At 36.5% G+C, this 61,548-nt stretch overlaps 1 pseudogene; it reads right to left on the minus strand.

Moving 5' to 3' along the window:
• Nucleotides 1–16,246: 16,246 nt before the first annotated feature.
• Nucleotides 16,247–38,803, minus strand: LOC104853284 (annotated as a pseudogene).
• Nucleotides 38,804–61,548: the final 22,745 nt, after the last annotated feature.

Genomic DNA, 61,548 nt, shown 5'->3' on the forward strand with positions numbered 1-61,548 from the left:
GTTTTTTTTTTTTTTTTTTTTTTTTTTTTTTGGTACTGGAGATCAAACTCGGGTCCTTGCACTTGCGAGGCAGGCCACCGACCCGCTGAGCTACATCCCCAGCCCCAAGACCAGTGCTTTCCTTGAAGGTAAAATTTTAATTACATTTTCTTCTTCACTGATTGTAATTGATGTGTTTAAATTTGTATATCTGCTTCATTCAACTTTGAAATCTTTCAATTTTTTCCTGTTTTCCATTTTATTGGAGTACAGGTTCTTGAAGTAAGTATTGATGATACTCTGGATTTCTACTGGATCTGCTGTGACTTCACCATTTTCATTCCTAATTGCATGAATTTGAGCCTTTTCTTTCCTTTTTTGATAAGGTTGGCTAAGGGTTTATCAGTTTTTTTATATTCTTTTTAAAAACCAACTCTTCAATTCATTGATTTGTTTTGTATCATTCTCTTAGTTTTCATTGCATTGATTTCTGCTCTGATCTTTATAATTTCCTCCCTTGTATGAGCTTGAGATTTGTCTTGCTCTTCTTTTTCTAGGTGCTTAAGATTCATCATTAGGTTGTTTATTTGAGCTCACTCTGTTTTCCTAGTGTGGGCATTTACTGCTATTAATTTCCCACATAAAACTGCTCTCACTGTATCCCATAGATGCCTATATGTTGTACTTGCATTATCACTAAATTTTAAAAAGTGACTAATTTCTTCAATTCTGCTGTGACCCACTGGTTTTCAAGAGAGTGTTATTCAATTTCTATGTCTTTGTAAAGTTCTTACAGTTTCCTAGGCTGTTGATCTCCAGTTTAATTGCACTAAGGTCTGATAATATACTCGGGATAACTTTGATTCCTTTGCATTTACTTAAACCTGTTCTATGAGCTAGTATGTGGTCTATTTTTGGAGAATGACCCATATGCATCTGAAACGAATGCATATTCTGATTTTGTGGTGTGTAAAACTCTGTAGATGTCTATTAATCCATTTGTTCAAAAGCTTGGTTCAGTTGTAGTATTTTGTTGTTGATTTTTAGTCGAGATGATCTTTCTATTTGTGACAATGCAGTATTGAGGACCCCCACTACATTTGCATTAGTACTTATTTGGTGTTTCCTGTCTCTTAATATTTGTTTTGTAAAGTTGGGGGCATTACTGTTGGGTGCAAATATATTCATCATTGTCATTTCTTCCTGTTTTATTTTTCCCTTTAGAAGGCTGTAGTGACCTTCTTTGTCTCCTTTAATTTTGTTTTGAAATGTACTTTGTCTGCAAATAAGATAGTTACCTCTACTTTTTTCTGGGTTCCTGTTACATGGAGAACTGTTTTCCCTCCTTTTCCTTTCAGTCTGTGAGTTTCTTTTTCAAGTAGTTGTATTTCTTGTATACAGCATATTGTTGGATTTTACTTGTTAACCCATTCTGCTAGTCTATTTCTTTTGATTGGTGAATTGAGGCCATTGACATTGATGGTTATAAATGATATGCATTTACTTATCTTTCTCATGTTATTTTTCTGCTGTTGGTTCTCTTAGTTTTCTCCCTCTCCCATTAAATTCTTACCTATTTAATTTGTTCTGTTAGGCCTCATGGAGTTGTGACCTCTGTTGTATTTTTCTAGGATATTAAAAAAAATATTTGGAGTGCTGATTTCATATTCATGAAGTTTCTCTGGTGTTCTTTGCCATGAAATAATCTCATTTGTCCATCAATTTTGAAAGAGAATTTTGCAGGATATATCAGCCTAGGTTGGAGGTTGTTTTCTTTTAAAGCTTGGAATACCTTTCTCCAGGCTCTCCTTGACTTGAGGGTTTTTGTTGAAAATTCTTTTGTGATTCTGATGGATTATCCTCTGCATGTGATTTGTTTCTTTTTCTAACTGCTTGTAGTATTTTTTTACTTCTGTTGGGTTTCTTGTATCTTGACTATTATACATCTAGGTGTAACTTAATCATAACTAGTTGAAGTTCTATATGCCTCACTTATCCATATATCAAATTCTTTTGCTATTTGGGAAGTTTTCTATCATTAATTCTCTGAACAAATTTTTTATGTCATTTATTCTCTCTTCTGCTTTTATGTGGACTCCTATCAGTCTTATATTCTTCTTCTTCACATCATCTGAGCAGTTGGATTGATTTCTCATGGTTCCTTACTATTTTAAAGAGATCTCTCTTTTCATGGTCACTGACCTCCATCCTGGCTTCTGTATCTGATATTCTGTCTTCAGATTGGGTTAGTCTTCCTTGTATACTTTCAATAGAGGTTTTAATCTCCTGGATATCAGTTTGAATCTGTTTCATGGATTCCATTTCTTTCCTATGTTGGGCATTCATGGCTTCCATCATGGTCCTGAATGCATTTTTAAAAATCTATTTCTGTTCTAGAGTCTCTAATCATGTCTTTTATTCTGCTCATCACCTCTGCAATTATCTGGGAAGTTATTTTCTGTTTTGAATTTTTCTAGAGCCTTATTCACCTGCTGTTTTACTTCCTGTGCTATCAGTTCAGGTTGTCCATGTGGTTGATTATCTGACTTTTCCATGTCATTTCCCCCAGAATTTGCCTTTGGTAAGCTGGAAGACTGTGTCTCATTTAAATGTCTTTTTATTTGTACTTTTGTTTTTGGTATAGTCCTTGGTTTAATTCCTGGGCGGGAACATCAATGTTGATTATTGTTAATATCTTTGTTGCTTGTTTTTAGAAACCTTAAGGAATAATTGCTTCTCAGAGGTAGCTTCCAGATAGCTGGTCTTTAAGATTTGAGTCTCTAATGACTATGGGGCAATCTCATTTTCATCATACCAGGAAAGATAACTGATTAGATCAATTGCAACAGTAGTTCAAGTGATACAGTCAGCAACAAAAAAAAGAATTAAGCACAGCTTAGAAAATGACAATCTGTGGTAGTTATTAATCTATTGCCTTTAACCATGTGAAATAAAACAAAATCTAAGACTAGCCCAAAATATGTTTATAATGAATAAACTGGTAAAAATAGTAACTTTTTCCTTCGGGATGGGCACATAGGAGTAAGGACCACTTATTATTCTTCACTTCTGCTCTACCTCTGTGCAGTAGCCTTTAAGACCCCCTGTGCCTCTGCAGGGTAGATGTGGAAAAGGCATAGCCAAGGAAGCCAGAGCTTAGTGTGTGTGGGGGGTTGGGTTGGGTTGCTGGAAGTGCCCATGCAGCTCTGGTCCACTGGTGGTGGGAAGACTGGTTGGGGCAGGGGCCCATGCTGATGTCTTCATGCAGCTCCCATCCTCACTTGTCCACTGGTGGTAGGGAGGCCTGGGTGGGGAAGGGGCCCATGCTGATGGCTTCTTGCAGCTTTCATTCTCACTGGTCTTCTACTGGCTACTTCCTCTATCTCTTGGTCCCCTTCCCATTTGCAAATGATATGTCCCTATTTTATTTTGCTCTGTATTTATATATATTTTTTCATATAAGAGAAACAATGTGATATCTAAACTTTAATTATCTGATATTTTATATTATGGTTTCAAGGTGCATCCATTTTTTTTACATGAGAAAAGTTTTTTCTTTATGACAAAGAAATACTCCGTTATGTATAATTACCATATTTTCTTTATCAATTCATCCATTGACAATATTGAGCTGTCAATATTGAGCTGTTATGAATTGTGCCATTATATTAGTAATATAATAATGTCTTTAATTTGGGAAAATACTTAGATGAGGAAGAATTTAGTCAAATGGAATTTCTACTTTTAGGTTTTTGAGACTCTCTATTCTGATTTCCATAGTGATTGTACTAATTTACACTTTTTCCCATACCTTGTCAGTATTTGTTATTGTTTGATTTCTTGATAATAGTCATTCTTTCTGATATAAGATGGAAGGAAAGTACTGTTTTAATTTTCATTTCTTGAATGATCAGCAATGTTGCACATTTTTTCATGTATTTTCATCCATTTGTACATTCATTTCAGTTGCCTATTTTTTATTGTGTCTCTTACTTTGTGGGGGGTATTTTTTGAGTTCTTTACATATTCTAGACTTTACTTGTAGAAGAGGTTACATGGGGACATGGGTTGGAATAGGAGCTGCAGCTGTGGTTCTGCACATGGAGTGACAATTCAGAAGTTCAAGGCTGCAAACAGTCTTGAGAACCATCCAATAAAATTCTGGGAACAGTCTGTTTTGAGAAAGTATATGAATAAATAACTAGAACCAGGTGTTCATAAAAAATATTTTCTAATGCTTTGCTAGAGATAATCTGTAAGGGACTAACTGTTTATTCTCATAACCCCAGGTGTTCATAAAAAATATTTTCTAATGCTTTGCTAGAGATAATCTGTAAGGGACTAACTGTTTATTCTCATGGAAGTAATGTGAATGTATCTAACAAAAACCGAAGTTGGTGAGAGTTGGGTGTTCTTTGCCTGTGAGAGCTTCATCCTTCTACTCCCCAGCAAAACTACATTCCTGCTGTCTGGCTATCCTTCACACCCCCAATGACAAGTGGTTATTTTCTAATGCTTTGCTAGAGATAATCTGTAAGGGACTAACTGTTTATTCTCATGGAAGTAATGTGAATGTATCTAACAAAAACCGAAGTTGGTGAGAGTTGGGTGTTCTTTGCCTGTGAGAGCTTCATCCTTCTACTCCCCAGCAAAACTACATTCCTGCTGTCTGGCTATCCTTCACACCCCCAATGACAAGTGGTGCCCAAACAGGGACCTGAAGGGTAAGTCTCATAAAGATGGGGGAACGAAAAGGGAAAAAAGTACTTTCAGGAGAAAACAAAACTTTTGGGAATTTCAGAGTAAAGTCATGGGGAATTCCACATCCACCAAGACTCAATATGTCAAATTACTTTGCAATCTGCTGAAAAGTGCAGAGGTGAAGGTGAAGAGTTCCCAGTTCAGGGAGCTATTCTCGGTGGTAAGAGAACATTTTTATTGGTTTCACCCCAGTGGTAGAACTCAGTTAAATTTAAAAGTGTGGAAACAAGTTATGTGGGCTTTATGGCATGCTCATCGGGCTGGGGATTCAATTCTGGTGTCAGTCTGGTCGCTCTGTAATTTGATATCCATAGCTCTCTAGCCTTTGATGTCTGAATCCTATGGTACAGCTCATGAGCACCGCGTTGGGGGTATGAGTCTGCGGATGATGTGTTATCCTGACCTCCTCCCCCTTTGCCAAAACAGGCTCCTACTTGCTCAGGAGATAAAGATGAAAAGACAGGAGACTGTGAATTTGGTAAACAATCCGAGGAACTATCCTCAACTGAAAGTGAAAGTGAGGATGTAAACACTGAAGGATCAGATTCCAAGCCTTACATGAAGGATTATAAAATCCTGATGGCTCAGGTTCCTCAGATAGCTGACAAGGTAGATAAATTAACTTTCCAAACTGGAGGAGGAAATGTGAAGAAACAAGAAACAGAAACTCCAACTATTTGTAATCCTTATATGAAAGAAAGCTTTGGGCCTTCGGCCCTTTCCGCTCCTTTCTTTTCTCCACCAGCAGCACACGTTGGCCCCATGAACTTCAGAGGCCCCTAATACAGCTTGGAGGATCTTTTGGGAACAAGTTGCTTTTGGATTTTGATAAGGATTGCCTGCATAATAATTCCCATAATCATTCAGATTTTCTATATTTTGACAAAATATGCCAGCTAATGCTCAATATCCCCAAGGTTATGTCCAAATTAATCATTGTAATATGGAGTATAAGGTTTTAAAGGCTTTTAAGGAAGTTGTTAATTCTTATGGTATGCATTCAACTTATGTGACTGGAGTTCTTTGTAACTATGCAACTGAAAATCGGTTGATACCTATGGACTGGGAGACTTCAACAAAAACAATTCTAGAGGCAGGGGAGTATCTGCAATTTAAAACTTGGTGGAGGGAAGAAGCTGAACAAATGGCTAATGTCAATGCTCAGCATAATCCTCCAGGTCCTACAGTAGATCAATTAACAGGGCAAGGTACAGTAGCTGCTCTAGCAGCTCAAGCAGGTCTTGATAATGTTGCTATAGTTCAAATTCATTTATGCTGTATGCGAGCATGGAATAGAGTTGAACCCCTGGCTGGAGTGCCCAGTCATTCACTAAAATTATGCAAAACCCTGGGGAACCTTATACTGATTTCTTATCCTGACTTTGAACTGCTATTACTAGAGCTACTGCACAACCAGATGTTCAAGAGCTTTTATTACAGGCCCTATCTTATAAAAATGCTAATGCAGAATGCCAAAAGGCTCTACATCCCTTAAGGGTGCAGAGAGCAACACTGGAGGGGTTATTAAGGCTTGCCATGATGGTAAGTCTCCTATCTATCATGCTAATCTTTTAGCTACTGTCCTGAAAATATGGAATAAAAGGAGCACAGACTAAATGTTATAATTGTGGAATATTAGAACATACGAGAAAGGACTGTCATAAGGGAGCTAAAGGGAATAATGCTATAGTACATACACCCCCTAAAAGGGTCAGCCTCCTGGACTTTGTCATCGATGCCGGAAAGGCTATCAGTGGACTAATGAATGTTGTTCAAAAAGAGAAAAAGAAAGAAATTTATTGTCAGGAAATGGGAGACAGAGCCCAGCTCAAGGCCCAGAGAAAAACAATACAAGCTCCCAGCAGTACCCTGTGAGTACAGGGGAGGCACATCAGAAGATGAACTTAGGTGGGCCTGAAGCAAGGTCAGTGATTTAATTCATGCAACCAAGGGAAGTGTGCCCTCAATATTGCTGCACCAAAGGATTTTATTTTAACCCTTGCAGGATGAATATATACTCTTGGCACCAATATTTATGGACCTCTCTTCCTCCTAATACTCTAGGATTATTATTATTGGGTAGAAGTAGTCTAACATCTAGAGGCATCTTTGTTGATACTGGAGATATTGATGATGATTATCAGGGAGAAATTAAGATAATGATGAGTTCTAAGTCAACAATTTAAATAAAGGGCAATGTATAGCACAACTTCTCTTGTTATCATATATAAAAGGTAAAGCAGCAACAATAAAGAAGAAGGTGGGTTTGGAAGTACCAGAAAACAGGTATTTTGGCAAGTTTTCATCAATGATGAAATACCTAAGTTTACTGTCAGAATAAAGGATAATAAATAGAGGGCTTATTGAATACAGGGGCTAATGTATCTATTATATCTTGCATGCAAAGGCCTCCTGAATGGCCTCTTCAAAAGGTACAACCTCATTTTACAGGTATAGGTGCTTTAACTGAAGTCTATCAAAGTCAAGAAACCCTCCTTTGTGTTGGACCTGAGGGTCAAAAGGGTAAATTTTGACCATATGTGGCCAATATTGCTCTTAATTTATGAGGTAGAGATTTATTACAACAATGGGGGGCAACACTACATATACCAACTCATTCTCAACAAGGAAAATATATGCATGACAAGTATGGGATATAATCTATTTAAAGATCTTGGGAAAAATGAGATTGGACCAAATAGTTTTTGTGCTCCTGACTCTAATGAATCTCATATGGGACTGGTATATCCAAATTTATCTTAGGAGCTGCTGAACAGTGCTTTGCTCTACCTTTAAAATGGTTGAAGGATACCCGTGTGTGGGCAGAACAGTGGCCCCTTAAAGAGAAAAACTAGAAGCGCTGGAAAATTTGGTGCAAGAACAATTAGACACAGGGCACAATGAAACTTCTCCTAGTCCATGGAATTCTCCTGTGTTTGTGAGAAAAAAGAAAAGTGGTAAATGGAGAATGCTTACAGATCTTAGAAAAATCAGTGAGATAATACAACCTATGGGACCTTTACAGTTGGGAATACCTACACCCACATTAATTTCCAAGGAATGGCCTATTACTATTGTAGATCTTAAGGATTGCTTTTTCACTATCCCTTTACAACCTCAAGATTGGGAAAAATTTGCTTTTACTGTTCACTTGTAATAATAGTCAGCCTATTCATAGGTATCAATGGAAAGTGTTTCCACAAGGAATGTTACGTAGTCCCATATTATGTCAACAATTTGTAGATCGGCCTTTATCTTCCATTCATAAATAATATCCTCAAAGCTTTATATTTCATTATATGGATGATATTCTCTTTTCTCATTCTAATCCTGAGATTTGACAGCAAATATTTAGAGAAGGAATATGAGAATTAGAATTATATGGACTTCAGGTAGCACCAGAACAAATACAAATACAACCACCTATGAAACATTTAGGTCAAATTATTGAATAAACTATAATCATACCCCAAAAAGTTGAACTCAGAAAAGATACCCTTAAGACACTTAATGATTATCAAAAACTATTAGGAGATATCAATTGGCTTTGTCCTGCTTTGGGAATACAAACCTATGCTTTGACTAATCTTTTCCAAATCTTAGAAGGACCCTCAGATTTGAATAGTCCTAGAGCTCTTACCAGAGCAGCTCAAAAAGAATTGGCTTGGATTGAGAAACATATGAAAAATGCCTCTCTCCAGAGAATTGAAACTTTGCAAGATCTTAAATTGTTAGTTTTTCACACTCCACATTCTCCCACTGGGCTAATCCAGCAGAATATTAATATTATAGAATGGGGTTTTCTTCCACATAAGAGTGTAAAAAAATTGGAAACATATTTAGAAAAAATTTATGAATTACTTCTTTGGGGTTGTTTATACCTCCATCAATTAACAGGATATGATCCACAAGAAATAATTGTTCCTTTTACTACAAAACAAATAAAGGAGTTGTTTTAAGTTAATGATGGTTGGCAAAGAGCCATGATTCATTTCCTTGGTAAAATTCATAACTCATATCCCAAGGATAAACGTACTCAATTTTTGAAACAAACTCAGTGGATTTTGAGTAAAATCATAGTAAAACATCCTGTCCAAAGCCCTACTTTTTATAAAGATGCTAATAAATAAGGATTGGCTGGTTATGTTAGTGATATTGATACACAGGTTGTGCAAACTCCCTATCTTTCTATCCAACAAGTTGAACTATTTGCTATTATTTTATTACTAACATATCATAATGAGACTCAATATAGTCACTGATTCTCAGTATGCTGAGTTTACTGTCCAAAATATTGAAATAGCTATTTTTGAGAATGGTTCTACTTTACATCATTTATTTATACAGTTACAATGATTCCTACATATTAGAGAAAAATCCTCTCTTTATTAACCCTATTAGAGCTCATACCAACTTACCTGGCCCCATGGCTAAAGGTCATGATACTATTGATCAGTTACTTGTAGGCTCAATTCTTAAACCTCAACAGCACCATGCTCTTCATGATTCTAATGTCCATAGTCTACGCTCTCAATTTTCACTAATATGGCAACAGGCTAAAGATATTATTAGACAATGCTCCACTTGTGCACAAATAGTCACACCCTCATGTGCATCTGGAGTTAATCCCAGAGTCATGGTCTCTAATCAGATTTAGCAAATGGATGTCACACATATTCCAGAATTTGGCAAATTAAAATATGTACATCACACAATTGATACCTTTTCAAGCTTTACTTGGGCCACAGTCCTCAGCTCTGAAAGGGCTGATGCAGCTATTACTCATTTGATGGAAGCCATGAGTATAAGGGGAAAGCCAATTAATTTAAAAACTGATAATGACCCTGCTTATATTTCTATTGAATTCAAAATTTTTTTACAAACTCGTAACATTGGACATACAACTGGTGTATACCCTATAACCCTCAAGGTCAAGCAATAATTGAATGTGCTAATTGTACTTTGAAAGAGATGTTGCAAAAACAAAAAAGGGGAATGGTGTGGGGAACAGTATGACAAAAACTATCTCAAGCTTTATTTACTCAATTTTTTGAATAAGGCATCTGATGGACACACAGCAGCTGGATGCCATTGGCAAATCCAAGAATCCAAGGAATTAGATCAACCTATTTTTTATTGACCTCCACTCAAGAAAACCTGGCTACCAGCCTGAGTTTTGAGGTGGGGCCGAGGTTATGCTTTTATTTCCACAGGTGATGAGAAGTTTGGGTCCCAACTCGAGACATAAAACTCAAGAATGAGCCAGAAACAAAAGTTTGATGCTCTGGGAATCACAGAGGACATGGAACACATACATATTGGCCATCCAGCAGTTTGTGTGACTCTTCCATGAACTTGACATGCTCCATTGTCTACCTGTGGCCAAATTAAAAAGTTAACTGATGAAGGCCAACAAGTGGTTAAACAATCAGGACAACCAGTTACATCAACCACTTTGTTTTTGGCTATGCTATCTTTAATTACTACACAGGTTAGTGGAATAAATTATATTTATTGGGCTTATATTCCAAATCCACCCTTAAATAAAATTGCTACTTGGAGGGATTATACTATCCCCCTGTATGTAAATGATTCCAACTGGGTGCCAGGCCTCTATGATTATCACAGCCATTTTAGGCCAGGGGAGGAAGGAAGGATAATTGAAAATTATACTTTTGGAGCAGAAGGATTACCTATTTGTATTAGATATGAAGAACACTGTCTTAAAATAGCCCCCCAGGTATCGCTTTTGGTGGTTCAGAATGACACCAAAAATTATGCCCCTAAAAGATTGTTTCTTTTAGTGTTGAAGGATTTAAAGAAATTAATTCAACCAAACAAACTAATTCTCCTGATCTTCCACCTTGCCATGTACCCATTGTTAATCATCTCAGTAACTGGGTCCATTGAACTCAGTGCAGAGGTGAAACTGCTCAAGTCTTATTTGATACTTCCTATGGAAGCATCATTGATTGGAGTCCTATGGTCTCTGCTTGAGCAAAGGGACATGGCTCTTATCTAAAATGGCACAAAGGAATCAAGCTATCACTACTAATAGTGGAGGAAATAAGTCAATTGTGTGGCATGGAGGTGGGTTTGCTGCACCTAGCCCACATCTGCCCTTTAAACCTATACATTTTCATCTTTGGAAGGTGGGGGCTGCTCTTAAACCCCTAAGAGCATGGAAAGGTAATATATGGAAAAATCAAACTAATAATCATACTCAATTATTTTTCACAGTAAATGAAACTAGATATATTTTGTGTTTGTCTTCTTTTTATATTTATGAGTTGGACTGCTACCTGGAATGAAACAATAGGGTTGGTAATTTGTGTTAGTTGTTCCTTTTTTACTTGTCTAAATCATACTATAATGTTTAACATGAGTTCTCATAGTCTTTATATTATGAAGGCAAGAACAGGTGTATGCTACCTGTACATATGACTAGACAATGGCAAGATTCTCCTTCTAGCTTGATGCTACAACAAATTCTTTAAGGACTCCTGAAAAGATCCAAGAGAATGAACTGATTGTTGCATATGTTCTCAGACTGATAGCTATTACAGCCATGGCAGCGACTGCTGAAGTTGCTCCCCATCAAGCTATACAAACTACTGAGTTTTTCCAGGACTGGCATAAAGATTCAGGATAATTGTGGACACACCAACACCAAATTGATAATGAACTTTCTAGACAACTTGCTGACCTGCAACAAGCTGTTGAAATGGTGGGTAATCAAATTGTTAGTTTACAGTGCCAGATTCACTTGTGCTGTGGTTGGAATATATCCACCTTTTGTGTGACTCCTATCCTTTATGCACAAAGTGTAATTAATGGTATTCAGGATTTAAGTCCTCTGTCATTTAAAAGTTACGATAGGATCCTCTGTAGGCTTGTTACTAATATCCATATGTATTTGTATTGTTTTCTATATAGTCTGGGGAAGACTTGGGCATCAGCAAGGAGTAGCCTCTTGGCAAGCTGCTGTATTTTCTTTGATGCTTCATGAAATGAAGCAAAAAACAAAAGGGGAAAGTGTAGAGGAGAAGGTTACATGGTGACACGGATTGGAATAGGAGCTGCAGTTGTGGTTCTGCACATGGAGCCACAACTCAGAAGTTCAAGGCTGCAAACAGTTTTAAGACCATCCAATAAAATTCTGGGAACAGTCTGTTTTGAGAAAGTGTATGATAATTAGAACCAGGTGTTCATAAAAAATATTTTCTAATGCTTTTCTAGAGATAATCTCTAAGGAACTAACAGTTTATTCTCATGGAAGTATTGCACATGTATCTAATAAAAACAGGTTGGTGAGAGTTGGCTGCTATTTGCCTGTGAGAGCTTCATCCCTCTAACTCCTCAGAAAAACTACATTCCTACTGTGTGGTTATACTTTACATCCTCAATGACAACATCCACTTTCCAAAGAATCACTAGTTACTTATCTCCCATTCTGTAAATTGTCTTTTCATTCTGTTGCTGGTTTCCTTTGCTGTGCAGACCTTTTTAATTTTACATGATTTTGTTTATTGATTTTTCACATTGTCATGTGCAATTGATATTCTGTTCAGAACATCCTTGTCTACACCTGTGTCTTCAAGAATTTTACCTTCCAGCAGTTGAAGTATTTCTATTTTAACATTTACAGTTTTGATCTACTTAATTTTAGTTTAGTGCATGATGAGAGATATGGGTATAGATTTCATATTTTGAACGTGGATAGTCAGTTTGTTTTCCAGATCCATTTGCTGAAGAGTATATGTTTTGGCTCCTTTGTCAAAGATCAGAAGTTGAATGTACCTGCAATTGTTTCTACATCTTGTATCTTGTTCCATTGATCCAAGTGTTGATATTTGTGCCAGTATCATGCTATTTTTCAATATAACTTTGTTGTATATCTTGAAATCTGGGATTCTTGCCATCTGCTGCTTTGCTCTTGTTGCCCAGGTTTGCTTTAGTTATTCTAAGTCTCCTCTTGTTCCATATAAATTTGAGAATAGTATTCTCTGATTCTTTAAGGAATGCTGTTGCTATTTTGTTTGGGATTATATTATATTAGTATATCAGTTTTGGAAGTATGGTCATTTTGGATATTTTGGTTCTACCTATCCAGGAAAAGTGGATATCTTTATATTTTTGATGTTTCAATATCGATTTTCAGAGTTCTGTAGTTTTCATTGTAGGGATCTTTTACTGTTTTGGTTATGTTTCTTTTCTTCTTTCTTTATTTCTTTTTCCTTTTTTTTAAATACAGGAAATCAAAATCAGGACTTTGTGCTTACCAGGCAGGCATGGCACTACTAAGCTAAATTCCCAACCCTGGTTACATTTCTAAGTATTTAATTTTTCTTGGTGTTATTGTAAATGGCATTGTTTGCTGAATTTAGTTATTAACTATAGGAATCTTTTGGTGGGAGTTCTTTTGGGACTACAATGTAGAGGATCACACCATCTATAAATAATGATAATTTGATTTCTTTCTTTTGTATACAAATTCCCTTTATTTCTTCCCTTTTCTGATGGCTCTGTAGTACTATACCAAACAAGATTGGTGATAGTAGATATCTTTGTCTTGTTCCTGATTTTAGAATGGAGGTGCACACCTGTGGCCCCCATCATTCAAGTGACTGAGGCAGGAGGATCACCATGAGTTTGAGGCCTACCTACTGAAAAAAGCGTAGAGTTTTTCCTCAAAAATATGATGTTGGCAATAGGACTGTCATAAATTACTTTTATCAGGTTAAAATAAGGTCTTTCTATACTTTTTTTCTTCAGGTTTTAAAAAAAATCTCTAGTGGATATTGGAGTCAAAGGATTTTTCAACATGCATTGAGATAATCATGTGATTTTTGTCCTTGTATCTGCTTATGTTATGTATTACATGGATTGATTTGCATATGTTGAAATATCCTTACATACCTGGAATTAAGCCTACTTGGTCATATCGTATTATCTTTTTTTTTTTTTTTTTTTTTTTTTTTTTTTTTTTGAGACAGGGTCTCACTATGTAATTGAGACTGACCTGGAACTCACTATGTAGCCCAGGTTGGTCTCCAATACAGCTGAGATTACAGTATAATCTTTTTGATGATTTGTTTTATTCTGTTTCCCAGTGTCTTGTTGAGGATTTTTGCAGTTTTTTTTTTAATAAAGAGATTGCCCAGAGGTTTTATTTCCTTTTTCCTTTTTTCTTTTTTTGGGGGGTAGGGTATGGGATCCATGTTTGGTTTTGGAATCATGTTAGTGTAAGCTTCAAAAATTATTGCTACTTATTCCTTCTATTTTACTAAAGTGTTTGAAGATTACTAACTTTAGATCTTCCCTGAAATTCTTGTAGAATTCAGCAGTGAATCCTTCAGGACCTGGGTTTTCTTACTTGATAGGTTTTCTATTACTGCTTTAATTTCATTGCCTTTTGTTGAATATTTCAGCTTTTTAAAATTCTCTGCTTTCAGTTTTTGCAATTGTAGGTATCTAGGAATTTGTCCATTTCTTGTGAATTGTGTAATTCATTAAAGTATTTAGGTTTTTCAAGTAATTGCTAATAAATAATCTTATGATTTCACATTTTTATTTATAATTGTATTGATTTGTATCTTTTCTTTATTTTGGGTAGATTGTTTAAATGTTTGTCTATTTTGTTTAATCTTTCAAAGAACCAGTTCTTCAAATATTTGATTCTTGTATGTTTTAGTCTAAATCTCTGTATTCAGTCTAAATTTCAACAATTTGTACTCTGGTCTTTATACTTTCCTTCTTTCTAATAGCTTTGGATTTGTATTTTTCTTCTTTTTCTAGAACTTGACATTCTAGTGCAGGTTATTTATTTGGGCTTTCTCTGTCTGGTGTGGACATTCACCACTGCAATTTTCCTTTTTAGGTAGGATGGCTTTCATTACATCTCTTAAGTTATGGCATTATCCTTTTATTCTAGGAACTATCTGTTTCTTCATTGATTTCTTCTAGGACCATTGATTATCCAAGAATGCACTATTTAATTCCATGCACTTGCATAATTTTTGTGGTTGCTTTTATGACTGATTTCTTTAATTTTGTTGTGATATGACAACATGCATTGGATAGTTTTGATTATTTTGCAATTAAGCATGTTGTTTTGGCTAATGTGTATTCTAGTTTGGAGAATTTTCTGTGTAGTGCTGAAAAGAATGTGTATTCTATTTTTTATGGGTAGAGCACACTGTAGATATCTACTAAGTCCACATGTTAGAAGGTTTAGTTTAAAAAGTCTGATACTTTGACTTTTTTCTAGCTGTGAAAATGGGTTATTGATGTACAGCACTATAACTGTGTTAATGTTATTTCTGGTCTTTTATGTCCAGTATTGTTTGTCTTATAAAGTTGGATTTGTCAGCTTCTATTGCATGTATGTTTAAATAGTTATGTCTTCCTGCTGAGTTGTTATCTTAAGTAATATGTGGAGACGCACTTTCCATTTTCTGATGTTTTGGCTTGAAGTCCAATTTATCTGAAGATAGGATAGCTGAAAACAGGATAGCTACTCCTACTAGTTTTCAGGCTCCCTTCACGTGAAATGTTGTTTTCCAACCTTTGATTTTTTTAGTCTATGAAACTTTGTTTCTTGTATACAATATATCATAGTTTTTTCTTGATCTATCCTGTCAATCTGTGGCTTTTGACTTAGGAATTGAGATCATCCACATTGTGCGTTATTACTGAAAATTATTGACTTATTTCTGTCATTGCATCTTTTTTAATATTTAAGAATTAAATATATTATACTAGATGTAAGGCATAGACAACTTAGTGAATAACTAAAATGAAGATACTCCATATGAAATACAAAGTTTCAAGACTTAAAAAATATTCAGCAGTAGAGCTTCATTATTTTTGAGGAAAATTATGTTTACACAAATACATAAAAGGACTGTTGTTAAAAATAAGTTTAATTCTATGTATTTATTCTTACATAATTTCCTCTAAACAAGAGATCATACTTGTCACATATCAGCCTAATAAGCAGATAAAAAGAGTAGAAAGGATTTCATCTTAATTATACTGAAACAAATGAAGTTGTGTTGTTTATTTTAGTAATGTGCTGCTTTTATGAAAGCAAGAATGTATATCTGCATGATATCCACAAAGAGGATTGCTATTTCCATAATCAATTTCCATTAACTTCTAATATCAAAAACAAACATCTCAAAAGTACTATATATAAGTACCACATGAAACAGAATTTTTGGGAAAATTTTTTTATTTACATTTATTTGTATTTTCACTCCTGACAAAGTCAGATGGGATATTGTGATACCTATGTACTAGAGTGAATGCATGACTTATATGGGCATCAACATGTATTCTATTTCTTGCATACAGTTGTGCACAACAGCACATGAAAAAGAAAGCAGATAAGATATTCTGAGAACTCTAAAGCAAAGGCATGTTGCAGAGACATCCATGCCAGTAACTTTCTGGTCCACCTGAGCCTCTCTGGCTGCCTGGCCCTGTGTGGTCCCACTTTTCATCACATTTCCTCAAGACTTCTTCTAATAGCATCTTCTAATTCTACATCTTTGGTGGTATAAGATATGCTATTTAACAAGACACACATCACATCTCCCTATAAGAGGTAAGGGTTTAATATATGAGCTGCCCCTGAGTTTTCTTAAATTGACTCTAGCTCCAGCAAACCTTGGTCTATTGAGAGGACGGTGAAAGGAATTTGCTTGGGTAGTCATTCATCTAGATGACTAGCATGCATACATATGGCAAAATCAGCAGCATCTTTCCTTTTACTACATTGAGGATGAAGGAAGAAACATCCAATCCTGTTCAAATAATGATAGATTTTACAGTTGTGTGGAGACTTCCAGTTGGTGTTTCCTCCTTGAAAGTCCAAATATATGTTCCTTGGTTAAGATGTCCTGGTAGATGACCAAAAATTTGGACCAGTTATCAAAATATACAAAGACTATATGGGTCATGTTTCATAGGTAATCCAAATCTGGAAGCTCAACATCTTCAGATCTTTTCTCCTTGTCTGAGTTTTTTGGACAGCTCGCTGCTTGTTTCAGTTTTTCTTCTGTATGTGAGGCACTGGCAGTAAATTTGTATGTTTCCTTTTTCAGATCCAAAATGAGCCAGGCACAGTTTCTGTAAAAAGGCATGCTTCCTAAGAAAGTATTATTGAGAACTCTTAGAATGGTGACATGCTTTGGTGCAGATGCCCAACTTGACTACATACTGTTGCTTCTCTTCATCTTTTTCCTCCTCTCTGTGCATCTGTTAGATGTGTGTTCATGTCAGCTAAACTTTGTTCTGCTGCTGAACACAAATCTTAGCAAAACCAGTTTTCTTTTATCCAACAGGACTTGGAGGCATCTATAATCTTCCGTTTTGTTGACTTTACAGATGTAACTCTCATGGAAACCACAGGTTACAGGTTACTCTTTTCCACAACTGAAAAATCATCCTCAGTTTTAATTGAATTTTCAGTGTTTTCAGACATAAGCACATAATCTATGCTGTGGTTTTTTTTATAATGCTTTGGAAATGCTTCTTCTACATTAAAGATTACAAAACCTTAGGAAAAGTGGGAAGGGTAGGGGAAAGGTAAAAAGGGAAAAGAAAAAAATATGAGAAAATGGAAATAAAGTGTTTGTAGATGGGAGGGGGGAGGAGGGGGTAAAGGGAAGGCAGGGACAAGGGGAAAAAATGAGAACCAAGACCTGTCATGTGAAGGTACAAGATCCCAGTAATGAATGTAACTGTACTGTATACCTAAAATGTACCAATAAACTCAATAAAAAAAAGATCACAAAGCCCACAGAATAATTTAATCCCTATCTCCTTGTTATGTTCATCTTGGCAATGTCGATGTAATGTTTTGATCTTATGGAAGGTCTTTCTGCAATGAGCACAGCTGTATCTATAAAACTGTTGACTTGCCAATAACATGCAATGCTGTTTTACATTTTCTTGGGAATCAAATATGTCTTCACAAATTTGCCATTGTCATTTACCCCTTGGGGAACTGTTTGTCAGAAAATGATAGACAACAGTAATTTGAAGGAGGTTTGTTAGAAGTCAGATTACTCACCATAGAGGATGATGGCAGTTTCATCTTTTATCTCATCCACCTCATAAAAGTATTTGTACCCATTATGCAATTCAGTTACATGTGTTATAAGTGTCTTTAAATTCTTTTTTGCCTACCTCACATCAAAAAAAGTTTTTAAAATGTTCCCCTCCATGAATATGGCTCATGTGTAAATATATAACCCCTGAATCTTAGCATCCCTCTCCATAGATCACACATTTGTAACACATTGTATTAAGAAAACATGCTTTCTTACTTCATCTTTGATTGGATATGGCTGACTACATTCACAAAACCAAGTTTTAACTTCTGACTTTTGCTTCTGGACACAAAGCACATCTTCATGACTTTTATCTTCCAAATCTGACTTTTGCTTCTGGACACAAAGCACATCTTCATGACTTTTATCTTCCAAATTCATCTTCTTTGGAATGATGCTGTAAGCTGGCATAATGCTGTGAGCTGGATTCTTTACCAGACACAGATCTTTTAAGTGATGAAATTTTTGGTTGATCTAACAGTAAATTCAAGTCAGAAGGAGAATTGTTCCCTTCAACGCTATGGCAATGAAGTAAGATTGCTTCTTCCACTGAGTTAATGACTTGGATTTTGTGTACTGAATTCTGCTTGTGAGTTCGGGTGCTGGTTTCATCCAAAAAGACTTGGTTGTAATTTGGGCAATAATCTCTTAATAGGAATTTTTCTGCAACTTGGATAATGCTTTTCTCAGCTGTCACTACAGATACAGTGTTTTGACAATGAAGCCTGAAATGGTCAGAGAGCTCCATGTAGGAATGCAGTGCTTGGTGGCAGGTGACACTCTTCACTTGGAAGGGAACATCTTTGCCCTAAACCCAGGGTCACACTCTTAGATCCAGCCACCTCTGAAAAGCCTCACCTATGACTGCATGAAGCTTTGCAGGGACATGTAGACCTGAGCCATGACAGAAATACTGTAGTTTCTAATAGTTCTTCTATGATGTGCACATATTCATTCATATGTATACGAGACTTGTGGTCTTAGTGGTCAAATTTGCAAGAACTTCTTTCTTCAAAATACTTTCCAGCTGGCCATAGTGGTGCAGGTCTATGATCCCACCACTCTGGAGTGTTGAGGCAGAAGGATTTGAAAGTTCAAGCTCAGCCTGCCAAGTTTAGTGATCTAGTGAAATTCTGTGCAAAAAATAAAAGAATATATTGTCTGACTATCCCCTTACATTATCATTTTCATTCAATTATAATTAATGATAGTCATTAGAGTGAAAGAGTGAAAAAATTAAGAGGAAGTATGTATATTTTAGGGGGTTAGTGAAGGTACTAGAATCAATCATTTGATGACTTAAAAAAACTAAAAATATTTTTTCTAAAATAATTTTATGCAACTCACTTTTGGTCACAGTTGCTGAAAACCAGGCCTTACTGCATTCTGCTTATAGATAGACTTTTTCCCAAATGACTAATGTCAACCTAGAAGCAAGTATTTCTAATGGGCTGCCCTCTGTCTCAATATCCCCTTTGTGTTAAACTGCCCCTCAACAGCCAATGTGGATTCAGTGAAAACAATGTGTGGTTTTACTGCCCAATGTCTTACTTCAAAATTTCCCTTGGCCATTAGGTTCAGCAGGCACACTTCCAAACGAAGACCTACCCAGGACAAGGTCCTTTGTTTTCTGGCTAGCATTTGCAATGGCTCAATAAAGTCTTTTTACTTTCTTGAAGTCTGGGTCTGAGGAGCTTTGATGCAATGATAAAAATGGAATGAATATGTAATTTGATACCTAACTTGTATGCTTAACTTGTGTTTTCTTCATTCACACAGTCACTGTAGGCTCCTCACATTGCTGTGTGCAGTTCATGACAGGGGATCTGTGAGATCTGCTCATGTAGTGTACTACAGGTGGCCTTCTGGATTCTACCCATGTGGGGACCATCACCACAAATCCAGCTATGAGGATTCTGCCTCCTGACTGTCAATGTGGCTGCATACACACTTCTGGATGGACATAGAAGCATGGAAGGTGGCTCAACAAATGCATCCTCAGTAAACAGTGCCTGTTTTAAGACTCATCCCAGGTTACACCTCAGCAGCTCTAGCTCCTTGCCAACATTAGGTATTTTCTGTCACTTTTTGAGCAATGTCTGTACATTTCAGATGCCCATTTTTGAATTATGTCTTTATATTTGGGGCTTGTGATTTTTTTTGAGTTCTTTATATATTCTAGATAGTAGACCTTTGTCTGAGGAACAGCTGGTAAAATATTTTTTCCACATTGTAGGTTGGCACTTTTGCAGTGGAGAAGCTTTTTAATAACATGAGATGCCAGTTATTGATTCTTTGTGCTAGTTCATGTGAAATTTAAGTTTTGTTCATAAAGTCTTTTCTTATGCCAATATCAAAGATTTTCCCTAAGTTATCCTCCAGCATGTTTAGTGTTTCTGTTTTAATATTTAGATTTTTAATATACTTGGATTTTAGTTTGGTGCATGGTGAAAAATAGGGGTCTAGTTTTAATCTATCATAAGTTGAAATCCAGTTTTTCTAACACCATTTATTCAAGAGGCTATCTTTACTCCAGTGAGAATGGTTGGATCTTTTGTCAAAGATGAGGTAGCTGAATATGTCTTGAGCTGTTTGTGTGTCTTCTAATCTCTTCCACTGATGTTCAGGTCTGTTTCTTTACCAGTAACATTCTATTTTTATCACAGTGGCTTCGTAATATAGTTTCAAGTTGGGGATTGTGATACCCCCTGCCATGTCTCTGTTGCCTAGAATGGTTTTTGCTATTCTAAGTCTCTTTTGATTCCAAATGAATTTTGGATTATTTTCTCTAGTTCTGTGAAATATACTGTTGGGATTTCAGTTGGGACTGCATTAAATCTGTATAGCAGTATTGGAAGTATGGCCATTTTCACTATATTTGTTCTTTCTACTCAGGAGCAAGGGATGTCTTTCCATTTTCTTATAACCTCTTGGAGCTATTTTTTCAGTGTTGAGATTCTTAGTGTAGTTTCTTTTGCCTCATTTGTTAGATTGATTCCTAAATATTTCATTTTTTGGATGCTATTGTGAAAAGAATTGTTTCCCTAATTTCTCTGTCAGTGAGGATATTATTTGTCTACAAGAAGGCTACTGATTTTTAAGTGTCTATCTTGTGTGCTGCTACTTTTCTGAATCTGTCAATTAAATCTAGAAGTCTTCTGGCAGAGTTTTTTTTGGTCTTTTATGTAGAGTGTCATATTGTCAGCAAATAATTATAGTTTACCATCTTCCTTTCCTCTTTATTCCTTTTATTTCTTTCTCTTGTCTAATTGCTAAGGCTAATGTTTCCAGAACTATATTGAACAGAAGTGGTGATAGTGGACACACTTTCTTGTTCCTGATTTTAGTGTGAGGGTTTTCAGTTTTTGACCATTTAGTATGACATTGGCTATTGGTTTTTCATAGACAGACTTTATCAAGTTGAGATAAAGACCATCTATTCCATTTTTCTGCAGTATTGAATTTTGTTGAATTATTTTTCTGTGTCTATTGAGATGATCATAGGGTTTTTGTCCTTGGCTTTGTTAATATAATGCATTTCATTTATTGATTTATGTATGTTGAACCATCCTTGCATCCCTGGGATGAATCCAACCTGGGCAGGATGTATCATTTTCTTGATGATCTTGCATTTTCTGTTTGCCAATATCTTATTGAGGATTTTTGTATCTATGTTTATTAGTGAGATTGGCCTATAGTTCTGTTTTTTGTGGGGTCTTTCCTTGTTTTTGGGATCAAAATAACACTTGCTTCCTTGAATGTATTTTAAAGTATTGCTTTTTTTTCAATTTCATTGAAGTGTTTAAACAGTAGTGGCAATAGTTCTTTAAACAGTAGTGGCAATAGTTCTTTTCTAAATGTCTTGTAGAATTCAGCAGTGATGCCATCAGGACCTGGGCTTTTCTTGGGAAATTTTTAGTTACATTTTCAATTTCATGATTGTAATTGGGGTATTTAGAATTTTTATATCTTCTTCATTCAACTTTGTTAATTCATATGTATTTAGAAATCTGTCCTTTTTTCTGTGTTTTTAAAAATTTTATTAGAGTACAGGTTCTCTAAGTATGTATTGGAAAACTTCTGGTTCTCTGATGGAACTGTTATGACTTCAACATTTTCATTTCTAATTGCATGGATTTGATCCTTTTCTTTCCCTTTGGGTGATAAGCTTGGCTAAGGGTTTATCAATTTTATTTATTCTTTTGAAAAACCAACTCTTTGATCCATTGATATTTTGGCAATATGCAATATCCATTGCATTGATTTCTGTTCTGATCTTTATAATTTAATACCTGTTATGATCTTTGGGTTTATCTTGCTCTTCTTTTTCTAAGAGATTGAGGTTCATCATTAGTTTATTTATTTGAGCTCACTCTGTGTTCCTAGTATGGGTAGTCACTGGTATGAATTTCTCTGGTAGAACTGCTCCCATTGTGTCCTGTAAATACTTGTATGTTGTATTTTCACTGGCATTTAGTTGTAGCAACTGTTTAATTTCTGCTTTGATTTCTTCTGTGACCTATTCTTGGTTCAGGAGAGTGTTGTTCAATGTCCATGTATTTGTGGAGTTCTTATAGTTTCTTATTCTATTCTATTCTTATTATATTCTATGCTTATTTCTTATTCTGTTTAATTTCAGTATGGTCAGATAATATACAGGAGATAAACTCAATTTCTTTGCATTTACTTAAACATGTTGTATGAGCTAGTATGTGGTCCATTTTGGAGAATGACACATGTGCAACCAAAACGAAAGTATATTCTTATTTTGTGTTGTGAAAAACTCTGTAGACATTTATTAAGTCCATTTGTTCAAAAGCTTTGTTCAGTTCTAATATTTTGTTTCTGATTTTTTGTCTTGATGAACTATTTGTGACAGGGGCACATTGAGGTCCCCCACTACAAATGTATTAGTGCTTATTTAGTGTTTCATGACCTTTAATATTTGTTTTGTATAGTTGGGGACATTAGTATTTGGTGCATAAATATTATGAGTGTCATTTAGTCCTCACAGATTTTTCCTTTTAAAAGGATATAGTGACCTTCCTTGTCTCTCTTAATTAGTTTTGATTTGAAATCTACTTTGTTTGTAAATAAGATACCTACCCTGCTTTTTTTCAGGGCTTTTGTCTCATGAATAGCTGTTTTCTATGCTTTTACTTTCAGTGTATGATTTTTTTTTTAAACTGGGTGCATTTCTTGTATATAGCATACTGTTGGATTTTGCTTGTTAATCTATTCTGCCAGTCTATTTCTTTTGATTGGTGAATTGAGGGCAGTAACATTGATGGTTATAAATGGTATGTATTGACTTATCATTGTTATTTTCCTGTTGTTGGCTCTTTTATTTTTTATTTTTCACCCTCTCTCTTTAATTAATTGTCTTGCCTGATGGATTTGCTCTGTTGGGCCTCATGGAGTTGCGACCTTCATTATCTTTCTCTAGGATAATTTTTTAGAATTCTTTGGAGTGCTGGTTTGGTATTCATGAAGTTTCTCAGGTGTTATTTGTCATGGAAGTATCTTATTTTGCCATCAAATGTGAAAGAGTTTTGCAGGATGCATCAGCCTCCGTTGGAGGTTGTTTTCTTTTAGAGTTTGAAATACCTCATTCTAGGCTCTCCCTGACTTAGGTTTTGCATTGAATAGTCTGCTGTGATTCTGATGGGCTTTCCTTCATATATGATTTGTTTTTCTTTCTCTAACACTTGTAGTATTTTTCTCTTTTTTTGAGTTTCTGGGATCTTGAGTATTATATGCCTAGGTGTAGATTTTTTTTCTCATTGAGTTTATTGGTACTTTTTAGGTATACAGCACAGTTACAATTATCATTGGGATCTTGTACCTTTACATGAAAGGTCTTTGTTCTCATTTTTTCCCCATACCCGTGCCCTTCCTTCAACCCTTCCCCACTCCCATATTTACAAAGACTTTGTTTCCATTTCAGAAATAGTTACTAATATTCTATTGCAACTATCTATGTAAGTATCTGACTATACACTGAAGAATCTATATTTTATATTAATTTTGAAGTGCTAAATTAATGCTGCCTTTTAAAAGTGCCATATGAGGATATTTATTTGATTTTTTTCAGCTTTAATTGAGTTTATTGGTACATTTTAGGGATACAGTACAGTTACATTCATTGTTGGGATCTTGTACCTCTACATGACAAGTCTTGATTCTCATTTTTTGACACTTTCTATTACATTTTCCTCACTGAGGTATTGTAGAGGCAAATCTACCATAGTAGGTTGAGATTTTGCTTTTTCTAAGTCTAGCTGATTTATTTGGTACTTGTGCACAAAGTTGATGTATTTGAAGTCTTTTCCTAAGTGTGACAAAGTCAAAGAATCTGAGGCCTACAGCTGAAGGAGAAGTTTATTTGGCTCACAGTTTCAGTAGATTCAGTCAATGGTTGGCAGGCTCCAAGTGAGAAACTTCAAGGGAGAAGAGCATGGCAGAACAAAGTTGTTTAGATGTTGTTGGCTAGAAAGTAAGGCAGTGCCAGAGAGGAATGGGTCATAAAATACCCCAAGTCGTGCCTTCATGATTTTTCTAGAAACACTAAGATATGTGCTTCACTGGCCCACTTTGCAGTTAGTGATACAATCAGGTTAACAATTAAACTTTACATCAACATTCCACTCCTTTTCACTTTGACACTCAAGGACATTTCCTTAAACCTTACTTGGTACCCAATAAAGATAATAATCAGTTCATAATTATTCCTAATTTGGTATAACTATGCTATGTGCAACTGAAAATCTGATAGTCCCTTCCCAAAGTATCACCAGAGCTAGCATTGTTCAGAAATGCAAGTAAAAGCCTCTGAGATTCAGAGTCTCATCTGTGAACCCTGTAAAATAAAAATCAAGTTACATAATCCCATGGTTCAGTGGTCTAGGGTAAACCTTTCCATTCCAAGGAGGAGAAACAGCAGGGTAGGAAAAAATCAGAGGAAAGTGAGCCTGAAACTCAGTAGGGTAATCTGTAAGGCCTGTAACTTGATGCCTGGCATCTGGGATATGTGATGGTGATATAGGAGTTCCAAAGAACTTGAGTGGCCACATCCCTATGACCTTGCTGGTTGCAACTCATATAACTTCTCTCTGAGGAGGTTTCCACATATTGCCTATGGCTCTCATGAGCAGATGTTCCCCAGTCCTAGCAGCACTGACTTCTGAGAGTCTGCTCTGTCTGTACATTCTGCTTCATTCAAAAACAGAAACCTCAAACACAGCCCCCAGGAGCTCACTGATGGACTTCCTTTCCTATTAGCATTGTGTTCTGGGCTCTGACCAGCATTTCTACTCAAGCTCTACTCACAGTATCCTGTACTTCCCTACCTAATATCTCCAAACTTTTCCAATTTCCTCAAACAATTCAGTTTCAAATACTTCTAAGCCATGTGAATACATTTAGTCACAGCAATGACCCCATTTGTCTGGTACCAATTTTCTGTATTGGGCAGCTTCCCTATAGCTCAAATAAAGTACCCAACACTCACAACTGAAAAAAGAGAAGTTTATCTGACCTGATTTCAGCAGATTCAGTCCATGGTTGGCTAACTTCAAGGGGAATACCTTATGGTGTAAGGGCACAGCAGAGCAAAGCTGCTTAGTTTTTGGTGGCTTGGAACCATGCCAGAAAGGAAGGGCAAAGAGACCATAATCCATGGTCATGTTCCCATTCCCTATCCAGACACACTTAAAAGTATCATTTACCAATTCCTTAGGCAGCTCCCAAGTGAACCAAATTGACAGTTATACTTAATTCTTGCTCTGGGTGAGTCATTTTCATCCTTTTTCTGAATAGCACCAAGAGTAGCATTATGGATAGGCCCTTTCCAGTATTTATGGTAGCAAAGGAGGAAGATTAACAGGAGGTGTTGCACATCTGACTATACAATACTTGCATATCTTTAATGTGCTGCTGCTTTGAGTCATTAAAATTTAATCAGATCCTCATAAGTTCTGTAGTATACCCACTGTTCTCAATAAATCTTGAAGTAAAGTGAATAAAGAACAGGGCAGAATTTGGTGAGCTCTGTGTCTCTGCCTATGATACTACTCTAAAACCAAGCTTACAATGCACTTGTTAAATATATGTCTATCTGATCACAATGTTACACAAAGGATCCTGTGTGTTCCTTCAAAACATGGCTGATATCTTGTTCCAAAAGTGACTTGTGGACTTCATGAGTGAAATCATGAAGGTGCATCTCTCACCATGGAAGTTTCTGTAATCAGACTCTTTACAGCCTCCTTAAGTAGTTGTCCACCACTAAAGCACTTTATCTCACCTTTTGTGGAATTTGAGCAAGGGCTGATGCAATTACCGTGGCTGTCTTCTGTCATATTCCCAACCACTGACCCCAGAGAAAACAGCATAACACCATGTTCTCCAGAACTCTGAGCAAAGCCTTCTCTTTCCTGTAAAGACAGAACTGGCTCCATCACAAAAGAGCAACAGCAGGCCACACAGTTGAAAGCACTGGAAAAATCTACTGAGGAAAGGAAATCATGTAGTACTAGGAGTTATTAGAGTAGTGGCTCTTTTATAAAGTAATTAAATATATGTATTTATATTTTATACATATAATTTGTTTTTATATCTAAACAGGCTTTCAGTTCAGTAATGTAACACATAATCCTTTGTAACCAATCTCCAGAATATTTTCATCCTGTAATACTGAAAAATTCTCAAATTCAAGAAATCCTTGTCATTTTTTTCTTGACTCCTTGGCCTACCTCTAATTTCTATTTCTGTGAATCTAACTCATTTAATCACATCATATAATTGGATTCACACATAATATTTATCTTGTATTTTGAGGGGCTAATTTTACTTAATTTAACATCACCTTTGCTCAGGATAGAAAGAATTTAGAAACTGCCTCCAGAAGGAGACTCCAGTACCTCCAATCCCAGTAACATTCACAGACTCTCAGAGAAGACACTGGACAGAGCTCAGCATGTTTTACAAAGCCAACCAATGGTGCCTCCCATGAATGTTAGCATTAACAGGTACAGAATAAATTTTATTTTTTATCATCAGAAGAAAAGTTTATTAAATGTCGCATATGTCTCAATTGCCTATAAGACCTTAAGCATATTTCTGTATGTATATACTTTATGTAGTTTGTCAATAAATCTGTGAACAGACATATAAGTTGCTTTTATCTACTTACTCTCAGGAACAGAGCTGCTATGATTACCAAGCTCCTTCAATTAACTTTGTACAAGAAGTGGAATCACTGAATCATAAGCTGATTTTTAATTTTATTAGAAATCTCTATACTGTTTTCTGTATTTTTTAATAGACCTCCCCACACAGTCTTATTGGAAAGTGATTTGGCACATAAAGTGAATTTCCTTTATTATGTATATATATGTATCTCTATACTGTTTTCTGTATTTTTTAATAGACCTCCCCACACAGTCTTATTGGAAAGTGATTTAGCACATAAAGTGAATTTCCTTTATTATGTATATATATATATATGTGTGTGTGTGTGTGTGTGTAAGTATTTGTGTGTGTGTGCATGTTTTTGTGTGTGTGTATATTTTTCTGTCTTTGGGTGTTTGTACAAGAGATAAACTGGAGTCATACATACTTACAAAAATTATTTTCTCCTTCATTGAATTCCAGTCAATCTTCTCTTATATTACTTCTCACATAGGACTTGGCTTTAAGGCTTCCTGTTTGCATGCAGTGAATGGGTATCATTCTGTGAGTTCTTCATTTGAAGCAAATGTGCTTTAAGTTAGAATGCTGTTAAATTAGATTGCTAGACATTCACCAATATTAGTATCTGATGTTCCTTAATGAATTTTCAAGTTACTCAAACTCCTTTATGTGATATCTAATCTCTGAGGCCTTTCTTCAACAATTATTTAATTAGGTCAGAATCTCCACCACATAAGGCCTTTTTCTTCTTAGCAGTTTTCTTCCCACAATCCTTCCCTAACATCTTGTCAGTAAAGCACCCTTTCCTTATATTCAGAGTTGGCCTAATTTCGGATATATTCTGGTTGGCTGGTATATTTAGACATTGTGGAGTTCCAAGATAATGTCCACCTGACTGTCTTTAATCAAATTCACAAAAAAGGTTTTGATTTCAATTAGGATAGTGCAATGCAGAGAGGGTAGAATTCATCACTGGAGTCCTGGGCCTCCCACCAAGGACCATAAGTGAGTATCTTTGAAACCTTCATCTTCACTCCTGACTAGTTGCTTGGCTATCAGTTAATGAGTCAAACTTCTGAACCACTACTCTGGAAGACCATCTGTAGAAGCGGCAAGGACAGACACTGTTATGAATAACACTCTTCTCCATAAGCTGAGGAAGAGCTAAGAGAAACAGAGGCAAGTTTAGTTTCCTAGATGTCTCAGCATAGCAGGGCTGAATATGAGTCCCAGGTGAGCAGAAATTGTTATATTTACAGGCTTCTTTGATCAAAAGGCACCGGTTTGGCTGGACATCATACTTGCTCCATGCTCTGTGGAGTGGGGATTCTTACTTTCATCCCTGACTCCTGGGTAGAAATTTTCTTGTGCCTGGCTAGTTAGTAGGCCTTCCTTTACTTCCCGTAGGAACATCTTGGTAGAATGAGAACTCTTTGTGAAACCCTTTATTTTACACTTTTTCAACTTTCCATGCTTTCTTTCTTGTAGCTGTCATTTTTGTATGAGCAATATGGAACTTCAAGGCCATTTAGGGAAACTTAAGGAAGAGCCACACCTGTTCCTAGAACATTCCTCCCTTCCCATAACTTCTGTTCCTTTTTCCTTTACCACACTTTTTTTCCCCTCAGCTCTGTTCTTTTCAGACATCATCCCTCAAATTCTTCGCAGCTCTTTCCCTCACTACACACACATTTCACTTCCCACTTCACCTTGGGTTCCTACATTGCTGGAGTGTCAGTCTAGGACTTTCAAGCAACTCATGGGTCCCCAAATGCAACTGGAACCCTATTGAGTATGTTATTCACTCAGATAAACTCAGACGTCATCCAGAGTGTTTAAGGTTGTCTGTGTCCTCATCCTAAAATGCAGCCCAAGCTTCCATCAGACAAGCCAGCCACATGAGGAGGAAATAAAACTTTAAATGTTTCTGCATAAATAATGCCTCATAAACTTTTACTCTTATTGAGAATAAATGTTAACTTGTCTTAGTTTTTCTCAGAAATACAATTTGGGCTGGACATGGTGGTGCACATCTGTAATCCCAGCACTTGGGAGGCTGAGGCAGGAGGATCACTGTGAGTTCAAGACCAGCCAGGGCTACATAGTGAGTTCCAGGTCAATCTCAACTGCATAGTGAGACCCTATCTCAAAACAACCCCCCCAAAAAAAAGAAAAAAAAAAGAAATACAATTTGGGTGAAATATAATGTTTTGATATATCAGTGATATTTGTATTAATTTATTGCCTGATTTGTGACTAAAATATTAAGGATGAACACTATAAAATCTCTGTTCATGCTTATGTGTTTATTTAGGTGTTTTTTTAATGCATTGTAATTCTGTAGTTCCAGGTGGTATTAGTAATTAAATTAATAAAATTTAGATTTCCATTCAATATCCTGGGAGTTAATGATCCCTTACATAAGTTAAATAAATCCCAAAGTCCCAGAAATTAAGAAAAACTCCATGATCCTTTTTATGTTCTCATGATTTGAATAAATCTTTGGTAAAATGAATTAGTTTATCATTCTTATTAAAATATTTATTTTTGTGAATTTTTAGTTACATTATGAACTTATTTTTTAGTCTCTCTGGATTTACCAGTAATTAGTTCAACAGGAAAATGATCTGACATTATGACTAACCTTGTTAGATATATTTTTCTGATACTATATTCCAAAACCTTTTTGGTAACTTGATACCTCAATTATATGCTGTTATTTAACTCATATATACTTATTAAATAAGTGATGGTAAAACTTTTAGAGCTTCAAATGCTAGAAAGAGTCCTCTGAGCTGGGGATTTAGCTCAGTGGCCCACAAGCACAAGGTCGCAAGTTCAATCGATGGTACCAAAAAAAAAAGTGTCCTCTCTGGCACATGCCCCATAGGTTCACAATTACCGAGCTAGACCAGACCTTATTAGGATTGAGGAAACACTAGTTTCCCTAAGTAAGTATTTACACACTATTGCTATGGTGCTTTGAAGCTTACTATACTTGTTCTGTTAGTGAACATAAGAAATCGTAGTGTGATGAAATAACCCTAAAATTGTACATGTCATTTTATTGTGAATTGAGCTCTAAGCAGAACCTTAAAATCTACTGTTTCCTGAAGTTGGTAAAACTAGATCAAGCAGAAGACTTACATGAGAGTGAAGGACATGGTGAAGGATTACGATATTTATCATCTGCTTTTTTGAAATCTCACTTCTTTTTCTTTCATGTTGCCTTTGTTTCTTTTATTAGGATGTGTTTGCAGTGCATGCATTTCACTGGCTCTTGGGGGCTTGGTATGGGCACTGACTACAACTTGCTTCCTTTTGTTACTTCCCTACTATATCCCCCTCCCTCTTCTTCTGGTGTCCTTTACCCACATTTTCATTCTGATTAACATCATTAATCTCCACTCAATATTTAGCAAATAATGTTTACATTCCATGAGTGTATTAGGTTCATTTAAATGGCATATCTTTTTTGGGGGGGTACTGGGGATCATACTTGGGCCCTTTTGCTTGTGAAGTAGGCAGCAGAACCACTGAGCCAAATCCCCTGCCCTCTAAATGGCATATCTTTATTCTACTTATTTTCCCTGCTACTCCTCCCCAGCCCTCATCCTTGGTCTCTTTTACCCCTTCCCATTTACAAGAGATCCTTCATTACCCTGTCTCTTTCTATCCACCCTCTATTGATCTCTTTGTACTTTGCCTTACTCAAATGAGAGATACAATATAGTTATTTCAGTAGTTATGTGGTTAATTTTACTCAAAATTCCATTTTTTAGGTGGATCAATTTTTCTATAAATGTGTAAAATTTATTTTTTATAAGTAAGTAATATTCCATTATTATATTTTCTTTATTCAGTTGTCTATGTATGGGTATACAAGCTGCTTTTAGGATTTAGCTATTAAATCTCCATACTGATGTTCATAATGTATGTACGAGTTTGGATTCTCATCAACAATGTAGGAGGGTTCCATTTTGACCAAAGTTTCACCAGAATTAGTTTTTAAAAATTTTCTTAACAATTTCTGTTCTTTCTGGAGTAAGATAAAAATTTAGCATTGTTTTAATTTGCATTTTTCTAATGGTCAGAGATGTTGAACTTTTTTTTATATATTTGTTAGCCATTGGTACTTTCTTCCTCTGTGAAGTTTTTATTCATTTCACTTGTCCATTTCCTGAATAGGTTTTTATTTTAGGGGTCTAATTTACATGAGATCACTTTATATATTCTGTATATTAGTCTTCAGTCTGAGCAGTTCCTGGCAATATTTTTCCCCATCTGGTATCTTGTCTGTTCACTCTACTAGTTGATGCCCTTGCTATGCAGAAGAAATTCAATTTGATGCAATTCTTTTTGGTGATTTTGCTGTTATTTCTTGGGCAATCACAGTTCTGTTTGGAAAATCCTTTCCTACACCTATGGCTTCAAGTGTTTCACATATTTTATCCTCCAGTTGATTCCGTGTTTCTTTTTTAATGTTTAACTTTTCATCCATTTTGATTTTGGTGATTATGCTGTTATTTCTTGGGCAATCATAGTTCTGTTTGGAAAATCCTTTCCTACACCTATGGCTTCAAGTGTTTCACATATTTTATCTTCCAGTTGATTCCGTGTTTCTCTTTTAATGTTTAACTTTTAACTGGGTCCAGTTTCTATCTTCTGCAAACATTTTTCCAGTTTTCCTAACAACACTTGTTGAATAGGCTACCTTTCTTCCCATGTATGCTTCTGTTCCCTTTGTCATAGATCAAACAGCTAAATGTGTGTGGGGATGTTTGTGTATTCTCTAATCTGTTTCATTGGTCCATGTACCTGTTTCTGTTCTGGTACTATCCTGTTTTTATTGTGATTATTTCCTAGTATAGTTTGAAATTAGGTATTATATGACTTCCTGATTTGGTCTTATTACTCAAAACTGTTTTGGCTATTCTGGATCTCTTCTCAATCCATGTGAATTTTAGGATTCTTTTCTCTAGACCTCTTTTAGAAGTATGTAGTTGTTTTTTGATTGGGTCTGCATTGAATCTGTATACCAGTTTTATGAGCGTGCCCATTTGATAATATTACTTCTGCCTATCCAGGAGAAGGGGACATCTTTCCATTTTCTCATGTCTTCTTCAATTTCCTTTTTCAGAATACTGAAGTTTTTGTTTGTTTGTTTTGTTTTGTTTTTTACAGTCACGTTACACTTCCTTGGTTAGGTTAATTCCCAGACGTTTCATTTTTCTCAAAGCTACTGTGTATGGTATTGTTTTCACAATTAACTTCTCGTTCTTGTGTACACAAATCCTAATGATTTTTGTGCATCAAACTGTATCCTGCTACAGTGCTGTAATTGATTATTAATTCTGAGTTTTTTGTTAGAGGTATTTTAGGTAGAATATCATGTCATCTTCAAAAAATCATATCTGGAGTTCTTTCAATATATATATATATATATATAATTTCCCCAGTTAATGTTTCAAGTACTATGTTGAATAGAAGTTGTGATAATGGACACTCTTGTCATATTCCTGATTTTGTGGAAGTTTTTCTCCATGTAGTGTATTTTTGACAGATGCTTTTTCATAAATAGCTTTGTCAAATTCAAGTATGAAAAACTAGAAGTATAAATAAGGTTCAAATGATATAATTGATAATGTGAAATAGGAAGAAAATGGCTAAAGGGGAAGTGGGAAGGGAAGGGGAAAGGAAATAAGGGAAAAGAAAAAATGTGAAAAAAGGAAAAATTGGTAACAAAGTCTTTGTAAATAGGGAAGGGTGAAGGGGGTAAAGGGAGGGCAGGAGTATGGGGAAAAATAAGAACCAAGATATATCATGTAAAGGTACAAGATCCCAATGATAAATGTAACTGTATTGTTTGCTTTAAATGTACCAATAAACAATGGGAAAAATATGGCCCTTCTAAACCTGTTTATTTTGATAGTTTTTATCATCATGAAACAGTGTTGCATTTTGTCAAAAGCCTTTTCTGCATCCTTTGCTATGATCATGCGTTATTTTGCCTTGTTTGTTTGTGTGATGTATTACATTTAAGGGCTTACATGTGTTGAGGTATCCTATCCTTACATCTCTGAGATGAAACCAACATATGATATTGAGGAGTTTTTCATCTATGTTCATTAGGGAGATTGGCCTACAGTTTTCTTTTTTAATTAGGTCTTTATCTAGTTTTAGCCTTAGGATGACCACTGGCTTACATAATTGAATTTGGAAGGACTTCTTGCCTTTCTCTCTTTTGAGAACATGTAGATTATTGTTGATAGAACATCCTTAAAGGTTTTGAAGAATTCAGCCATTATATGCATCATGTCCTGGACTTTATCTTTATTTTTTAAAATTTGGTAAATTTTTGTCACTGTGTCAATTTCATTGCTTGTTATTGTTTTTTAAACACATATGGTTTCTTTTAGTAGCTTTTCTAATTTATGAATGTAGAAATTTGTCTATTTCTTCAAACTTGCAATTCATTGAATACAATTTTTCAAACAAATTGCTATCTTTTGGCTTTTGACAGTGTCTGTTGTGATTTTGTCTTTTCTCATTTATAATTTCATTGATGTGAATCTTTTCCCTCTTTCTCCTCCTAAGTCTGGTCTAGGACTTATCTATTGTTTTTATTCTTTTAAAGAACTAGCTTTTCATTCTTTGATTTTCTAGGTTGTTTTTTCAGTTCCTATTTCACAGATCCCCCTTTAGTCTTTATAATTTTCCTCAGTTTATTTTTGGACCTGGAATGTTGCTGTTTTTCAAGTACCTTAAAATTTTCCATGAGGTATTCCAAATGTGAGTGTTGATTTTTATAAACTTTCCTCATAGGACTACTTTCATAATGTCCCAGAGGTTTTGGTGAGTTGTACCAGGATTATTATTAACTTCTGGAAGTCCTTTAATATTGTTTATTTCTTCTGTGACCCATTGTTTGTTTAGAGGATGTTGTTAAATATCCTGGTTGTTCTACCTTTCTCTGATTCTTCTGCCCTTTATTTCTATTTTAATTGCACAGGCTTTGTTTCTGCCCCCATTCAATTCCATTGACTTCATTTTCTGAGTTTTTCTTTCTAGAGTCTGGATAATTTTAATTCCTTTAAATTTACTTAAGCAGGCTTTGTGTGCTAGTATATGATATATTTTGAAAAAAGATCTGTGTGCTGCAGTAAAGAATGTATATACTGTTGTACTGGGATGGATTTTTTTTTTATGGGGGATCAAACTTGGGACCTTGCACTTTGTGAGGCAGATGGTGGAAACACTTATTCTATTCCCCAGCCCCTGGAATAGAATATTTTGTAAGTGTTTTTTAGTTCACATGTTCAAGGGTGTGGTTTAATACTGATATTTCTTTATTGAGTTTTTGTTTAGTTGTTCAGTCTATTTATGAAACTGGGGTGTTACGAGGCACCACTACGATTGTGTATTTATTTGATCTTTTTTATTCAGCCATAATTATCTTATGAATTTAGTTGCTACAGTATTCAGTATTTATAAATATTATCACTTAAACTTTATCACTTCTCATTGGATTGTTCACTTAAGTAGAATGTAGTTATCTTCTTTGTAACCCTTATCAGTTTTAGCTCGGTGATTATCTATTCTGAGATTGAAATTTCTACCTCTGCTTTTTTGAGGGGTCCTACTGCATGAAATATTTTTCCATCATTTAATTTTTAGTCTATAAATATCTTTTTTATTTAGAAACATTTCTTAAATCCAATAGAGTGTTGGAATCTATTTTTGTTTATTCAGCCAGTCAATTTTCATCTTACTTGAAGAATTGAGGCTATTGATGTTTAGAGATATTACTGAGGTGTTTTGTGTATATATTTGGATGAAGTCCAGTTTATCAACTTCAGTTTCATTGCCTTTGGTTTTGGGTACATACAGAAGGAATAAATGTGAAATTCAAGGTCACACGTATTTACCCACTGTTTTTCTATTATGTTTCTACTGTTAATTTTTTTTTTGAGATAGTCTCTTACTCTGGTGTCATGGTTAGCCTAGAAACCCTGGATTCAGTTGATCCTCTTGCTTCAGCCTGTTGTATAGCTGGGGACTACAGTTGTGAGCTACCACACCCAAATTTTTTAGTTGTTACTTTTAGATTTTTGATCTATTTTATTTTTATTTTTTTGGTACTGGGGATTGAACTCCGGTCCTTGCACTTGCAAGGCAGGCAGCAGAACCACTGAGCTAAATCCCCGGCCCTTGATCTCTTTTAAGTAAAAAACATACAAAACAAAAAACTGAGAGAATTTAAACAGTATACCATGGAAGTTCCTGAAATGAGTTGAAATAATATAGACAAGATGTGCATAAACTTATATATACTAAAATTTTAAAGTACAATTAAGTAACTCACATGAGTAGACTTTCAGCTCTAATATTACTTAGTATATTCATAATCAGAAAGAATTCCTAAATTTAGCCAGCACAGAATTAAAAATTGATTTATTTTCTCTTCAAGTCTGCAAAAGTAACATAAATTCCAAACTTTTCAAGCTCCACAACCAATTAGAAATACCTGTAGAAATGGGTTTCCCAGGGATACTCACCATAATTTTAAAATTTGAAAGCTGCTCCCTTGATCCTAGTATCTTGAAGTAAATTCTGAGGTTTTAGAGAGTATGTCAGAAATCTTGACAATAACTATTATATGTAGCTCACACTAAGAAATGGCCAATACTAGCATGCATATATGTGCTTTCATATTTTTATGAAAGTAACAGGTAGAAAATTTCACAAATGATTAAAATAGATTTTTTTGCTCCCTTTCATTTTATTTCATATTTTCTTTAATTGAAATCCAGGTTTTGTAAAAAAAATGAGATAACTAATTATGTCTATTTTTCAAAAATATTTTAGTGATGAAGACATGATTTTATGCATTCATTGATAAATGTGAAGATTGAGAAAGCCAACTTTGAGCATTTATATGGATATTTTAATGAATAAATGAGAAAACTGAGTTACACAAGGGTATGCAATTTCCTCAATGCTCCATAAAGAGTCGCTCCACTAATACAATTACAGACACAACTTACCTAGAATTTCATTTAAAACTGATTCCACTAACCAAAATTTAAAATAAAACACATATAATGCATTCATTATGCTCTCCAAGAGTGTTAGTTGGTCACCTAATTCTGACAGAACAACAGACACATAGGAATGAGGGAATGGAGTCTTCATTGAGCTTTCTATAGGTGTAGACAAAACTGAAGTGGAGATTTTACACAAAGGGTAGTTAGAATAAATGAGCTAGTGGTGCACAACAGAGAACAAAGGCAACTGCAAGAAAGACCTTGAACTCTGGTTCTTGTAGGTGTTTTCCTAAGTTTCTTATTCAGAGCTGTGTCTCTGCTGGGCTTTGTGAAGTTATCAAAAGATATTTCTCAATGGCTTTTTGCAGTGGTCAAAAATATGTCTGTAATGTTCTTTGGAAATTCAAAGAGCCAATAATGGGCCCATTTTGTACAAAATTGTTCAAAATGACTTTTACTCAAAGATGTAAACTTCAAACTCAGTATCAGGCAATTTATAGGGATCAACGGATCAATGAGAATGGAAGCTGATGATGTCAGGATAGGCACCATCTGTGAGGCAAAGTGCATTCACATTATCTTCATGTTGGTGAAGATTTTGCATTCTGTGAGCCACATCACCACTTTTCTACAACTTTCAGAGACAAAATAGCATACAGGTTCTTCAGCAGAAGGACTAAGGTCCACTTTGTAATTATTTTGTCACACTGTAAAGCTTCTAGTTGGCATTTATTCTCTAATTTTAATGCTTATATCAAAAGACAAATCAATTCAGAGTTAAAGCATAACTCCTACTTCAGAGTAATGAAATGCTATGAACTTCCTGTTCATATAGATTTCCAGTGAACAAACAGAATCTAGAAGACTTCAGGGCCATAAAAATTTGTTCCCTTAGTTTAATACCTGCTATTTTCACCAAAGGCTGACATGGCATTTCAAGTCACCTGTTTTGAACATACATTTTGTGGCACTATCAAGAACAATGATAATCAAGTAGTTCTTACACCTGCAATCTCCTTTACATAGAACTAGAGATCAAACAATACCATTGCTGAATCTGCATTTCTTGAATGCTATGAGTCGAGCATTTTCAAACAAGTTTTGATGGTATAAAATACATATATACCTCACAATTTATGATTTTGGAGTATATAATTCAATATTTAGTAGTTATTTACTGAATTATGCAATTCTATTTTGTATGGAATTAACTAAATTTCTTTCTTGATTGAGTTCCTTGATTATGTTCCTATAACAGAATACTTGTGACACAGCACATTTTAACTAAAAGAAGCTAATTTTGCATATGTTTCTGGTGGCTTGAAATTCAGAGGTTTTATAGAACAGTCTGTGCATAATTTTCTGTGGGAGAGTTTCCCTTCAACTTGCTGTGCTCCACAGAGACACTTGTGGGAGAATCTCTAAGCTTTTCCCCACTGGATAATTCATCAGTGTCTTGATTAAATCACTTCACCCTGGTAAAGAGGAGTTTGCTTGGAATTGTTTGTTATTCTTCACATACATAATTCCTGACAATAAAAAATTATATTACTATCATTAAAAATAATGAACTTTTATTGCTCATTTTATTCTCTCCCATGTTAGTTAGCTTCGTGTAATTGTATCAAAATACCTGAGATAGTCATATTCTAAGTGGAAAGTCTAATTTTTACTGAAAGCATTAGAGTTTTCACTAGTCATGTGGGCCATTGTTCTTGGGTCTCTGGTGAGAAAATATGGTCAGAAAGGTATAGGTAGGAGGCAAAGGAAGCCCCTTATTTTATGGCTGCGAAAAGAAAGCGGAAGCAGAAGATCTAGGTTGTCAATGTCCCCTGCATTGGGCAAATTTAATGAAAACTTTCTTCCACTTGACCCTACCTACTAAATATTCTACAACCTCCTGATGGTGCCACAGGGAGGAGCCAAGCTATGAATGCATGCACTTTTGGGGGATATCCAAGACAAAAAGTATAGCATTCTTCCATACTTCAAAAGGGAAAAAGATGTGGGGAAGCCAAATGTTTCACTGACATTACATCAAAACCCATACAGTCATACTTTGATTTGGGAACAATTCTTTCTGGAGACATGATTGTAACTCAAAACATCTATCAAAGTGATTTCCCCTTTGAGAAATAATAGAAACTCAGAAGACTAATACTAAAACTCCGAAATGTTCATCTATAAATAATTACAATACCATAAAATAATACAGAACATGAAGAAAAATGAACAAATTAAACTGCAGTTACCTATGGAAACATCCAGAGCTGATATGAGTCAGACAAGATGCAAGAGGGTGCTTGAATAGGATGTCTTTCATTATCACTAAGGGAATTACTCCTATCTATTGGTTCAGTGTAATCTTTTTCTCTTCCTGAAATTTAACATGGAATGTATCCAATGACAATGGCTTTTGCCTTATTTTTTAGGATTTTACAGAAATGTGACATTGAATTTTCATTAAGCAGATACATCACTTACATGGCTAGAGCCTTAGCTACATCCAAGCAACTTTGGTTGGTGCTTTTCTAGAACAGTTTGCACTGTTTCCCATGTTTTACACATCTCACTAATCAGATTTGAAATGAAGGGTTCCTCTGGCTTTTTGTCCTCCTCTTCTACAGATGAGATCTCCATAACTTCTTGCTTTGGGGAGAGGTTTACCAACAATCTTACAGGAGTGATGAATCCAGGGGTCATGTTTTGTCACTTTCACTGGAATGAGGGTCAAAAGAACCACCATGTAGTGACCTTCCCTATGTGCTTTGCTTATGTATTGTGTGTCTAGAGCCTTGACAAGTACCCAGAGTCCAGGGCTCATGAATTGGAATAGGTCTAGTGTCTGTTTGCCTCAAAGCAGACAGGATTTGCTGAAGCTGAGCTAGTGACATCATTTGCCTGAAGTCTACCTTGGTTTTCCTACTGATGAAGATGCAGTTTCTGTGGATGGTTCTCTCATACAGGAGTTCAAAGGGAGACAGACCTTTCAACCTGGGCACATTTCTGGCCTGCACAGGGCCACAGGTAAGAACTGTTTCCAAGGTGCATTATATTCTTCTGCCTGCTTAAGCAAGTATCTTTTGAGTATCCCATTAGCCCACTCTACCTGGCCTGAAGACTGGGGGCCCCAAGCAAAGTGAGGCTGATATAAATTCCTCAAATCTTTTGAAAATCCCAGGGTAACAATTTAGTGGAAGGTAGGCCCACTGTCATTTTGGAGATTCTGAGTAACTCCAAGCCAAAAATTTCTCACAGACAAGGATCTTGACCACTTTTCAGGCTTTTTCATTTTGGATTGGAAGCAATTCTATACACTAGTGTAGCATTGTAGTGGGAATAACATGTACTGGCTATATCAGTGTTTTGGCACGTGGGTAAATTCAATTTTCATCTTCCTCTGCATAACTGCTTCAATATTGCACTCCTGTAGTTGTATTCAGGCATTGGGAGGATTGGTACACACACACACACACACACACACACACACAAACACACACACACATCACATTCTGTTGTGTCAGTTCATCTAGTACTTCCCCTAGAAAGGATTTGGTGACTGAAGTAAGGGTGTTTTTTCTGTCCTAGATAACAGATATCATGGATACTCTTAATTACTTTCCACGCTGATCCTCCATAGTAAGAAGTGACCCTTGGGGGTAGCCCATAATCCTTTAGAATTAAGGGACCATCTTGGTTGTTGGCAGGTAGAATTTCCTTATCAGAATTAACAGACACATCTAGTAGAGAATAGACTAATGGAGCACAAGATGGTGCACTCTAGCTGCTGACAAATGGCTGCTTCTGCAGCTTCTTTGGCCTTTCTATTGCCCACATCCATAAAGTGTGCTTCTCCCTGATGCCTTGGGCAGTGAATAACTGCCAACTTTTGAGGCACATGGATAGCTTCCATGAGCTCTAGAACTTCTGCAACATGAGAGTCCTGTTGGAGATATCAGGTCCCATTCGTTCCAGATAGCATGGGCATGAACCATGTGAAATGCATAGTTGGAGACAGTATAGATGTTTACTCTCTTATCTCTTGTCAATGTCACACTTTAATGGAAACAATCACTTCTGCCTTTTGAGTGCTTGCATTGTAAGGTAATGACTATGACTCCCACGTGGCTAATCACTAGATACCCTGCCTTTCTAAGTACCTTCTGAATGAAGGAGCTGTTGTCAGTGTTAGCTCATCCTCTGCATTACTGAGAGGATGATTAGATAACCTTGCCCTCAGCTTTTGGGTCTGGATAAGGACCTCTGTGCAAGTGTGATCACTTTTGCCCCATTCTTGAGGATTAGGCTGCAAAGTTGGAGGATTAAGCTCTAACAATTTTCTATATTTACATTTGGGCCTTCCAACAAGATAAGCTGATATTTGAGAATTAATGCATCAGAGATCTAGGGGTAGATTGGGGCATTAACAAGCTACCCAATGCCATGGGGGAACTTGATTACAGGAGTCCTTCCTTGGCTGAACTTATGAGCATCCAGAATTAGTATGCTTGCTGCTGCTAAGCTCACAAACAGCCTGGATATCCTCTGGCCACAGGAACTAGTTCCTTGTAAACTAAGCTATCAACTGATGCATAGGCACTAGTACTAGGTAAGAACTCCCAAAGCCAATATCAGTGTTTCATCAAGAAGAGAGCATATTTATTTTGAGTCATGACTCCCAGATCAGGGACCTTTCACAGGACCTCACTGAAGAACTGAAAAGCCAGTTAAGCCCCTGGCTTCCAGACAAGGAAGTGGTTTCCTGCATCCTAGATCTCACATTCATAAGTGGATCCTGAAAGGCCAAGAGGTCCTGAGTTTCTTGTGTCAAGAGAACACAAAATGAAATTTTCTTTACTATCCAAAACATAAAAACAGCTGGTTGAGGTCAGAATCTGTGTCAACAAGTTGTAGGACTGGGCATGAGCAGATCCCCTGCTACCACTGCCCCATTAAAGAGGTCTAGAACCAACCTTTGCTTGCTGGGGATTTAGCTATTCAGTTGGGTGGCCTGCCTTGCAAGCGCAAGGGCTGGAGTTCAATCCCTGGTACCAAAAAAAAAAAAAAAAAAGAACCAATCTTTGCTTATTAAGCCCCTTTCACTCCATTGATAGGCATATTTTAGGTACTGAGAACCTCTTGTAAATGTCCCTCTCCCATTAAAAGACTTTGAATCAATCTCCACTTGTTAGGCTCCTTTCACTTCAATGATAGGCATATAGGTATTGAGAACCTTTTGTCCATATCCCTGTTTGTGTAGTCCCTGGAGAGAAGAAGAAAGACAGTGGGGTCTTTGAGATGAACCCAAACTGACAAAGCTGTCTTTGCCTTCTGCATTGTGCTTTCATTAATCCATACAGCTGTGTCCACCTATAATTCCTGGAGGAAAAGAATTTCCATGGAGTTGCATCTATGAGGGAGCAAGATTTGAACTTGAGCTTTGCACAGTCAATCTCTTTTCATCAATGGTGCCAGGGTTTCAAAGATTATTAGAAATGAATAGACAAGATACAAATCTTTCTAGTTGTGTGTCACATGTAGAGAGGAGTATCTTTCCATAGAGTATCCTGAGACACCCTGGACTATAGCCATGCATGTAGAGTGTTGGCCAGGAGATAAGGTAAGGACAGAAAGCCTGGCACCTGAATTAATGTGAAAATCAATGAGCCTGTTCCCTAGTTTTAAATCAGCCTGAGACTGCATTATCTCAGAAGGGCCTGAGTATGGAGCCCTGTGGACATTCACTGGAGTGTCCCTGACCCTGAATGAGCACTTCCACTTGTCCCTGAAGCAAGTGGTGCTTGGACTGAGAGGTTTACATTAGTTCCCCTACTGTTAGGGGCAGTTTTTTTTTTTTCTAAAATGCCTTGGATTTTTGCAATGATAGGAAAGTTTGTGCTTATTATGTGGGTGGTCTTAAAGAACAGCCACTGCTTCCTGATGAACCTTTCTTTTGTCACCTGTTCTGTTCCTATTGTAAAAGAACTTCATCTTGTAGACGATCATCCAGTCATAAATATTCTTGTTGGGACTGATTTTCAACCTTAAAAATTTGCAGTAAATATCAAAGTGGGATTAGGTAATAAATCTGTTCTTGAGTATGATATCCCTCTCAAGTATTAGAGTCTATGAGTGTACATTTGGGCATAGTGTCCTTGAGTTTTTATAAAAATACTAATGGGTGTTTCTTTTCTTTCCAAAAATATCTGTCCCAGTGTAGCATAATTTCCTGGCTTGATTATTACTGCCTTTGGTCCTTCTTCAATGCAATAAAAAAGAGTAAAAAAGGCATTTCTCCAAGGAATATTTGATAATTTCAGTGGTGCTTGAAAGATGGACAGGCCTCCCTCCACAGAAGCACATGGGGCCTCACTAACTTCACCTGCTTCATTTCTTGTCATTCTATGGCTCTTCTAATAGGTATTTCCTATTCTCACTGCAGTGCCCAGAACTCTTTCCCTTTTTCCAGAGTTCAGAGTCTTATTTATGAAGAACATTATGTCCTTCCAAGTAAGTTTGTTGAGAGAGGTGATTGTCTTGAAAGCAAAACATCCAGCAGGATCATCTGTGAAAGTCCCCAGATCTTGCTGAATTTCTCCTATCTCTGCGCTAGTGAGTACAACTGGTGTGGGCTCTGCTCTGAGACTGGTATTGAATGGCACCAAGTTAGCTACTAAGGCATTGAACCAGATTTCAGAAAGGGGATGGTAGGGCCCTTATCTGGGGTTCTCTCTGGATTTTTTCCTCTGTTGAATCCCTGAGACTGAGTCTCTCCCCACTGGGACAAGGGGATGGGATTGGTCCCAAAGCAGCTAACTGAGGAGGGACAGTGGAACATTGAGAGATCCCCTCAGGGTGTTTTGTGAGAGCAAGGAACAACTGGACATGAACTACTTTATTCTACTCCCCATACTTTTTGTAAAACAGGTTCAACTGGCATATAGTATTGTGAATTAGAGTTAATTTTGTCATTGCTGAGAAAAAATACCTGACACCCAAAGTTAAAGAAATAAAGATTAATTTTGGCTGACAGTTTGTATAGGCTTCAGTTCATATTTTGCTGGATCTGAGACAGGGTGGCATCACAGAAGAGAAACAGTTCATGGTGGGCAGAAGTCAGGAAGGCCACAAAGATTTGGAGAGAAAGGAAAAGCAGCAGCCTGCCTCTCCCTTTTATTCCTTCCAGACTACCCACAGGCTACTTTGTGTGGTGCCACCCACAACAAGGGTATGTCTTCCCATTATACACACTCACAATTGTGCAAAACCAATCAGTGGACTAATTTTATAAGAACACACCTTCAACCTAAGCATCATATGCCCAAGATCCAGGCATCTCTGAAAGGCCATCCCCACTCCATGACTGTATAAGACTTTGGGGGAATATCTAGAAACAAGCCGTAATTCCTCCTCCTAGCTATGCTTCTCAGTCAGCTAAGGGGTATACTGGCCAGGCATTGGTACAATAAAGTATTAGAACCCTCTTCCTAAAACTTTGGGGATCTAATTCTCCCCTGTCTTCAGAGAGCCAATAGGACTGAGCATGGTAGAATAATAATGGGCTGGTTCCCACTTGGAAAAGGGAGAGAAAGAAAAACTTGGTGTGAGGAAAGAGATACAGCACTGTCTATCTCATCAGGAGGGCCAAGTGCGGGTTTGATCTATCATCCTACCCTCCCTTACCACAATTGGATCTCATTCACAGTATAAACATGCATGGGCTTGGATCCATAGGAACAGGAATAGATCAATTCCCATTTCGCAAGAGACAAAGCACTCTCCATCTTTCTAGGAAACCAAGTAAGGCATTGTTCTCCCAGCTTGGATCTACTTCTCACAGTCAGGGATCGAATGCAATATACCCATACATGAGCTTAGAGCCAGCCTTGTATAGGGAAAGACGGACTGTGTAAAAGCAGATAGAGAACATTCCATATCACTGGGGATCAAGTGCATACTTGATAGCCCATCCTGACTCCTCTTCCCACAATCAGGGCTCATGTGCACTATACCCACGCATGGGCTTGGAGCCAGTCATTTCCACTTTTGTCTTTTCTCCTCTGGCAATCTGACTGGGACCCTGGTAAATCCTCTTGTATCCCCAGTAATGATGCCTCCACCATGACTCAAACACAGAGAGCTCCCAGAAGACCCTTTCTTTTCACAGGGTTAGTATAGCTGTTAAAGCCATATTCAAAAGTGAATGAAGTTTTGTTTTTTTTTTCCTTGGCTTTCTTGTTCCTATAGGGAAACCAGGATATGCAAAGTCTATCTAGGGACAGCTTGAGTTTCTGGGCTTGCTATCTAGTTATATCCCAATAATTTGAATAAAGAAGTTCCAAGATATAGAGTAAGAAAAGAGGCCCCAGACAAATTGCTTCCTATATTAGCCCAATCTTTCTTTAGGTTATGAACCAAATTGTCAGGGATAGCAGTTGCTGACAGAACAAATGGAAGGTGAGAGGGAGGAGATGGGAGGGGTCTGGCTATGGAGGTCCTCACTCCAAGGCCCAGTTATTTCTGGGTAGACAATGGCAGAAAGGATAGGCTAAACTGGAACATCTCAGCCTGTGAAGATCTCTCATCTCTGGGATAAATAGAGGCATGTAGTGGCCCATTAGACCTTTGTTCCCCAGGTCAAAGGAGTCTCTGGAATATATGTGTGCTATCTACTGCAACACCAAGGCGATGCTCCTCAGTCGCAGGACAATGCTATATTTTATTTAAAATCTACTCTGAAACATTTTATGTCTAAGTATCTACAACACACCTATGAAACTCAAAAGTTAAAGACTGTACCCGATGCTGGGCAGTCACAAATTACACATTTATGAAAGTACAGATGCTGGTCCCCTCGTTACCTTACACATATAAATGCTTAGAGCCACAGTGAGGGTGGGAAGGACAAGGAGGCTGAGGCTTTTTAGAGATTGAGAGAGGGGACCTTCTCAGTTTTAGATCTATACACTTTACCAAGAAACTTGGGCAGCATGGACTATCATCTGATTGACCACTTGCATCTCCATGGGTTAGAATATAATCCCAGCCACCCAAAAAGGGAGCAAAGGCCTCAGGCTGACTGAGTTTATGCCCTCTTCAGAGAGGGAGAGGGAGTGGAAAAGGTGGGGGGGGGGAGAAAATTGGGGGAGAGGGGAGAGAGAGAGAGAGAGAGAGAGAGAGAGAGAAACACTTGCCAACTCTTTTCATATTATCTGGGACATTTAAAAGAAAGTCCACTAGAGGGACCACAAACATTAATTTTTACCCTTTTAAAAGTTGCAAAATATCCCCATCCTCATCTCTCCTCAGGACAAAAATTTTGAGGCACTATTGAAATAAGGCACTCTGTTAGTGAAGTGTGACCACTTGGGATCTCCAGACAGTCCTTTGATCACACTGAGTGGGAGCAAAAATCACCTCTATTGCCATTCTCTTCAAGGGATTTAAATAACCTTGAAAGCATCAAACAGAAGCTTACTGTTATTTTTACACCTTTATGTTTTTATGGGAAGGGAAAACAGCAACCACAGTAACTGGGGGGAACACTAACTAATCTAACCATAATTACATAAGCAAAGGTGCAATGAATGGAGGAGCAGGAGATTTGGTCGGGTTTCCTGAGATCACCTTGTTCTGGTGAATTTGCATTACAGTACTGACTATAGTTACAATATATCTTTATCAACAAATGTAGTTACACATTAACCCATAGTTGTCTGTTTTTACACTGAGGGACAATTTCTGCCCTCGTTAATATAGGCATGTAGGTATAAACATCCTCTAGGGTTAGCCTGAAAGTAGCAAGCCAGATTCTGGAAGGATTCCAGCAACAAATCACCACTAAACTGTTATAAGACATGCACTTCCTGTACTTGTGGTCTTTTACACCCACTTCTATGGGCAAGCCTTAAGGGTAAGCCACATCTAATCCATGGCCAAACACAACAGTCTGGGAACTGACCATGCCCTGTAGCCTTCCATTCAATTCCTGGCCAGCTATATGTCACATAGAGTGTGAGCAGTTAGTTGGGATCATAAACTCAGTACCAATAATGAGAGGCACAAAGATTGAGAAAGGAAGATACTTTATTTGTAAGGAGGAAAAAAAGCAGAAGACAAAACAAACTTCCCTAAGGAGAGAGTAAATGTCTCTGGAGGGGTTTGGATGAGGTGAAGTGGCTGTCCTGGTTTCATGCACCTGGCTTCCCCTGTATTCTGTCTGTCAGCCCACCTGAGTCTTTGATGTGAGATACTATGCTATTTGGTGACTTTCTTTATCTGATTTCTCTTCTCCCTATAATATTTTCATTTTAATTGCTCTCTCAAGTTAATTTTTAACTCTTTCTAGTCAAGATTAATTAGAAAACTTAATCAGGGCTTTATTCTATTCTTTCCCTGCCTACAGGCTCTCTTTCCCTACACTCTATATTTCTAATCTGAAAGGGAAAAAAGGTCTTATTTATGTTTGGAGTTGGGCAAGTCAGTCTATTCTCTGATCCTGGTTATCAAATTTATAAAAGGAAGGATTTAGACTATATGTAGTTCCCTAGCATCCACAGCATTGTGTGCTCCATAAAATAATCAATTTTTCTGAAAACTGGATAGTTCAAAGTCACCTGGCCTGATGTAGCACTTTCCAGTATTAAAATAAAAATGTTTTAAACAGCATCCTGTGGATCAAGCTTTACCTCATGACACCACCTCCATTAAATTATTCCTAGGTTTCTGTTGAGAATGTTTATTTCAGATTGTCTACTTACATTGAAAGCATGATGTTCATTTCATTGTTTTTGAAAGATTTTTTTCCACTACAAATGGGTGTTTCAGTAAAATACTCCTGTTTTTAAAAAATTTATCAAAGATAGCAGAGTAAGGAGTAGTGAAACTTAGCAAATGCATCTCAAAACAAGAGAAACTAAAAGTAGGCTATGCATAGCATAGGAGAAAATAAAAACAGGAAGATTTCAAGTCAAAGATATGTAGTAATACATCTTCACAAAATTCAAAGTAATAATAAAGGAAGAATAGTGATAAATGTAACAACAAAACAATTCTTTCAAAGATGAATATTGTTAACATGATTTTAAAAAGAATCACTTGGAAAAAGGAGAGCATGGAGGAATATAGACAGATCTGAGAGTGGTGAAATTCCTTCCAAAAGATTAAGGTAAACAAGTTATAAAGGAACACCATGGACAACAAGCATGATAAATGGAATTAGATAGTCAAATATCAATAAAAATTCTATAATGTATACTCAAGTAGAAGCAGAAATGGGACTAAACAATCCCATTAACCTCCCAGAGTTTTTAAAAGAACTTTGCTAAACTCTGTAAGTGTATTATATTATATTTTGTAATTATATTTTGTTTTCTTGTATGAAAGAAACCATAGAATATTTAATTTTCTGAGTGACTCCTTTCACTTAACATCATGATTTCAAGATCCATTTATTTTCCTCCAAATCACTAATTTATTCTTCAAGATGGCTGCACAATATTCATATTTTATCATCTTTTATTTTTCTGTTCATAATATTTATGACCTTCTAGGCAGTTTCAATATCTTAGCTATTGTGAATTGTACTGCTATAAGCATGGATATGCATGTATCACTAAAGTACAATGTCTTTAAAATATTTTAGAATAGGCCCAGGAGAGGTATAGGTGATTCAGAGGGAATTTCTGTTCTTAGTTTTTGAAAAATCAATATATGGATTTCCACAGCAGATCTACTAGATGTATTTCCTTTAACAATGTAAATGTGGGGGCCGGCCATGGCCCTCTGGCATTTGACATTGGAAAAATAACTTCTTCTTCTACTATTAAGGCATTGATACAACCTATGTAACATTTGTTCCTTTTCAAGGACTTTGTCTGTTTATTTGGTTTTTCTGAGACAGGGTCTTAGCTATGCAGATGAGACTGACCTGAAGCTCACTGTGTAATCCAAACTGGTTTTATGGGATTACAGGAGTGCACCACCATGCCCTGCTCAAGGACTTTGTTAAATTTGTTTGTTCTTTGACCCTGTGATGGGAGAAACTCAAAGAGATAGTCAAAGATCTGATCTTCTCTGTAAGAGTCAGAAAATCTGGTCTTTGCATACAAATAGTTGCGTGGTGCTTCCTGTTGGTGTGCCTTTAAAAAGAGCTGTTTCTGTAAAATAAATCAGACTTCTTGTCTCCACACTTTTGAGTGAGCTGTCCTTTCTCAATCCTCACTCCCCAACTCAGGCATGTTCGTGTTGACAGCTGGACCACTACATGTAAAAATGTATCTTTCTTTCCCTAGATCCTGGCCAATATTTGTTGCTCTCTTGTACTTGATGATAGCCATTCTGGCTGAATAAGATGGAATTTTACAGGCCTGCTTCATAGCATCTGCTATTGTGCACAGATTCTGGGGAGCAGCAGTGTGGTCCAAACCAGTGTGGCTGCAGGCAGATCCCAACCAGCAATCTTCCCTGACCCCAGAGGCTGCAGCAGATATGCCAAGCCAAGACCTGCCCAGGAAAGAGCTGCACAAGTGCACAAGCTTCAGCCAGAGACCCACCCCACAGCACGTGTGGTTTGAACCCAGGAATGGGTGTACCGGTGAACAGCAGAGAAAAGGCCTCTTGGTGGTATGATGAGAATTGAAGACCACTGGGTGAGCAAAAAGTTGTCTCAGTAAAGGCACAGCAGTCTGCGTCTGTTGAAATGAGAAGACACAGAAACAAGTCCCCAAACCAGATGTCCAGATCACCTAAGGCAACCCCAAAGGGAAGCCAGATGGGACAATCTGATACTCAACCACATGGACTCCCTGAACTGGCAACAAAAGAGGATCTGGAAAAAAATGAAGTCACAAAAAAATTTTCAGATAACAGCAGAGATTGTGCCCATAGTACAAGACATGATTAATAAATCTGGAGCAAAAATTTTGTAAAACTACCCTAGGGTAACAACTCCAGGAAGCCCAGCAGAATGAATCCATCAGGAATGACAAGAAATTAAATGCAAAAGGGGAGAATCCAACAAAAAGAAAAAGTCATGACAAGGATAAGTCGATACAAATCAGTTATAACCATCAATGTTAATAGCTTCAATTCACCAATCAAAAGAAATAGATCAGCAGAATGGGTCAAGAGGCAAAATTGTTGAAAATATGTTGCATATAAGAAACACACTTAATTTAAAACATATCACAGACTGAACATTAAAGGGTGGAAAACAATACTTTATGTGAGAAGAATCCTCAGAAAAGCAGGTGTACCTATACTCTTTGCAGATCAAGTGGATTTCAAACCAACACTGATTAAGAGAGACAAAGAAGGACACTACATCCTTGTAAAGGGAACAATCCAAGAGCAAGAAATGATAGTCATAAATATATATGCATCAAACACAAGGGTGCCCAACTATATAAACAAATACAAATGGACATGAAAAATCATATAAGCACTAATACAATAGTAGTGGGAGACCTCAATAGTCCACTGTCACAAATAGATAGATCAACCACCCCCCCAAAAAAAACCCCAATGAAATAGTAGAACTCAATCAAAATTTTGAACAAATGAATTTAATAGATGTTTACAGAGTGTTCCACCCCACAAAATCAGATACACATTCTTTTCAGCTGCACATGGATAATTATCCAAAGTAGACTGCATACTCACTCATAGAACATGTCAAAAATAAATGCAAAATAATTGAATTTATCTCCTCTACATTATCAGACCATAGTGAAATGAAATGGGAGATCAATAGCAAAAGAAACTACAAAAATTTCATAAACCAATGGAAACTGATCAACACACTTCTGAATAAACAATGCATCACAGAGAAAATTAAAGAAGAAATCAGACAGTTCCTATAATTAAATGACAATGACAATACAACATATTGGAATCTATGGGACACAATGAAAGCATCTTACATGGGAAATTCATAGCAGTGAATACTTATATTAGGAAAACAGAATGAGCTCAATTACACAACCTGATGCTGAGCCTCAAGCTCCTAGACTAAAAAGAGCAGGTCAAACCCAAAGCTCATACAAGGGAGGAAACTTTAAAGATCAAGGTAGAGAATTTCAAAAGTGTTGTCATTTTAGGAACATGAGATTACCAAGAAACCTGAACTTTCCCTTTTCACACAAAATCACACCCACATGTTCTCTGTCTAGGAGGAATCACACTTCTCCCTGCAATTTGATTTTGTTTGATAATGTATTTCTTGATTTTTCAGTGAAGATTATGTTTTCTACTGAAATGGACTCCTTTTGGGATAATGAACTTTCAGTTAAAAGAAAAAATAATAAAGATCATGGCAGAAATTAATGCAATGGAGACTAAGAGAACAATACAAAAAATCAGTGAAGCTCAGAGTTGTTTCTTCAAAGGGGTAAACAGATTTGACAAACACTTAAGCAACCTTATGAGAAAAAGGGAAGAAAAGGCCCAAATCCATGAAATTAGGAATGAAAAGGATGGAATTACAACAGATCCAGCAGAAATCCAGAGGATCATGAATACCTACTTTGAGAACCTGTATGCCAATAAAATGGAAAATACAGAAGAAATGGACAGATTCCTAGATTTGTATGAATTACCAAAGTTGAACAAAGATTACCTAAAAGCTCTAAACAACCCAATATCAATAATGAAATTAAAAACATAACTAAAACTTACCGACTAAAAAAGGTCCAGGTCCTGATGGCTTCACTATTGAAATCTGCAAGACCTTTTGAGAAGAACTACTGCCACTCCTGTTTAAACTTCAATGAAATTAAAAGGGAAGCAATACTCTTAAATTCATTCCTGGAAGCAAGCATTATCTTGATCCCCAAAGCAGAGAAAGACCCAACCAAAAAAGAGTACTATAGGCAAATCTCACCAATGAACATAGATGCAAAAATCATAAGATATGCATAAATAGAATGCAGAAGGTCATTAAGAAAATCATAAACCCTGACTAAGTGGGATTCATCCCACTGATGCAGGGATGGTCCAACATCTGCAAATCAAAACATGTAATACACTATATTAATAGAGCCAAGGACAAACCACATGATCATCTCAATAGATGCAGAAGAAGTATTTAACAAAAATCCAACACACTTTATGACAAAACCCTCCAAAAATTTGAATAGATGGTCTCTCAATCTGATAAAAGCCATCTATGAAAAATCAATAGCCCATATCATACTAAATGGTCAAAAACTGAATTCCTTGACACTAAAATCAGGAACAAGACAAGGATGGCCACTATTACCACTCCTGTTCAATATAGTTTTAGAACCATTAGCCACAGTGATTAAACAAGAGAAAAAAATAAAAGGAAGATAGGAAAAGAAGCAGTCAAATTATCATTATTTGCAGATGACATGATACCCTATTTAGAAGACCCCAAGAACTCCACCAAAAATCTTCTAGACTTAATAATGAAATTCAGCAAAGTAGCTGGATACAAGGTCAACATGCAAAAATCAGTAGTTTGCCTGTATACAAAAAATAGACTCACTGAGAGAGGTGGGACAAAAAATCCTTTCAAAATAGCATAAAAAAATTGAGATACCTAAGAATCCACCTAATGAAAGAAATCAAAGACCTCTACTCTGAAAACTGTAGCACTCTGAAAAAAGAGACAGAAGAGGATATCAGAAAATGGAAAGACATCCCATGCTCATGGATAGGAGGAATCAACATAGTGAAAATAGCCATACTTCCAAAACTGCTATATGGATTCAATGCAATCCCAATTAAAATCCCAGTATACTTCACAGACCTTGAGAAAAAAAAATCCAAAAATTCATTCAGAAAAAGAAGAAACCTAGAATAACAAAAGCAATTTTAGGCAATGAAGAGAAGCTAGGGCCATCACAATCCCCAACTTGAAACTATACTACAAAGCTACTGTGATAAAACAGCACGGTACTGGCAAAGAAACAGACCTGAGGACCAGTGGAACAGATTAGAAGATGCAGAAACAACTCCGAAAAAATTCAGCCTCATCTTTGACAAAAGAGCCAACCATCCTCACTGGAGGAAAGATAGCCTCTTTAATAAATGGTGCTGGAAAAACTGGGTTTCAACTGCCACAGATTAAAACTAGATCTATATCTCTCACTAAACTAAACTAAAATCAAAATGGATTAAAAATATAAATATTAAACAGAAACACTAAACCAGCTGGAATAGATGTGAGGTAGAACTGTTGAAGACACTGCTGTATGAAAAGATTTTATGCACAAAACCTTAGTTGCCCATGGACTAGTACAAACAATCAACAAGTGGAATCTCATTCTTTTAAAAAGCTTCTGCACAATCAGAGAAACAACCAATAGTGTGAAGAGACAACCCACAATGTGGGAAAAAATATTCACCAGCTATTCTTCAGACAAAGGTCTACTTATAAAGAACATAAAGAAATCAGACCTCCCAAATTTAAAGACCCAATGCAAAAATTGGCATCTGATATGAAGAGACATACCTCAGACAAAGAAGTAGAAATAGCAAATAAACTTATGAAAAGATGTTCAACAACACTAGTCATTCAAAAGGTGCAAATGAAAACAACACAGATTCAATGTCACCCCAGAAAGAATGGCTGCTATCATACAATCAACCAATAACAAATGCTAGTTGGGCTGGGGGGAAAGAGGAACCCTACTCCACTGCTGATGGGAGTGCAGTATGGAGATATGTCAAAAAACTAGGATTGGAGGTCCCATTTAACCTGACTGTCCCTTAATGGGTACCTTTCCCAAAGAAATGAAAGAATCATAATACAGTGATATATATGTGCACCCATGTTCATAGTAACACAATGCATGATAGCTAAAACTTTGAAGCAGCCCAATTGCCCATCAACTGGAGACTGGATAAAGACAATGTGTTTTTTATTTGTTTGTTTTTTAATAAAATGGAGTATTACTAAGCCATACTGAATGAGAAAGTAGAGACATTTATAGCTAAATGTATGCACATTGAGGTGATACTCTTAAGTGAAATAAATAGTACACATGTAAATACTGAATAATTTCTCAAGTGTGAGAAACTGAAAGTGCAGAGAAGGACTAAAAGGTATAATATATAATTTGAAATAAGAAGAAATGATGCAAAGTGGAAAGGGAAATGGGAGGGGTAGGGATAATAAAGATGGGAATAGCATTAACATGAGGAAATTAAAAAATGGAAACAAAGTCTTTGTAGATAGGAAGGGGTGGAGGGGCTGAAAGGAGGGCAGGGTAATGAGGAAAACAAAAGAACCAAGATTGATTACGTAAAGGTGGAATTTTCCAATGATGAATGTTACTACATTGTGTACCTTAAATGTACCAATAAAATTGATTAATTAAAAATAGATGCAATCTTACATTTTCTTTGATTTGAATTTCCCTAATGCCCAGATATATTGATTTTTTTCATGTATTTATTTACAATTTGTATTTATACTTTAGAAAAGTGTTGATTCAGTTCATTTCCCATGCCCATATTGGGTCATTCATGTATTGGGGTTAATTTTTAGTTCTTCATACATTCTAGGCATTAGTACTCTGTCAGATGACTATACCCACAAATATTTCCCATTCTATTTACTGTCTCCTCACGTTGGCAGTTGTTTCCTTATGTGTAAATGTTTAAAAACAATTTTATGTAACCTCATTAATAACATGGTTTTTGTTTCTTGTGTTGGTAGACTTGTGTTCTAGAGGAACTACTTTCTTATACTGGTGGCCTCTAGTGTTTCCCCTGTTTATCTTCTAGCACGCAAATAGCCACTGAGGATTCTTCTGCTTCTGATCCTGAAGCATACTGAATACATCTTGCATAATTATATTTTACATTCTTTCAGTTCCTCTTGAAAATGCACCTCAATGAAATGGAAGGGGAATACTTTGGAAAAGACTGTTAAGAAAACCAGGTATCTTCATGCAGACAACTATATTACACACTTGTTTAATACCACACACACATCACAACTCAAAATAGACTAAAGCTTAAACATGAAACCTAAAGATATAAAATTCCTAGAACAGAATGTAGGGGAAAACTTCACAGTTTTGGTTCACTAAATAATTTATTGGATATGATAAGAAAAACTCAGCCATCATATTATAAATAAATACATAGAATTATGTCAAACAAATTTTCTTTATATCAGTGAAACAATACAGTAAAATTTATGTGAGAAAGTATGTATAATCTTCATTTCATAAGGGGATAAAATCCAACATATACAGACAATTCATTCACATCAATAGAAATAATAATAACATGAAATAAGTCAATTAAAATTTTGAAGATTATTTGAATAGATATTTCCCCTATATAGACAGGGGGAATATGTAGACATGTAGATGTGACCTAAAGCTATATGAAGGGAAACTCAGTATTAGTATTCAGAAACATACAGAGCAAACCCCAACGTGAGAGAGAGACAGAGAGAGAGAGAGAGAGGTAGTCAGACTTTGAAAGACAGAGGGCCAGAGATAGAATAAAATACAGAATTTGGCAATATTAGAATACTTTCTACAAGGTTGATGACATAATGTTTCAGGCTCTATCTGTGTTTATGGAAAACACAAATTTAAAAAGGGTCAAACTTCTACTAATCTTGCCTCTGAGCATTTATCCAAAAGAGTCAAAATTGAGGACACAGAAATATTTGTGTTTCTTTGTTCCTTACAGTATTATACACAATATCTAGTATGTGAAAAAACCCAAACACATATGGTTGCATGAGTAGCTTTAAAGTTGGCATATGCAGAAAACAGAATATCATTCATACTTTAAAAAACATATTTTTTTCTATATGTAACAACATGGAAGAATGTTGAGGATATCTTGCTAAGCAAAATAAGCAAGTAATTAAAAAAAAAACAAGATATGACTTCTATGAGGTAAAACAGAATGCAGTGGTGGTTGCCAAGGATTTTGGACAGAGGAAAATGTGGAGTTGCTCTGCAACTAATATAAAATTTTAGTTAATGAAGATGAATAACCTTTAAATATTTTATATAATCATTGTACCTGTAAATAACATTGGTACATTACACTGAAAGTTTAAAATATTAAAAGGTTCTCATTAATACACATACATCATGTTTTTTATGCACAGTTGTGGTAGTAGATACATAGCAAACCATAGCATCCTGCTTGTGGTCCCTAGACTCATGTGTTGAAGGCTTGTGTGATGGTTGATTTTGTCAACTGGAATAAGAGAAGCTCAACTCATTTGGCTCAGCAATTCCTCATCCTTGGGTATGGAAGACCCACCCTATGGTGGTTTGATGCCTGAATAGTATGAAGGAGAAATGCAGGAGTGTGGAGGTGCTTCTGTTTCTTCAGAGAAGCTCCTGTCTTCACTTTCACCCTAGACATCATCTCCTGGCCTCCAGCACAGATTCTTTGGCCTCCTGGTGCAGACTCCTCATCCTTCCGTTGCATATCCTTCAGCCTCCTGATGTGGACTGGCATGAGACACTGCAGCAAGCTCCAGACCTTCGACCAGATTCTTCAGTCTCCAGTGTGCACATAGCTTTTCTGTGCTCTTCCACATCTGACTCAATGGGGTGGCATTGTGAACCAGTTTTGTAAATCTGTATGTATTTGTATATCTCATGTTATATCTGTTTCTCTAGTAAACACTGACTGATACAGCTTGGTTACCAGCTTTGTCATTTGGGGCAGTGACTGAAACTTTTAAATTGTGGGATCTAGGTAGAGAAAGTTAAATGACTAAGATCACTGACTTGAAGGGAATAATAGGACCGAAGTCACTTTCTCTTTTTTGCTTAATGGCAAACATGAAAGGAGTTGCTTCTTCTGCCAGGTGTTCACTGCCATACTCCGCTGCATTGCCACAAGTCTAAGGGCAATGTAGTATGGCTCATCACTGAAACCTGTAGAACTCTGGGCAAAAATGAAAATGACCCCTACTAATTCACTTACCTAAGTATTTTGTTATGGAAAACAAATTGGTAATGCAAAACTAGAACAGGTCCTGAAAATGCTGTTCTTGTGGCTACTTGTGATAATATGACTCAGAAGATTTTGGAACTGGCACTTTTAAAGAATTAGATAGATTTGATGAAGTAGTCTAGATAAAATATGAGAATTCTATAGTAGGTCCCCGAGTGATCCATATTTGATCACAGAAGCCCAAAATATTGAGTATAGTAAAGAAAATGTGTCAAGATTATACTCACTAGGTATTATGGTTTGTGTCTAGCTATCCCCTCCACAAAACCTCATGCTGCATTATGTGGGACCTTTTCAGAGACAGCTGAATCTAGAGTGTGTGATGCTGGGACTAAGGTGGGTGTGATTACCAAGTTTGTCCACTGATTGGTTTCATCCCACCCTAATTGCAGTAGCCTAGAGAGCATAAAAGGAATAGAAAGAGGGTGCTAAAGTCCCTTATCACTTTTTCTAACCTTGTGCCATGAAATGATTTTCTGTGCCTTGGAGCCAGCCAATTGTGGATTGAAACTTCTGCAAACTATTAGCTAAATAAACCTGTTCCCCTTTAACTTTGGCTGTCAAATATTTTGTCTCAACAAAGAGAGAAAAGTAGCTAAGAGTGAATTTGGTACTCTGTTCAGAGTTCAGAAGATCAGATGCTGATAGAAATGCTGCTGGAAAAGACCAGATTCAGGAGGTTTCTGCTAGAAAGGACTGCATTACTTGTTGGACTTCAGATGATGTGTGTTATGATTTGTGAGAGTTTGTCTACATTTTGCTCACTATACAGATATTTTTTCCAAGACTGATATTAAGGGCAACAGAATAATGAATCTTACAGAAGAAATTTCAAGTCACTTTAAGGTTGAAGTGGTGGCATGGGCTACTGTTGGGGTCTTTTATTTCAATTTATGTTAAAATCAAGCACAAAAAGCCCAGAAGACTGATTTAAAACACTATGAGTTTGTGCAGAAAGGAAGCTCCAATAAAGTTTTGGCCTGCAAAGATGGAACAGAGAAGAACTTGGTTGCTGAAAAGATTAGGAAGGAAAAGCCACATATTCCAGAAGTAGATGACAGAAAAGATAGCCTGAGGACATCTCAAGACCCAGCAAGACTCCAGCCTTTGCAGCCTCAGAGTGGCAAAGGTAAAATACTTTGCTTTGAGAAATGAGCCAAAGAACACTATGTTCCAGAATGGCAACAGCCTAAAGAATTTGTTACTTTGGACTGGGTTGAGCCTGATTAGGGATCCAGGCACTGGACCCCTACAGCCAAGAGAAAAGGAAGCCTGGCTACTGCTCCATCAGGTGGCAGATCTTGGCACTATCTGTGTTGTGCTGATTTTGGATGTGCGGAATGGAACAGTTGTGAGGTCAGGAAGGCTTCCACCCAGATATAAAATGAAGGCTTAGGAGGCAAGGCAGAGGGAAGTGTGTGAAGCTCTGAGTGTAAAACTAGAATTGCTATGGAGACCCAAAAGTTTGAAGAAGTCTTAATGGTGGATCATCTGAGGAAAACTTCAAGGAAGGAGCAGAGCTGGCCCAAGAGAGGTCATGGGAGCCACCACCACTGGAGTGCACAGGGGCGGACCCTCCCCAGCCCTTTGGAGTTCACATGTCGCAACAGACTGCCTCAGATGCTGCATGTGGACCTGAAAGACTTAGTGTTTTCCCTGCTAGATTTTTGACTTGCTTTCTTCCCATTCCTCTATATCTTCATATTTGTGCCCATTGGAATGGCAAAGTTTATCTTGTGCCATTATGTGTTGGATGTGTTTAACTTTCTTTTCATTTGTACAGTAGCTTGCAACTAAGAGTTTCTCTTAAATCTCAGAGAGAACTTGGGACTTGAACTTTTTAGCAATACAGAAACTGTTAGGACTTTTGCAATTTTAGAGATAGATTAAGGAATTTTTGCATAAAGTAATTTACATGAGGGTCTTTGGGGGACCAGGGGTGGAATGTTTTCTGTGTGTTTACATGCTTCCCCAATGCCACATGCAGTTATAGGTGAGGATTTTTCAGAAGTGGCTGAATTTAGAGTGTGGTGCTGGAATATAGGCTGTGCGATTACTAAATAAGTCCACTGATTAGTTTAGCTCCACCTTAAGCCTTGATAGAGTACCTTAGCAGAAAAAAAACTGCCAAGGTCTCTTGCTGGCTTGCTCTTACATGGCTGTTTGTTGTGGACTATTCCTCTTTTATGTTACCCCTCTGCCATGCCGCCCTATCTTGGAGCCAGGCAACTATGGACTGAAACCTCTACAAATTATGAGCCAAATAAATCATTTCTCCTTTAAATTTGAATGTTGGGCATTTTGTCTCACCATGAGGAAAGTAGTGAAGACACTACATAGAGAAGAAAATAAGAAGTCTTATGAGATTTGTATTCAAGGTCACTTATTTTGCTGCATGTCAAAAGGTATATTCCTTTTTTCATGCCCTGAGCTTTCATGAAAATCAAATTCAAACATTATGGACAAGTATATATGGAAATGATATTTTAGGGGAGTAAAGTATTCAGGCTTCAGCATGAATATTATTGATGGCTTTCAGTGAGATTTATGGTAAAATTTGGGAGCAAAAAGAGACAGAAGGATTAAGAGAAGTTATATATTTGGATAAAAGAAGCATATTTGAAGTTAGGGCTAGTGCAAATGCAAAGATTTACTCTGTTAAAAGTAGTTTAAACCAGTCCCTGGGGACAAAAGGAAAAATACATTTAATACTTCTCAGCAGTCTCCAAGGTGCTACTTATCAGAATTTTAAACTTGTTCAAAGTTGGCTGGCACCTGATCAGCATGGCATGGCAGAGGGGCATGGTGAAGGAGAGTTGCTAACAGCATGGCAGATAAGAGGAGAGAAAGAAAGAGCAAGGTAGGGAGGTAAACACTTCCAGGCCAAACCCCCAGTGTCCCCTCTCCTCAGAGAAGTCTTCCAATCTCAAGAGCAGGCCAGTTATTCTGCCCCCATAATCCAATCACATTAGAAGTAAATGCCATTTTTGGGCCATTTTAGGCCTAAATCATAAAAATCAAACTATAGATAAAGTTGATGAAAGACATATAATTTTTCATTACAAAACAGCATAATGTAATATCTAGCATCTCATGAAAATTTCTGCGCAATATTTCATATTTTATGATGCAAAATGAGTGTTAATATTTAAAATATGAATAATCATTTTGTATCTTAATCTATCATAGTAAAATAAAACTAGAATTCAACATCAAGTGAAAGCACAGAACTGTGCAAAATAACACACTTAAAGTTTTTATTAGAGTATTTTAGATCCCTAATAAATTGTAGAAATACATGTCATGTAGATTCCTTTCACTTTCCTTTCTGATCTCATCACTCCTTTTCCCCCAATCTCCAGATCCTCTCCCTATCTTCATGTAGAATTGAGAAGTAACAGTGCTGAAAATAATATGTAAGCACAGAATGCTCAGAATACCTAAGGAAATTCTAGAAAACAGAGCAATTCTAGTTGTCATACAACCTTATTAGTGAAAGCATATGATTACACACAAAAAATATAATTCTACAGATAAAATAGAGGACAGAAAAAAATATACCTTGGAGCTATAGCCATCTATATTTGACAGTAGCTTAAAAACACACATTGAAGAAAGGACAGCCTCTTTAACATATTGTGACTAGAAACTTTACATTCATATACAGAATGTTCCAATTAGAGCCCTATCTCTCATCCTCTTTCAAAATAAACTGAAAAGAAATCACAGACCTACGTTTAAGACCTAAAATTGAAACTGCTTAATGAAAACATAGGGGGAAAACTTCAAGATATAAGCATAGGTAATAATATTCTAAACAGAACTCTGATAGCACAAAGGATAATAGCAAGATTTTACAGATAGGATTGCATTACATTGAAGTCATGCTTCATCCTTTTCTCTCAATGCAATGCAGAAAACAGAGACAATTGTTTTCTTCTCCCTTCCCACCCAATGGTAGAGTCTGACAGTGATTCTGAACTTTGTGAACCCAGTAGCTTTAGTATGTTTTTATTTTTCTCCTCTTTGATCAGCATCAGTAAATAAATGGTATCCAGAGGATACATTCTAATATTGAATCTGTGTAGCTTTTTAAATAAGATCCATAGAGGGTGGTTAATCACCAAACTATTTTTGGCTTTCCAACTCCATTTTGCAGCCACTGTTTCTACTGCTTAATACACTCCTGATTTCTGTCTTACTACTTTGTCATTCCCTCTCTAAAGACATGACTTTAACTGCCACAAGATAAAAGGAACAAATGACTGCTCTAACTGCTTCCAGCTGTATAGGGACACCAAGAAGGATTTGACAGACAGGGGCAACCACACAAAGGCTTGTCTAAGGTCCTGTGGTAGAAGTCAGGGGAGATATCCAGAGTGGGTTTCATCTGCATGGCTATTTGAATTTCAATAGACTCCAGGTGAGAAGAAATGATTGAATAAATAGAGGTCCAAAAATGGAGAGGACTAGTCAGGATGTTAATCATGATATGCAAGATTCCATGAGGGTCCAGGCCTACATCACAAGGATTTATACAAGGAAGGTAGTCTCCAGTCACTTTAGAGTCAGCCTTGTCCTTAATTAACATGGCACCTGAGGGCTCTGGTCACTTCACAGGTGGCTACAAAAAGACAGTTGCTATTTTACTGTGCTGGTGCCCACTTCAGATCAAAGTCAGGGAAGCTATGATGCCTTTCCAGGAAGGGGAAAATTATAGAAAAAGATAAATTACAAATTTTAGCTAACTAACACATGTGCTTTCAGTTTTCAATTTAAATTGATGTTTAATTGGTGTGTTTAAGACATTTTTCTATGCTGAAAATTCTTGAATTGTGGGTTAACTTGTTCTCTACACTCTCTGATTACAGACTTCAGATACCAAGTTTACCTCATGGTTATACTACTGTTCTATTACCAGCTTGTTATAGGAGATTTATAGTAAGTGAGACAGAGAAAAAATATTAAGAAAGTTATAGGTAGAAGAGATAGGAATTTTTATGATAAAAGTTTGGTCTTGTTAAAAACACAAAAAGAGAGATGTAATAAGAAGACCGGAAAGTATATGTCTGTCAAGAAAGTATGCAGAAGTGATTTATCAAAGGAAATATGCAAGTTGGCATGTTGGTTTAAAGTTTGTTATAAAAAGTTTATAGTCAGGGAGACAAAAAAAAAAAGGCTATTAACATAGGGTTCACTTTAAAAATTGTCTTTGTATTTTCAGATATAAAAGACTTTTATTCCTTCTAATTCTTTTTTTTTTTTTATTGAGATTATTGGTACATTTAGGGATACAGTACAGTTACATTCATTGTTGGGATCATGTACCTTTACATGGCAAGTCTTGATTCTCATTTTTTTCCCCTTACCTCTGCCCTCCCTTCCCCCCCTCCTCCCCTCCCCATCTACAAACACTTTATTTTCATCTTTTCATTCTCTCACATTTTTTTCTTTTCCCTTTTTGTTCTTCCCCTACG

Source organism: Fukomys damarensis, unplaced genomic scaffold, assembly GCF_012274545.1.
Source record: "Fukomys damarensis isolate Sample0158 unplaced genomic scaffold, DMR_v1.0_HiC HiC_scaffold_35, whole genome shotgun sequence".
In the NCBI taxonomy this organism is placed as follows: Eukaryota; Metazoa; Chordata; class Mammalia; order Rodentia; family Bathyergidae; genus Fukomys; species Fukomys damarensis.